Below are 72,089 nucleotides of genomic sequence, written 5' to 3'. Positions count from 1 at the left end.
CCGTCTCGATGCCTCTGGGTTGAGTAACACCCGTCCAAGAGTGCTATTGGTTAAGACAATAATCTCATGTGCCAAGAAATATGGGCGCAACCTCCGAGCAGTCAATATTAGAGCATAAGCTAATTTTTCTAGTGTAGTGTATCTACACTCAGCTCCTTTTAATAAATGACTAGAAAAATATACAGGCTGTTGCTCTCTTCCTTCTTGCCTGACTAATACAGAGCCCACGGCGTTTTCATTAGTCGACAAATATACTCACAGAGTCTCTCTTGCTATAGGTTTAGCCAATACAGGGAGGGTAGCCAAATAATCTTTCAATTCTTGGAAAGCCTTATCACACTCTTCATTCCACTGAAACTTATTAGTGGAATGAAACTACGATCGGCTGATCTAGAAATAAATCTAGACAAGGCTGTGATTCGGCCTGTCAATCTTTGAGCTTCCCTCATGTTGTTGGGCGGCTCCATGTTCTGTAGTGCCTTGACTTTTCTCGGGTTGGCTTCTATCCCCCGTTCGGGCACCATATACCCCAGAAATTTTCCTCCCTTCGCGCCGAACAAGCATTTGCTTGGATTTAACTTGAGCCCATATTGTCTTAATGTCTTGCAAGTTTCCTCCACATCCCTGCATAGATCAGTAGCTTGAAGAGACTTAATTAAGATGTCATCAACATATACTTCCATATTCCTACCAATCTGCTTCTGAAAGACCTTATTCATAAGTCTTTGATAGGTTGCTCCTGTATTTTTTAGTCCAAAGGGCATAACATTATAACAATAAGTTCCTTCAGACGTTATAAAACTAACCTTTTCTTGATCCTCTTTAGCCAAAGGGACTTGATGATAGCCTTGGTACGCATCCAACATAGAGATATATTCGCATCCGGCAGTAGAGTCAACCAGTTGATCAATTCAGGGTAATGGATAATAGTCCTTTGGGCAAGCTTTGTTGAGATCCCGAAAGTCAATGCACACTTGCTATTTATTCCCAGGTTTAGAGACTAATACTACATTGGCCAACCAGCTTGGGAATTGTACTTCCCTGATGTATCCGGCCTCCATAAGCTTGGTTATTTCTTCTTTGATAATCTGATTTTGCTCTGTGCTAAAACTCCTTTTTCTTTGCATGACCGGGCGGGCATCCGGGAAGACATGCAAGGAATGTTCCATGACAGCAGGAGAAATGCCCGAAACTTCTTTGGGAGTCCAGGCAAATACATCATTATTCTTCTTCAGACATTGCACCAATTCAGCTTTAAGATCAGGATCAAGATCGGCCGCAACATAGGCGGTAGCTTCTGGTCGTCCGGTTTGGATCTGAACTTCTTCCTTTTCTTCATAAACCAGGACGAGCTGCTTTTCCCGAATGGCATTAACTTCCATTCTTTGAATTTTCCGGGCGGTGTTAGCCTCAGTCCGAATGATTTCTACGTAACATTTCCGGGCTGTCTTCTGATCGCCCCGCACCTCTCCGACTTGGTCCTCCATAGGAAACTTAATCTTCTGACAAAAAGTAGAAACGACCACCCTAAACTCATTCAAGGCAGGCTGACCCAGTATTACATTATAAAAGGATGGAGTGTCCACCACCATGAAATAAGATCTCCTGGTTCTCATTAAGGGTTCCTCCCCTAGAGAAATGGCTAACTTCATTTGACCTAAAGGTTGTACCTCATTGCCTGTGAATCCATACAGAGGAGTAGCAATCGGTTGAAGCTCGCTTGGATCAATTTGCAGCTGATCAAAAGTCTTCTTGAATATAATGTTGACGGAGCTGCCTGTGTCTATGAAGGTACGAGCGATGGCGTAGTTGGCTATCACAGCTTTGATGATCAATGCGTCGTCATGAGGTATCTCTACCCCCTTAAGATCTTTGGGCCCGAAGCTTATTTCAGGACCGACCGCTCGTTCCATGCTGCACCCTACTGCATGAATCTCCAATCTTCGGGCGTGTGCTTTTCTGGCTCTGTTAGAATCCCCATCAGTGGGTCCACCTGTAATCATGTTAATATTGCCCCGAGCAGCATTGTTTCTATTCTCTTCCTGATGGGCCATTGCGGTTTCCGAAGGTGCTTTCTCTGATACTTGGCTGGTACCAGCCGGGACTGGTATTGCTTCTTGACGGTTTCCATCCGGGCGATACTCCGGTTTGGGCGGACTCTGCTGCCTGGGGTACTGCTGCCGGTAATAGTTCTGCCTCTGATATCGCTCTTTATTGACTCGTCTATTCCTCAAAACAAAACAGTCATCAGTATGATGACTGCTAGTTTTATGATAAGTGCACCATCTTCTCGGTGCCTCTGGCTACATCTCTACATGTTGTACAGCTTGTGGATGATAATCCGGTTGTCGATGAGGTGGATGAGTTATTCTAGGCCCTCTTGGTGGGGGCACGGGGGTCGGAGCCTTCTCCTTAGCATGAGTAGGGGAAGAGGGAACACCTTCTTTCCTACGAGCAGCTTGGGCTTCTTCTACGTTAATGAACTCAGTAGCTCGTTCAATCAAGGAATCAAAATTAACAGGAGGATTTCTTACCAAATCTTTAAAGAAATCATTATCATTTAAACCCTAAGAGAAAGCACTTACTAAGATTTCAGTAGTAGCATTAGGTACATCTATAGCTACCTGATTGAACCTTTTGATATATACTCGGATGGATTCTTTAGACGTTTGCTTAATTGAAAATAGACTACATGGGGTCTTATGATACCTTTTGTTGCTGGAGAAATGATGTAGAAAGACTTTCTTGAAATCCTTAAATTTTCGAATAGACTTCTCAGGTAACCTTTTGAACCAGCGTTGTGTTGCTCCCCCAAGAGTAGTGAGAAACATCCGACACTTTACTCCGTCAGAGAATTGTTGCAACAAGGCTACATTCTCAAATTTCAACAAGTGATCTTCTGGATCTGTCGTCCCGGTATATTCTCCAATTTGAAGATTTTGATATCGCTTAGGAAGCGGGTCATCTAATACACTTTGTGAGAATGGAGAGATGATCTTCCCTGGTGAGCTATCACTAGTCATCATTTTGATCTTACGCTTTTCTCTGTCTGGTGCTTCGCCAGAGGATTCTTGGAACACAGGCCTTTTACCCCCTAGATCCAGGGGAGTGCGAAGGAAGGCTCGGGGACGCCTAGTCGGAGAAACAGTAGCTGGAGGAAAATATACATGTTCTTCTTCTTCTAGCTCCTTTCCTTTCCGATGCTCGGTGGTCGATATCGCTGGATGATGAGCCGTCGGCAGAGTGGCCCAGTATGAGCTTGCAGTTGTTGTTGCTGTTGCTGTAGGGCTTTCTGAACATGAGAATTAATGAGGAGATCCAAATCCTCGCGACTGATAGTAAGTAGGTTCGACTTCCCATCCTCTTCCATCACGTAGTCTCAGATTCAGGTGGAGTTTCCCACAGACGGCGCCAAATTTGATCCTGTCTGAGAAGCTGACCGCAACGGAGATCCGGAAGAAAGAAACCCACCGTGCTGATGAAGAACAACGCTGATAGAACCTCGATCCAAGAAACCCAAAGCGGATCGGGAGAAAACCAGAATCAGCGAAGGAAATCTGATAAGTAGGAGGCAATCCTAGTCCGAAGGGGAGAAAGTGGGACTCCCAAGCTTCCAAGGCCCCCTGCACACAAGAGACCAGCCAACACTATCGTCAATGACCCAAGACCGGGGTGGGAATCCCTGGCTAGGCCCTCCGACGCTCAAGTTAGTGATCTCTCTTGATGTGAAAGAAGAAGAAAGAAGATGAACAGTAGCCAGGAAATTATGGTTGTGAAAGTACACGATGATGTGAACTTACCTAGCCAACGGAGAGGATTCCCCCTTTTATACCACTTCATATAACCTCCGTAATCATGAAGTGGACCCCAGTTTGTTAGAATTCGTTATGAGATGATGTCAGGTGCGTACTTGCGGAAGATGATTTTTAAGGAATCTTTTTTGTACTCCAGATGTACCTTCTTTGTCATTTAGCACCTGCAAGATAACCTGAAAGCATATTTCCCGCCGAAAAATATATAACACCTGTCATGAATTATTTTATTTGACACCTCCTTGTTATGTTACAAAATAACAATAAGCTGCCTTTATTCAACATGTATCTAAGGCATTGATTGAATGATCTTTGTTAGCTATCTACTTGAAAGAACATTCCCGACCGATGTTAATCTATCCTTATCCTAAGGGTATGTCACGACCGATGTTGACCTTCCTTTACCTTGAAGACATGTCCTGGCCGATATTATTCTACCTTCATCTGGAAGGTATGTCTCGACCGATATTGACCTACCTTTACCTTGATGGTATGTCCCGGCTGATATTGGCTTATTTTCATCCAGAAGGTATGTCCTGATTGATATTATCTTACCTTTATTTGGAAGGTATTCCCTGACCAATATTAGCCTATCTTTGTTCTGAAGATATGTACCGGCCGATATTGGTCTGTCCTCATTCGGCAAGGTATATCCCGACCGATATTAGCCTATCTTTTTTCTGAAGGTATGTCCCGACCGATATTGGCTTATTTTCATCCAGAAGGTATGTCCTGATCGATATTATCCTACCTTTATTCGGAAGGTATTCCCTGACCAGTATTAGCCTGTCTTCATTCTAAAGGTATATCCCGGTCGATATTGGCCTATCCTCCTTCGGCAAGGTATATCCTGACCAATATTAGTCTATCTTTGTTCTAAATGTATGTACCGGTCGATATTAGCCTGTCTCCTTTGATTCTATCTTCCTTTTCTTTCCTCATCGGGAGACCCATAAAACCTAACCCGTATCATACACTTAGCATATAGATATAGATATTTGACCAATGTGATTTTTTATTTCAAAATAAATATTTACAAAATGTAAGGCTTTTAATATACACTCTAACAAAAGGAGCAGACCAACTACGTGGCAAACGGCAAAGCAGAATTCCATCTGCTGAGCATCCTTCCGCCACAAGAAGTCAACTGGATCGACACTTACAACTCAGCAAAGGAGCTTTGGGAGAAGTTCCTTGAGCTACACGAAGGGACATCTGAAGCCAAGCTCATGAGATGGGACTTACTTCGCAACCAGCTCACCAACCTACGATTTGAAGAAGATGAAATGATTGCACACCTACACTTGAGGATTAAGGAGCTCATCATCGGACTTTCGAATCTCGAAGAAAAGGTAAGCAACCGAGATTCACTAAGGTATGCTCTTAATGCATTCCCTAGAAATACAAAATGAGCATCACTAGTAGATGTCTTCTATATCTCTAAGGACTTAGAATCTATTACCTTAAAAGAATTATTTTCAACTTTTGAAGTGCATGAATCGAGATGTGCAGGTACGAAGGAGCCGAAGCACAACATCACCTTAAAGGCAATAAGAGACGAACATGAGTCAGAATCCTCTCTTGACGATGAAGAAATGGTAATAATGGTAAGGCGTTTTAAAAAATTATTTAAATCAAGAAAAACTAACCATCCGCAAGGTAGAAAGAAAAGGACAATCAGATGCTACCACTGCAACAAAGAAGGGCACGTTAAGGACAACTACCCTAAGATAAGGAACAAGGATAAGGACAAAGGAAAGAAGCCTGTGTTAGAGTGTATACTAAAAGCCTAGCTTTTTGTAAATATTTATTTTGAAATAAAGAATCACATTGGTCAAATATCTACATTTATATGCTAAGTGTAGTTGTTCAATTAATTTATATTGTAGATAATATGGTGTGTGGTGTCACGCACAGAAGATCATATTATCAGTTCTTTATAAGTTATAAATAGTAGCTCACGACTAAGATGGATAGGAACAAACCATTGGAATAGTCGTAGTGTAATTTAGTATTAGTTTATCTTGACTATAAAATTACACTAGTACACTCTGAGTGTATTGAGCAGGACCATTTGAGGTAGTTTTCTTTTTATACTGACTGCATAAAAGAACAAGACCTCTGTTATTATAGAAGTGTGTGCTTTTAATCCCAATATAATAACAAACACATATATCTAGTATTTATTTCTTTAATTTATCAATGGGTGAGATTTAGTTCGATAAATCAATAGGCCCGATAAGTTGGAAAATATTATTTATAGTGTGTGTTGTTAATTATAGAAGGAAACTGTGTTCTAGTGATATAGGTTGATGATGTCCCCGAGAGGAGCTCATAAGGATTGTCATTTAAATCTTGCAGGTGGACTTAGTCCGACATGACAATAAGGTTGAGTGATACTACTCTTGGAGCTAGACGTTAATTATGTGTGTCAACAACTCATTTAATTAATGGTCATTCGATATCTAAACACAGGGAGACTAACACACTCATGATAAGAAGGAGCCCAAAATGTAATTTAGAATTGGTGCGACAGTTCAATAATAGCTCTTTAGTGGTATGAGTTATTATTGATGAACTTGAGTTGGGTGTTCGGGGCGAACACGAGAAGCTCAAGTTCATTGGGAGACCATAACCAATTCCTCCTCTCGGTCCCTATTGTAGCCTCTTATATAAAGCCTTATATCCACCCAAAGCTTAGCCTCTTAGCCCATGCTAGGGGTCGGCCCCTATCTTTGCTTGAAGCCCAAGCAAGGGGCTGGCCAAGCCAAGCTTGGAGCTAAGGCTAGGGTCGGCCAAGCCTTGCTTGGTGCCCAAGCAAGGGGCCGACCAAGTGTGAAAGGGAAGAGGGATTTTATTAAAAATAAAATTTTGATAAAATCTTTCCTTTTATGTTTTTATCCACATGGTTTTAAAAGAGAGTTTTTAATTTTAAGATCTTTCCTTTTATAGATTTTCTACAAAGGATTAAAAGAGATATTAGATATCTTTCCTTATTTGTAGATACCTATAATGTTAAGAGAAATATTTTAATTTTTAAGAAAACTTTTATTTTTTGTAACCATGATATAAAAGGAATTTTATTTTTAAATATTATCTTTTATAGATATCCATAAAAGGATTTAAAAGAGAGATATTTTAATTTATAAAACATTTCTTTTATAGCTAACCACAAAGGGATTTTTAAAAGAGAGATTTTAATTTTTGTTTAAAATCTTTCCTTGTTTGTTTAAACATGGTGTGGCCGGCCATAGAGAGGAATAAAAGAAAGTTTTATTTTTTGCTATAAAACTTTCCTTTTTTGGATTCACCAAGGATTATAAAAGAGAGGGAGGGGTGCCTTTATGAGACACACGACCTATTCTATTGTTCCTCTCTTCCATCCTTGGTGGTTGACCCTTCCTCTTCTCTTTCTCTTCTTCTTTGTGGCCGGCGACATCATCTCTTGTGGAGCTCTTGGTGACCAGTTGCTTGGAGGTGAAGAAGTAGAGAAAGGAGACATTGTTTTCTAGCATCCCTTGGAGCATTGTGGTGGTGGCCGAAAATTGGAAGCAAGGAAGGCTTTGGTGAATTTCTTCTTGGTAGATCATAACCCACATGACGTCTAAGAGAAGGAGAGGAATACAATAGAAGATCAAGAGGTTTTTGTTAACAAAGAAAGGTATAACTAGTTGTCTTGTTCCGCATCATACTAGTTTTCTTTGTACGGATTTTTGAATTACCAAACACAAGAGGCTAACGATTCTAGGCAATCGAATTTATGTTTCGATTTTGTGTTTCTTTTGTTTTTCAATCTTGTGATTCGATTGTTCTTAATGGTTAAACCTAGGGTTACTATAAGGAGATTAAATATTAAATTTCGTTGAAAGGCTTTGTCTAGGAAGTGGTGGATGATCTCATACCCAAGAAGGTCTAGTGTCTCACCATGTTTAACCTGGAAGCCGATATTTGAAATAAATATTTAATTAACTTTGTAACATGGGTGGATTTGAATCAATAATATTAAGCATCATTTGCGATCCAAGTCAAAACCTCTAACAACAGATAAGTTGAATTTGGAATCAATAATGTTAAGTTCGGTTTGCGATTCCAAATTTAATTTCTAAAGAACATAATAAGTTGTTAGGAAAGATTCGGGACTTGTACAAAATTTTTGTACAGGGGAATCAGTATGATATTCCGAGTAGCAACCAACAGCCTGTCCAAACGAACAAGTACAAGACTTTAAAAGCAACGTGGGACGAAACGTCGTCCGAATCGGAAGTTGAGGCTTTCTTTGGTCTTGCATTGATGGCAAGCCATCAAGACGAATATGAAGAAAGCTCTTTCAAGATGAGTATTGAGAGTATTGATGAAGGGGGAGCAACATCGGAAGAAAGCAGTAGTTCAAGGGGAGCCACGGACAATGAGATCACCAAGGTAAGTTAGGAACGATCTCTTCCTCCCGATAAAATGTTTAAATTCGTTAAATTATTATCTAAAGATTGTTGCAAATTAGAAAAAGAAATTAAAGAATTAAAAATAATTCTAGCAAAATCTTGTCCATTAGAAGATTTTGATAAATTAAAGATAGAAAATGATAATTTATAAAAAGAAATAAAAAAACTTAAAAAATCATGCATTCACATATAGTACAAGTTTTAGAAGATATAATTTGAACTGGTATTTTAAATATCACAAAGGACAAATTAGGAAAATTTTGAAGAAATATGTTCCTAAAAAATATTTAATTAATCCAATTGGCTAGAACCTATATTGGGTTCCAAAGTCTTGCTTAACTTGAACTTTAATTTGACTTAGCGCTTTCAGCGAAACAAATTAGACGTTTAATTTCCTTATGCGGCTTTGTCTAGAAAGTGATTGATAATCCAATAATCAAAAAGGCCTGTGCCTTGCTATAGCCTAGAAGCCAAATATTGAAATAAAATATTTAATTGACTAATTGATAGAGCATTAAAATTGAAATTGGATAATGCTTTAAATAGTTACTCAATTAAAAAAAAACCGCAAATTTGTTTAACTTAGAAAATTTTCTAAATTTTTTTTAACTTACAGTTTTAATTTATTTTACAAACTTTGTTTTGCACAAATTTAAAAAAAAAACTTAGAATATTTTTCTTCTGCTTGAAATTTTCTTACTTGGAGAATTTTTAAGACTTAAAGTTTCTTTTGTAAGTAGCAGATTTACTTTACCAAAATTTCTACAAAAATAGTTTTTGAAAATTTGTTTAACTGAGGAATTTATTGATTGTTTCTCAAAAAAAAAAATTTACTTAGAAATTTTTTTAAAAAAATTATTACATTTTTAGTGCTACCAAAATTATTATTTTTAAAAAATCTTGATAAAATTTTCAAAAATATTTGAAACTCAAAGTTTTATAAAAGTTACCCTTAGATTTTTTTTTGGTATCCCATTTTTCATGTGATCAAAGGGGGAGAAGGGAGAATTAAGTCTAGGGGGAGGTAACTTAAAATTTTTACTTTTTGTACTTTATTGCAAAACTTATAGTTTAAACTTTAGAGTTGTTTCCCCTAGCTTAACTTGGGGTTGCTCACATCAAAAAGAGGGAGATTGTTAGTACCTCAAGGTTATTGTGATGTGATCAAACAAGTAACTTAGGTCCTATTGTGTTTAACCATGTGTCTAAGTGTGCAGGAGCTTAGGAGCACAAGAAGTTGAGCAAAAGACGCAGCTAGCAAGAAGGATGGTATGAAAGAGAGCCAACGGGCTCGGTGCGTCTGAGGGACGAGGTGTTGCGGAAGAGTACGCGGGCGGACGAGAAGGAGGCGTGCGACATTTCTGAGGGACGAGAAGTCAGATCGGAAGGTTGCTCGAGAAGGTCGGAAGTTGAGTTCGGGTGAGCCCTATTCCGAATGGCCGAAATCATCCAAGCGAGCAGAGCCGAAGCAGAAGACCCAGACATAGGCGAGCAGCACCGGAGCAGAGGGTCCGGATCGAAAAAGTCAACCCTATTGACTTTTTGGGTCCGGGTGCCCGAAACCCTTCCAGGCGCCCGGAACCTGATTTTTATCATGTTTGACGTGGGCGTTAACTAACGCGTCGGGGATAGAATTCTATCTCACTCCAGGTGCCCCGACCAAAGCTATAAATACAGTCTTGGTCCAGAAGCTAGAAAACAACAAGCATTCTTGCAAACAACACTTGTACACGCTTTAGTTTCCATTTAGCTTCTCATTTTCTGTGCTTTATTATTGTAACGAGGCTTCTCCACCTGAAGGAGATCTTTAGTGCGCGTTCACTTCTTTGGATTAATAACCTCCCCGATTGTAAACAAGTAAATCCTCCGAGCCTCAGTCTTTTAATTTATTTCTTATTTTATTTAATGCAAGTGTTCTTTTAAGTCCGAGAATGGTTTATTTTTGATTTTGTGCAGGACTATTCAACCCCCCTTCTAACCGGCCAACGAGTCCCAACAATTTAAACTACAAAGGAAAAGATGAGGGGGCGCCACCATGAAGTTGAGTGAGTTTCTAAATATGAGGAATCCACTGAAGTGAGAAAAGCATGGTTAGAATCCTCAAAGGATTCCTTTGAAGGCATGGGCATTTTAATACCCTTCTTAGAAGGTATTGCCTTTTGACTACTCCTGGGTATCACAACATCAGAAATTCTCATTTGATCTCTTAGATGATTTTGAGCCATCCAGACAAACTAATAAATAAGGGAAATGGGAATAAACACAAGCAATTAAAATGCTAATAAGTGAATGGGGGAGGAAGGCCCAGGATGCACCAATATAGAGGAAATATAGGAGTGTTGCTTATTCAAGATTACAAGTCATGTCAAGGAAAAAACGTATCACTTCCTTGGGAACATAAGAAAAATAGTAAAATTAAATAAGATTGGCGGATAGATAGATATGTGAATTTAAACATTGAAGGTCCGCATAACATGCTTCCATAAAGTCAAACATGATACAATATACCGAAATAAGGAAAAGTTGAAAAATAATAGACATTCTCATATGTATTTCAAAAGAAAGGAGGGAAATATAAAATCAACAATAAAGTCTAGATGCAGAAAGATATCTCCTATTCTTCACGAGTGTGATTAGAAGCATCTAATATATCAAGCTCTTGGAGTAATATTTTTTTTCGCTGAAGCACCTCCCCTAAAGCTACTGTTGCTTGAGAATATAATTTTTCCAAAGCCTCTACTCTGGCCGTCATTAATTTAAGTTGCCCCTCAAGGGAATGAATGTTGCTCGGACTAGGGCTTAAATTTGAAGGAATAATAGGACTTGTATTCGCCAACAAGGTCTCAGCAGATCCCTATAAACATTGAGAAATAATTGCTCAGAAAGATGAATATGGGATCATCGATAAATTTGTCATCTCATTAAAAAAAAATAAAGGAATTAGGAACAACCGTCAAAGGAGGAGGAATCGACGTTTCAAGAAATTCTCTAGGCTAATCGTCGAAAGAATCCTCAGATATCTAAATGGGGGGATGACGAAATTGGTAGGAAGATAGGGTTTGAACAAGACCTAATCCTCATTAATCTTCTCTCGAGCAACTTATGTTGGAGAGGAACCTTTTATTGAGTTTTAATTCCTTGCGATAAGTGGAGCCTCCGGTTGGGAAGACGAACAAGTTAACTATTGATAGAGAAAGAGGAAGGTGATTTTACTTGCTTCAACTTATGATAACACAAGAATGTGAGGGAAGCAAAAGGAAATAAAGAGGAGTGGAGCTTCTCACAAATGGAGCCAAACAAGAATAGGAAAAAGGTGTATGAAATATTTATAGACACAAGGTTTATAACATCAACGGGAATACCTAAGGATTCAAATTTTTTAATATTCAAAATTGAACTACTAGGAAAGCGAGAAAATGTCTATATTAAAAACCCATATTAACAGAGGGCATTAAAGACATACCTATGACTCTCGATACCTCGAGTATCATGAATATTGTCACAAATATACAATTAGACAGTATACAAAATTTTCAAGATTAAACGAGAAATGATAATAGAAGCAATAGTCCTTCAAAAAAAATAAATAATTCGGTACAGAAATAAATGGTCAATTCATTTGACTCTACAAGATAGAAAATAATAATATTGATCTTCCATGGGGCGAAGATACTTAAGAGGCTGCAGGTGGAGGGTTAAGCTCCTTCAGTTGTTCCTTAAACATTTTCACTTAGTCTTGGAGTCTACGCACTTTCAATATGGATGCACCCTCATTTAACCACAATTCCATCAAGTCATGTAAAGTCTGAGTGTACTTTTCAACTAGATGGGTGAAATACTCATTGTTCTTTAAATAAAGTTGTACCAAGCTACTGGTAATCGCTTCCATATTAGCACAGATTTGTCAGCAAGTAGCCATTGATGGATGGGATAAGGGTATTTTAGTCGCCTGAACACAAAGATACAGATCGGAAATAATATATACAGAATAACGTAAGACAATATTACCATGTCTGAAGGAAGAGGTGTAACACCACACCCTCCTCACTACTGGTCTGCGAGGGCGGAGGGCTACTGGACTACTAACTTTACTTAACTATCCTTGTTCACATGTTGATAGAAATTCCTAAAACTCTCGGAGAACTCAAAACATACAATTAACTAGCAGCGGAAGACTAAATGACTCATCTAATACATTCTACTCAACTCTTTGTTAATAAATTCTTATGCTAAATCCCAAGGCTTCTATAGTCCAAGCATCACACATCCATTCGCACCTCCTTGTCGCCTTCCTTTACTATAGTTTTTCCTTTCCTTTATCTGCAGTAAGAGGAAATGCATCTATAAGCAAAATTACTTAGTAAGCGCTATCTAACTCACAAAACTTGAGTATGCATGTAAGCTGAAAGAAATCTAGAAACTGAATGCTCATCTAATAGCAAACGAAACATAGCATACTGAAATACTAAACATGTAAGCAAATCTAAACAACATGTCAGTATATAAGAAAGCTAAACTTGCTGAATTTTAAACTTATGTGAAGCTTATTTCTTTTGTTTGAAAACTTATACTTTAATACTTCAAAATAATAATCAACTTTCTTCTTAGGCTCGACAACTATACTTGCTATGCGCGCATCCCTAACTAGACCCGAGATAGCTGGTCCCGAATCTAGTAGGGTTTACTAGGTTATCTAAACCTAGGGACGACTATGGGAGTCCAGCCCAATGACAACTGAGAGTCCTGTATACTAGGTTATCTAAACCTAAGGACGACTATGGGAGACCAACCCAAGGACAACTGAGAGTCCAGTACAGTGATACTGATAAAAGTAAAATACTTGTTATCTTTTAATACTTCTAATATATAATGCCTCGGCATTTTAACGAGCACCTTGTGTGTCAAAATCCCTAAAGTCTTGACTTTGGGATCTACTTAAGGCATTGGCCTTTTTCTTTCTTTTCTTTATCTTTCTTATACTTGTTAATACCTCTAATAAAAGAATGCTTCTTTAAAAACTGAAATGTTTAAACAAATTCTAACTTTGAAATGCATAAACAAAAATCTGCATATTATGCTAATCAAAATTCTGCATACTATTCTAATCAAGATTCTGCATTCTATGCTACACTATTTCTGCATACTATGCAAACATAAAATCTGCACTATAAGCTTAATTAAAATCTGCACTATATGCCTACATAAAAATCTGCACTATAAGCTTAATTAAAATCTGTACTATAGACTTAATTAAAAATCTGCACTATAAGCGCTTAATTAAAATCTGCGATATAAGTTCTACATAAAAATCTGCATTATAAGCTTAATTAAAATCTGCACTATAAGCGCTTAATTAAAATCTACAATATAAGCTCTACATAAAAATCTGCATTATAAGCTTAATTAAAATCTGCACTATAGGCTTAATTAAAAATCTGCACTATAAGTGCTTAATTAAAATCTGCAATATAAGCTCTACATAAAAATCTGCATTATAAGCTTAATTAAAATCTGCACTATAGGCTTAATTAAAAATCTGCACTATAAGCGCTTAATTAAAATCTGCAATATAAGCTCTACATAAAAATCTACATTATAAGCTTAATTAAAATCTGCACTATAGGCTTAATTAAAAATCTGCACTATAAACGCTTCTTATGCTTCAAATTCAAGAAGAACAAAGGTCCGAAACTACTCCTACTGCATGTGAGAAGCACTTACCTTGATTCTTGGACTCACAACCGAACAAAAAGGGCTTCTAGGACCTTGGCCGACCGCCGGAGATGATGCCCTAACTCCCTTTCATTTTCTGCCCGAGCTCCGCCATCGTATGCAGAAGAGGAGAGAATGGTTTAAGTCACGGGAAAACAGAGCATCAACTTATCCCTTTTTATAACTTAATATTTCTGTTAACTCCTTAAATAAATTCGCTACCTTTTCTAAACAGACAAATCCAACATCAACTTATCCCTTTTATAATCCAATATTCTGCTAACTATCTTAAATAAATTCGCTACCTTTTCTAAACAGACAAATCCAACATCAACTTATCCCTTTTATAATATTCTGTTAACTATCTTAAATAAATTTGCTACCTTTTCTAAAAAGACATATCCAAGATCAACTTATCCCTTTTATAATCCAATATTCTGTTAACTATCTTAAATAAATTCGCTACCTTTTCTAAATAGAAAAATCCGTTTGCCCACCTAGTCAGTCGGGTTTTGACCGAGCCAAAGGTCGTGGGTTCAATTCTCGGCTTGGACATTTTTTTGTCGAAACTTCCTTCGTTTAGTAAAAATACCAAACGACCTCCAAAAATTACATAAAAATACTCTAAAAATTTCTAAAAATCTCTAGAATATTTCTAAAATATTTTTAAATATTTTTAAGAACTTTTAGAACTCCTAATGAGGAAAATTGGATCGTTACAAGAGGAGCCTCTGAAGGGGAAGGAGAATGACGATCAGCCATGTATATTCTCAAGATATATAACTCAGATAGAAGAAGAGCACTAAGGAATAAGAAGAATGGAAGAAAATAAAAGGGCTTTATAGCCTATCGAGGCAGTGCAAACGGTATTAATTATAGAAACAAAGAGTCACATGAAACTAATAGTAGATAGGGCAAATTCAAAAGATACAATAATGGTTAAGGAGAAGGTCTCAGGGTAGGTTGGCACAGAGCTGACAGAATATTTGAACAGTGGTAATTGAAACATGAGTAAAGAATCGCTTTGACCAAGATAATGCCTCATTCAAAGCATACCTGCAAAATCAAATCATCTAAGTTACTTATTCTGTCATGCTTATTTTAACTTATATTTGTTTTCACTTATATTTACTTTTCACTTATATTGATCTTCAACTTATATTTGTTTGTCACTTATATTTGTTGTCCATAAATTAATATCATTCATTGCTTCCACACGGCATTATAATGGCCTAAGTGCCAAGTAACTAGTGCTTCCAAGCTGCTAATAATAACCAATGTGCCAAATATATTTTTACTATCTCTAGGCATCAATCTTACTACTTTTGAGCAGCATTAGAGCAACTTAAGTGTCAGGTAACTAGTACTTTTGAATCACTAATAAAGGTTGATGCGCTAAATATATTTTCACTATCTTTAAGCATCAATCTCACCACTTCCAAGCAACATTATAATGACTTAAATGTCAAGTAACTAGTGCTTCTGAACCGCTAACAGCAGCCAATGTGCTAAATATACTATATTTAGATCCCAAAAGTTGTATCTTGGTTCTATTTTCATCACATGGGTTTTTCTTGGTTTTGCATCTTTACATTCTTCAATATTTGGGTGATATTTATTCCATATTCTGTGAAGCATATCGGCCTATTAATATTCATTTTTTATTTATAAAGAACATAACCTCGTTGGTTTGGTTTGGTTTGGTTTAGTTAGGCAACATAGGAATCTCTTAGATTATGGAATGACTCAAATTACTTATACTACGAGCAGAAACATCTTCCATGAAATAATTAATCAAACTTCATTCGACTTTGCTCTTTAGTGTGACTTTAAGGAGAGATATCTGATGGTAACCGAGTTTTTCTTTTCTCATATACTTAATTAGACTTTATTTGATTTTGTTCTTCAGTCTGACTTAAAGGAGAGACATCTAATTGTAACCATATTTATCTTGAAAATATAGCAGATTTTTCCAAGCGATATAGTTAAAATTCCCTCCTTTAGAAGTGGGATCAATATGGTCGGGCAATATCCTCAAAGCTGGTCGGACAATATTACTTAGTATTCTGCAAAGTAATTTTAGAGCTTGCTGGGCAATATCCTCAAAGTTTGGCCCAGCAATATTACTTAGCATTCCATAAAGTAGCCTCAGAGCTTGCAGGGCAATATCCTCAAAGCTTGCCAAGCAATATTACTTAGCATTTCATAATCTCAGAGTCTGCTGGGCAATATCCTCAAAGCTTGTAGAGCAATCTTACAAAGGATGGCCTAGCAATAACTCTGCATTTCGTAGAGTAATCTTAGAGGATGCACCGAAAAATAACTCTGCATTCCATAGAACAATCTTAGAGGATGCGATGAGTAATAACTCTGCATTCCGCAAAGTAATCTTAGAGGATGCACTAAGCAATAACTCTACATTCTATAGAGTAATCTTAAAGGATACGTCGAGCAATAACTCTGCATTCCGCAAAACAATCTTAGAGGATGCGCTGAGCAATAACTCTATGTTCCACAGAACAATCTTAGAGGATGCACTAATCAATAACTCTGCATTCTATAGGGTAATCTTAGAGGATGTGTCGGGCAATAATTCTGCATTCAGCAGAGCAATCTTAGATGACGCACCAAGCAATAACATTGCGTTCCGCGAAACAATCTTATGTGATTGGTTGAGTAATGATACTAAGAGTGCACAAGGATCCGCAGAGCAACATTATTAAGTAAGTACTTCATCATCAAGCTTTTGATCTTTAATACATGGTGATAATTGAATTAAGAGATATCAAAGGTGGTCCCCTTGATTCCTTCTTCATAATACATGGCAAGTAATGAATGGTGGATAAATAGTGGTTGTCAGAGATAGTCTCTTTGGAACCCCTTTCACCTTACGTGGCGGTCAAGGATTGGGTGCATGGTAATGAACCATCAAAAGTTGAGTTCTCGCTGACCTAGACGGGAAGAAGTGGAAAGGTGCAAAGATGGATGACATGGAGATTCCTTTCTAACAGCTATATAAACATCTCGGACGGTAACTCCTAGGTATGATGGTCTTTTTCTTCTAACTAGTGGAGGAAACTTTTTCTTTTTTGAGTTCTTCTTCTTCTTCTTTCCTTCACTTTCCTTCTTTCTCGGTGAATTACTAACTTGAGCATTGAAAGGGTTGTGCCAGAGGAGTCGGCCCGACTCCAATCTATGTTATCATCTTAGATCCACAATGCAATGCGAGGAGGGAGGACTTACTGAGGAGAAGCTCGAGTGAGTGAAAAAAGGAGACATCAATACACATAATAGTATTTTGTGTTATCATCTATAAAAGTGATGAAGTGCTCATTTCCACCACGTATCAGTGTATCTTTTAGGTTGCACATATCGGTTTGAATTAAGCTGAGTGGTTCGCAGCTTCTTTCAACATGTTAAAAGGATGTCCTTATCATTTTCACTTCAACACAAATTTCACACTTGTGTTTCAGGTCAAAGTGGAATGTTGGAATGCTTTTCATATTAATTAATCTACGCAACACATCATAATTAATATGTCATAATCTTCCATACCATAAACATGAATACTCGAGCATATAACAAAAGAGTTTGCAATTTTATTAACCTTGGGCGTAATAGTCATTACACTGAGCTTGAATATCCCTTCGGTTACATAACCCTTTCCTAAAAATATTACATTTTTGGACCAAACAACTCTATTTAATTCAAAAATAATACGGAAGTCATGCTTGCTCAGAAGTGATTCAGACACTAAATTTGTTTCAAATCTCCGAAACATACAACACATTATTGAGAGTCAACTCCTTGCTCGAGGTCAGCTTCAGTACCACTTTTCCTTAGGCCATGATGTTTGAGGTTTTTGAGTTTTTCATGAACAATTTTTCTCTATCTTTAATTTCTTCAAAGTTGTGGAGTAGCTCCTTGTTGCAGCAGATATGTCTGGTGGCACCGATATCGATCCACCATTACCGCGAGTTTGAACCCCACCAGGTTCAGTTTAGATATCATGGCACAAAGATCATTCATTTATGGTCCCTCGTTCAAGTTGGCCTCTTGCTTCTTCTTCGTCTTTCTACAATTTGAAGATTTATGACCGACTCGGTCACATTTGAAGTACTTCCCAGAGAATTTTTCCTTGCTTATGCCTCCTCTGGGTCTCATCTTGGAAGACTTGGGTTTCTTCCGTTTTGAGTTTTGACCGTGCTCAATCATGTTGGCTTTTACAGTAGCCTAAGAGAACAACTCTCTCGAACTCTTGTTGTCTGCTTCAGCTTATAGTTCAGGTATTCTTGAAGTCCTTCTAGCCGGAAGGCAGCTTCTCAATGATAGCATCCACCTGAAAGATTTCACTCAGAACCATACCTTCCAAGTGGATCTCATGCAAGATCACCTGAAGCTCCTAGACTTGGATGATCGCCGTCTTAGAATCAACCATCTTGTAGTCCAGGAATTGGCCCACAATGAATTTCTTGGCCCCCACATCCTTCGTCTTGTACTTCTTGTCTAGGGACTCCCACGGCTATCTGTTCGTTCTCTTTATATTATACACAACATACAGCAAGTCGACAAGGCAGTTGAGGATATAATTTCGGTAAAGGAACTCGGAATGAGTCTATGCCTCCACTGTACTGATGGTCTGAATATCAACTTTCTCAGCATGTTTAGGAGGGTCCTTAGTCAAGTATCGAGATAGAGTGAACATAGTCAAATAGAAAAGCATCTTCTACTTCCACTTCTTGAAGTTCAACCTAGTAAACATTTTTGGCCTTTTCTATGGTTGATTGGAATATTTCCAATCGAAGTAGAGGAGGTCTTCATGTAATGAGTATGTTGCACCTCAACACTTTTTGTGATCATCTCAACATAAACGAATCTGTTTTAAGATTGTTGGACAATCTTATCGGAGAGAGAGGGGAAACCATCTAAATTGAAATTACAAATCAAATCAGACTTATCTATTAAGTTGACTTTAGCTGATAATCTCAGGCTGCCCAGTAGGGAAGGAAGAGCTACTTGGGATGACTGAGTTGGTCGAAAAACTGGGTTACCTTGTATGTCAGAGTGCAGACTCCTGAATACAGAGTCTGAATGCAGACTCCCAACTCTGGAGTGTAAACTCCCGACTGCAGAGTCGGAGTTGCAAACTCCTGACTCCTGAGTGTAGATTCCCGACTCTCAAGTGCAGACTCTAGACTCTTGAGTCTAAGTGTAGACTCGTGACTCCTGACTCCCGAGTGTAGACTCTCGACTCTAAGTGCAGACTCCTGATTGTAGAGTCCAAGTTGCAGAAAAAGAAGATGTTGAGACTTGCTTTCAAACAGATTCGTCCTCCTCTAGCGGCGCTTTAAGATTATGATGGGTGTATGTTTCCCATGATACAACAATAGAACCACGTACATAACTAAACACTGGATGTTCATGGTGAACTGAGAAAGCATCCAATTGCTATCACGAGCAGACCACCGAAGGAAAATGCATGATGGCGAGAAGATTTGGGGGAACGAAGTTGGAGGAAAATCTTTACTATTAGCTCTCTTTTGCTCTTGGTCACAACCTCCTTATATAGGATCTTAAACCCTTGTAGTATTCAATGGCTGAATTAAAGTCATTTATTGCTCATTAATTCGCCCGACTCAAATGTCTGGAGGTTACAGATTCTTCATTAATCATTGATTAATGCATCTATTATATTTGAGTAATAAGCAAAAATATTCAAGTGACAAAACGTTTGTTCATTCGCTTGGGTAAATTTTTTGTCAACCAATCAGTCATTCGACATGCGCAAGTCGTGCTTACGTACAAGTCAACTTGGTTTAGTGCAATCCGGGTCTTGGATTTGCCCCCCCCCCCCCCCCCCCCTCCTTTCCCCTTGCAGTCATACGTGAGAGAGAGTCTCTCTTTATGCATTTGTTTACCACTACAATACTTGTAAAATAATATAAACCAACTAATATACCTTAAACTCCTAGTGTGAGACTAAAGTCTTGTTCATATATATATATATATATATATATATATATATATATATAAAGGGACTTGGTGTGTGTGGGGAGGGGGGTGGGAATAATGGAAATGAAGTCACCAAACAGAGAGAGGGAATTGGGAGAAGAGGTTGACACAAACTCAAGGCCAAGACTAGGTAACAACGAAAGTAATGAGAGGGCACTAGCAAACAAGGGGTCTAATTGTGTATGACACAACAACAAGTAAAGAATACTTGAAAATTAGATGAGAGCGAAGATTATCAAACATAGAGAAAAGATGCAAGAGAGACAAGGTAAATCACAAAAGTTTAGGATGTAGAGGTGTATTTATTGGGATTAACTTTCTAATTACAATCTCACATGTTATATAATTAGTAGTTATTATTTTCAAATGATTTTATATTATAGCAGAAGTAGAAGTAGAAGTACAAAAGAAAGTAAATCTAGCATATTGTAGGAATTTGATGTTTAATTTAAAAATTATAAGTATTATAATTACTGTAAAAAAAGATATATTTAGATACTTTATTTAAAATTTAATTATATATGTGGAATTAGACAAAAACAAATATAATAAAAGAATAAGAAAGCTCACATTGATTCATGATAATTTGTTTTTTCTTAGTAAACATCACAAGGTAACGTTTTCCACTATTTAATTAACAAAAATCATTGAGTGACTTTTAGCATAATAACCTACCTATCCGGACGCAATTAATCTTAGATTATCATATAAGACAGTGTCAATAATATCCAAATCCGAACAGGTGATTGAGGCAAGGATGAGTGCACATTGACGCAACAATAATGGCTCGAGAAATTATCATTCTGTTCAAGTTGCAACACGTAGTAGTTGTTGCTTCGAAGAAAGCGGTTGGTTTCCTACATTCCTTAGCACGGAGAAGTACTGTGGATGTTTACTAATAACAATATAAAAAATACCATTCTTTTTTTCCAAAATAATTAATGTTTATTGCGCATGCCAAAATACCCGGAATACAGGACAAGATAAGGATCCAATATCCCACGTTCTTTGGTGAAGAATACTTTATGTACGAGGAATTAGGGTAGAAGAATAAGAACGAAAATAAATAGATAAAAAGTGTGTTTATTGTCCAGCATTTAATGCGCGCATGAAAGCTGCATCCAAGCAATGAACCGAAGTATATATTTGCAGAAAGAGAGGTTTAAAGAAGTAATTCAAGTGAATGACTGATTAATGGAAACTTAAGCACCTTTGGAGCCTGTTTACTTGGGAAAATTAAAAAAAGGATAAGTATAGACCAAATTGAGAAATAGGTGGATGATATAATGAATTTAGTTGTTTTATCTGTTTATCTATATTAACGGATAAATGAAAAGTCTTTTTTTTTTTTCCTTCTTACGTTACCCTGATTAGTGGAAGGATCTATTGGCCATCTTTCGAGATTTAGTTTTCTATTTGTAGTTAGATCGTAGAAATAACTATTTTACTGTTATGAATGTATAAATAAATATTTATATATCTAGTTGAAAGATATTCTTAGAATATTAATTTCGAATTGTAATTTTTAATTTATAAAGAATAATTATTCTTATTCTACTTTAGAAATAACTATTATATATTGCATTTTTAAATAATATAGTACTACTTTATTTAACTATATATATATATATATATATATATATTATATGTAGTTGTTAGGGGTATATAACGATTCACTTCAATCGTATTCGTCGTTCCCTCTTTTAAAGTTTTTAAATTGGAATTAATTTTTATCTATCAGTCAATTGATTCATCTTATATATCCATCAGTGATTAATATAGTTTTCGACATTATTTATGACATTGAACAAACCTTTTATATATATATATATATATATATATATATATATATATATATATATATATATATATATATATATATATATATATATATTTGATTTTATGGATAATTCGAACATCAGTTGACTGATTCATCCGAGCAATCGATCAACTGATAACAATCAGTCAAATTTCGTAGTTGAATTAACATGCTTATGTTCAACTCCTAATCGATATTAATTGATTGATATCAATTATTAGGCAATTGAAATCATTAGTCGAGTTGAACGGTCAAATCAACTTGCTTCTAGTTGATTTCTAAAGTCATCAGTCGAGTGATATTTATCATCAGTCAATTGATGTCATTAATCAAGTCAAACAATGGAATTCTAAAATTTCTGATCGATTTCTAAAGCTGTCTATCAGTTGATTGATTTTACCCATGAGTGATTAATATGGTCTTCGATATTGTTCTTGACGTTGAACAACCTCTAAACTTTCTATAAAATATGTTTGATTTTCTCGATAATTCAAACATCAGTCAACTGATTCATCCGAACAATCGATCAACTGATAACAATAAGTCAAATCTTGTAGTTGAATTAGCATGCTTATGTTCAACTCTTAACGGACATCAATCAATTGATATCAACATCAAGTGATTAAAATGATCGGTCGAGTCAAATGGTCAAATAAATTTGTTTCTGGTTGATTTATAAAATCATCAGTTGACTGACATCTATGCTCAGTCGATTGATGTCATCAATCAAATCAAATAGTCGAATTCTAAACCTTCTGATAGATTTATGAAGCTATTAGTTTATTGATCGAATACATCAGTCGATATATTATTACTGTAGCAATGCTATAGTAACAATGTAGCAATTTACTATAGCAAAACAATGCTTATGGTAACTGCAATAGTACTATAGCAACACTGTAACAATCATATTTTTTGAGATTTTGGGGGTTTTGTGTTTATTAGTCGATCGATATACCCTACCAGGGGCGTATTTTAAGTAGGGGATTGGCTGGGCTCAAGCCCAGCCAAGACCCATAGGTTGCTTTATATTATTATATATAATATAGGTATATATTAGTATTATTCCCTTCTCTGAAAATAAATCAGCACTACTAAAACCCTATTGTCATTCTTTTCTCCCAAAGCAAATCAAGAGAACGAAAAAAGAAAGGACGACAAAAAGCGAGAAGCCGAGAAGAGCAGAAAGAGCCAAAGAGATAAAAAAAAATTCAATCGTTCACTAATTTTCTTCTTATTTTCCTCCTCCCTCCCTCCCTCCCTCCTCCTCCTCCTCCTCCTCCTCCTCCTCCTCCTTCATCATCGAGCTTTGCCTCTGCAACAGCGCTTGCTCCTGCCGAACAGCAAGAGGATCTGCAAAGCAGCAAAGGCGATACGCCGACACACCTCCTCTTTTGAAACTCCACCGTGCGGCTGTTGCGCTGTTATTTGTTGGTGCTCTCTGCCTTGACCGTGAGTTGATTCATCTTATCGTCTCACTCATCTTTGCAGCCTACAACCCTACACTAATTTATTGGAGTCATTCGATGAGTTAATTCTTTGAATGCACTCATTTACTGATTTTTATTATTAACTATGGTATTTGATAATTAATATTCCATATTTTGGTTGTGAATTTGTTATTAAAATTTATATTGCTTTTTTACAATTTGTGTTTGTAAGATTTGAAACTTTAATTTGTTCTAGTAGTATTTTATTGAAGCTACATCTCTTTTGGCAAAAATTGTACTTTTTTGTTTATGCTTTTTATATTATTATTGACGCTTGAACTTTTGGCAAACATTTATCTAGATTTGATAATTTTATGGAGAAATGCGTGTTTTGCACTTAAATTTTTATATTATGTTGAAAATGATATAGTGACTTCTAGTTTAAGATTTAATTTTCCAGCCCCCCCCCCCTATTTCAAAATCCTAGCTACGCCTCTGTACCCTACCAATCGTCTAATACTCTAGTTTCAACCTTATCAAAATCAAATTTTCATCTTGTCTGGTACCCTATTGACCTCAACTTACCAGGACTTCCTTTGTCTGACATTCGATCAACTTAACCTGTCGAGACTTCCTATTGCCTAGCAGCTAGTTAATCTCGACCTACCGGAACTTCCTCGTTGCCTAGTATCCAATCAACCTTGACCTTTCGGGACTTCATCATTACTTAACATCTGAACAATCTTGACCTGCCGAGACTTCATGTCTCATGTCAACTCCATATTGGACTTCTAATTACCAAATGTCTAGTCAATCATAATCCATTTGGAGTTTTCTCTTACCAATTACTTGTTGGACTTCTGATCACCAAATGTCCGGTCAATCGTGATCCATTTGGACTTCCCGTCTCGTATTAACTTCATATTGGACTTCCAACCGCAAAGTGTTCGATTGATCGTGACCCACTTAAACTTTTAATATTTTGTCAAATATTCGGTCAACCTTTGACATAGTTGACTTTTTGCTCAATCAACTTAACATATTAATCAGCTGTCAAATATCTAATCAACCTTGATCTACTTGACATCTCACCCAACCAACTAACATATTGATCAAAATATCAAAATTACAATTCGAGTCTACTCAAACTTGATCAACTTTATCAACCTTAACCAGGGGTCGATTCCACCAACAGAAACCTCTTACAATATTTGTTTGTACAAACAAATAAGTAAAATACAAAGATAGAGAGAAAAATAAAATACAATGTAAATAATAATTTACACAAGTGACTTTTGCTTTGCTTGTTGTTTGGTTACTTTGGATTACTTTACGAAGGTTTGGAATGTAACAATACTTTCCCCTTCAAAGTCTCTAAGAACTGATACTCAAAATCCTCCACAAAATCCTCTTTAATAGAGTTATTAGTGTGACTCTTTTATTCCCAACAGTCAATTGCTCTTTCAGAATTCGAACGTTGTCAAGTTTTGATCACTCAATTGCTCCTTATAACTCAATATCTCAGTCAATAGTCGACTGCTATATACCTAACAATCGATTATTACAGCAGTAATCAAGTGTCACAATTGACTTTTTGTTCTCTAACAATGTCATCGGTTGAATTCCTCACTCAACTGATGTATAAGTCAACTAATTATATCTAATAGTCGATTGATTACATTGTAAATCCCTCAAACCTAGAACTCAATGTTTCAGACTCATCAGTCGATTGCTATTTCCATATCAGTCTATTGACACCTCTATTTTAGGCCTGGTTTAATATCCAATTGATACCTCATAATCAATCTATTGATACCTCACCTTGGCTAATATCTGATTGGCCTCAATCTATCAAGTCTTCATTTGTCTAGTATTCGATTAACCTTAATCTGCTCGGACTTCACTTGTCTAGTATCTAATAAACCTTGACCTATCATAATTTCATCATTGCAATACATCTTGTCCTTCTTGACTTGTTTGGACTTTTTATCTCATGTCTAACATCTAGTCATCCACGACTTGTTAGGACTTCAACTGCGTGTCGTACATCTAATCTTTTCATGATCTGTCATGACTTTCCTTCTCATGCCCAACATTCAAACTCCCTTGATGAACTTCTAATTGTCAAATGTTCAGTCAATTATGTTAGTGCAATCTAACCCTGGTCAAAGTTGACTAGGTTGACTAAGCTCGAATTCACTCGAATTGGGATTTCAATGTTTGACGAATATGTTAGTTGGTCAAGTGAGATGTCGAGTAGGTCAAGCTTGACCAGATACTTGACAGTGGATCAATATGTTAGTTGGTCAAGTGAGATGTCGAGTAGGTCAAGGTTGACCAGATACTTGACAGTGGAACAATATGTTAAGTTGGTTGAGCGAAAAGTCAAGTAGGTCAAAATTGACCAAATACTTAACAAGATATGAAAAGTCTGAATGGATCACAGTCGATTAGACACTTGACGGTCCAAAGTCCAACATGGAGTTGGCATGAGACTGAAAGTTCAAGTGGATCACGGTTAACTGAACACTTGGTGATCAAAAGTTTAACAGGTAGTTGTCCAGAGGAAAGTTCAAGTGGGTTACGGTTGATCAGGCACTTGACAATAGAAAATTTAACAGAGAGTTGGCATAAGGTGTGAAGTCCTAGTAGGTTAAAGTTGACTAGATGTCAAACAACAATGAAGTCCTAATAGATCTAGGTTGATCGGATGCTAGGCAATGTGGAAGTCCTGGCAAGTCAAGGTGACCAGATGCTAGGCAACAAGAAGTCTCAGCAAGTCAAGATTAATCAAATATAGGTAAGAAAGTCTTGGTAGATTGAGATCAACTGGATATTAGACAAGACGAGAATTCAATTTTGATAAAGTTGAAATAGAAGTATTAACTGATTGATCGAGTCAATTGATCGACTAATGGACGAATAAACCTCAAAACATATGGTTGCTACAATACTATTATAATATTATTGTGGTGCTACTATAGTAATCGCAAACAATATTCTACTGCCATGTTGCTATGTGATAGTCGCCTGATGGGCACTATAACAATGCACAAAAGTTGAAAAACTCAAATGATGGTAATAGACGACTAATGGAGGGTATCAGTTACTAATGTCATTGTTCGAGTGAACAGAATGTTCAGAACTCAGCTACAGGGTTTGACTAATGATAATGATCAATCGACTGATGTTTAGATAGATGCAGTCATTGAGCTGATAGGTCAGAGTAGCATTCAAATCAACAGTGTATCAATCAATTGATGGGTAAGATCAGTCGACTAATAGGTGAAAATTAGCCCCGGCCTAAGGGCTATAAAAGAAGGGTTTGAAGGAGATTTTCAGTGTCAATTCTTGAGACATTGGAGACAAAGTGCTACTACATTTCCTACAATCAAGAGGCAATCCAAAAGAATAAAAAAGCAAGCAAAATCAAAGTGTTCATTGTAAAGTTGTTTTACTCTTCATTTATATTTGTATCTTTATATTGCTTATATTGTTTGGAAGAAAAGGTTGTAAAATGCTTCTCCGCATCTGGAAGGTGTTATAGAAGGAGAAGGATAGTGGTGGTAGTTGTTAGGACCAGGTCTTGGACGTTGTCCTCTTGGGAGGTGGTGAACCAAGTAAAACCAAATGTGTTAGCGTGTGTTCTTATTTTGTTGGTGTTGAATTTAATTCAAGTTTCTGTTGTGCATTCAATTGACGTGATCAGAACTATTCACTCCCCCTCTAGCTAGCATCAGTTCTAATATACCGTGATTCACTTGGACTTCTCAATTATTAAGTATTTAATCAACCTTGACCTATTTAGTTTTTTCATCAAACCATCAAACATTGAGACCCAAAACAATCTTGATCAACTTTGATCAGAGGTCGACTGCACCAACATTTATGTGTGTTATATAAGTGTATATTAAAATAAGAGTAATTGGATGTACCGATGGAGCTTAATCTTGGTGCAATATCCCCTGGGTCAGGTTGACCAGGTTGACTAAGCTTGAGTTGGTTTAAGCTTGAGTCTTGATATTTAGGTTTCGATGTTTGACAATACATAGAGATTGCAGGTGCAATTATCCGATTGAGAAGATTATTGGAGCAATTCCCCTCTGGTGAAGGGATGATCAGTTTGATGTGAAGAAGAGACAAGTAGGTCACAGGGTTGACCGGATACTTGATTGGGAAAGTCCTAACTAGAAGTTAAGCAAAGGCAAATCCTGATGAGTGAAGCCAGATGAAAGACCTAGTGAGTGAAGTTAGACAGTTGGAAAATCCTGGTGAGTGAAGCCAGATTAAAGACCTGGTGAGTGAAGCTAGGCAGATGGAAAGTCCCGGTGAGTGAAGCCGGGCAGTGGAAAAATCCTGGTGAGTGGAGCCAGGTGAAAGACCTAGTGAGTGAAGCTAGGCAAATGGAAAGTCTCAGTGAGTGAAGTCGGACAGTGGGAAAATCCTGGTGAGTAAAGCTAGGTGAAAACCCTAGTGAGTGAAGCTAGGTGAAAGTCCTGGTGAGTGAAGGCAGGTAGATGGAAAGCCCTAGTGAGTGAAGCTAGGCAGAAGGAAAGACTTGGTGAGTGAAGCCAAGCACGTGGAGATCTAGGTGGGTCAAGATTGACCGGTCACCTAGTGTTGGGAAACCCAAGTAGGTCAAAGGATTGACCAGATACTTGGCACAAGAAAATCCAGAAGGGTCAAGGTTTACCGGACATCTGGTGGAAGTCCAAGTGGATCATGGAGGACCAAACACTTGGCATAAGACAATAAGTCTAAGTAGGTCAAGGTTGACCGGACACTTGGCACGAGGAGAAAAGTCCAAGTGGGTCAAAGGATAGACCGGACACTTGACGAAGAAGTCCCAGCAGATCAAAGTTGACCGGATGCTACGCATGAGGAGTCCCAACAGGTCACAAGTGACTGGATGTTGGGTTAGGGCACCCTAGACTTGACTTGGGCGAGCTAGGGTTGATCAATTTGATCAAGTGATCAAATTGGACCAAATCCAATAGATCAGCTGATCGATTGAGCACAGTGCTGCGATAAACAGCAGCCCAATCGATCAGCCGATTGATTGGGCACTTGTATTGTGCAAATAGAATAGTCCCCAATCGATCAGCTGATCAATTGGGCACCGCCAATCGATCGGCCGATCGATTGGGGCGCTGGAAATCGCGCACGTCACGATAAACACTGAATCGATTGGTCGATCGATTCAGGCGTTTCCAGCGAGAGCACAGATGCACTCTGAATCGATCAGCCGATTGATTCAAGCCTCCCCAATCGATTGGGATTGACCGTTGCGCAGGATGCAGGTTTTGGGCGGTCGAGATTGCTAGAATCTGACGTGGCAATCGATTGGAAAGAGCTCCAATCAATTGAAAGCCCTAGAAGTGCAGATATAAAGACGGTGAAGCGTTCAAACACTGCAATCCTTCTCCCCGATCTTCACGCGTTCTTCCACGACACTCACCGTCAGTTCTTGAAAGCTCTTGGAGGTACACTTCCAAGGTTCAAGAGGCATTAACAAGTAACAAGTGAGCAAGAAGAGAGTTTGTATTTGAATTCTTATATTTTTCTTCTTGCGTGTGTTGTATTTGTTGTGTGAGTGTTGTACGAGGTTTCTCCACCTCCGGTAATTATCGAGAAGGAGTGTTTTTGATAGTGAAGAGCATGTCGTGTGTAGATCCTTAGATTAGTCACCTCTTCTTGAGGTGGATACCAAGTAAATCCTTTGTATTAGCATTACAGAGTGCTTTTAGTTTTATTCCGCTATAAATCATCACAAAGCAAGCCAACGATGAACGCACGATGAGCTATTCATCCCCCCTTCTCTAGCACAAACCGACCCTAACACTTAAAAGGATAAGCCAGTCAAGTCCCATGGATATAGCTAATTGGTTAGGTATTTGAGGCTGATAGACATGCTGATTGGGTGATGCAAAGTCTCATTTCGATGATCATTAGTGTTCGATGGGTTAGCTAAATTGGGTGATCCAATTTGGAATGAATGGATAATTAAGTCAGATCAAACAAACCAAATTGACCAAAAAAATCAAGCTGCTAGTCAAACAAGCTAAGCTAATATGTTTGATTGAGTCAAATGAGGGATGATTAAGCTAGTTGGTAAAAATGAGTAACAAGAAGGCGGCCTAGGGAGGGCAACCAATTATTTACCTTTTAGTTATGTTATATGTTCACAATCTACAAATCAGCGATAAATGATATTCTTTAAGATATTTATCAAGAGTTCTTGTTTGGATTAGTAGTTAATATATATATGACGTGTTCTCATAATTATTGATTAATGATATATTTTTCTTGATTTTTCGAGTGTTCTGAGTTTGTATGTGATTATTTTTCATCTTCAATAAATAGTTCTTCTCAACTTTTCAATGTCAGAACTAATTCACAAATGTCATTAAAACATATAATTCACAATATTTATGGAAGATAAATAAGAGTGTCATAGATTTAAGCATAACATTAATATAAAACTATTCAATTATGAAATTTAATTGCTTTGATGGGATAGGACTAGTGGTAATTGATAATAGTAAAGTGACTAAGTGAGCATGAAGTAGAGATGGGCAATGAGTTTCAAGAATTAAAAGGAGGACAAAGAGTTGAAAAGGAGGATTGGCTATTTGTGGGAAAGGAAGAGCAAGTGGTAGAGGAGGAGAAGAACATAAAGCATAGTGAAGACAAAGATTGTTGTGGTTGAAAAAGTCTAGGAGCAAAGGGAGGAGGGCATCAACAACAATTGAGGCAGAGGAAACCAAGGGCAAGAGGAGGAGAAGCATGGTGGAAGAAGGGAGAAAGTTATCCTAGCTAGTGCTATTTAGAGTTGTTTACTTAATTACTAAATGATCATTTTTTTTAACTAGTTTTAATTGATTATAGAGAATGCGGAGCAAGTATATGCAACTATACTCTATTTATGTCAAGTTTTTATGCACTTCAATTTGAGTACTTCAAATCAATCTTGTGATCACAAGTTATATCCAAGTGACTTCAATCTTTTCAATTTGAAAAGCTAAATGACTCATTAAATTCAAATGTCTTTGGTCATGTGTGAACAACTTGTTCATGTTTATCATGAAGGCTTCACCTAAATACCACATAAACTTTTACAATCGAGTCGAACATTTCTAAGACATTCAAAAAAACAAACACGCGGACGACAAAATCAATTTGGAAATTGAGCTAATATTGCAATAGAAGTGTGAGTATACATGTGAGCACTTACGACAACAATGGCAACGTAGAATTCTCGTGTAGATAAAGCATTTAAGTTAAAGCAAACCAAATACGACATGCCGGATCACAAGGATCATGTGGCTTTGCCACGCCAATGCAAACATAATAAATTTTGGATGAAAGTATATATTAAAGCACTTATCAAAAGCTAGTCATGTTTGCGATAACATGTGTTAAAACTTAATTAAATTAGGGTAGGAATAAAGTGCTAGAATTCATAAATGTAAGCAAAGGCAATAAAATTAGGGTGTTAAAACATTTTAACTAAAGAGAATGTGGTAAGACATATGCGATAACATATATCATGTGGTTTTGCCACATCCATAAAAACTTAATGAAATAAAGATTAAAATAAACCAACTATTGGAATCCAAAAAGTGTAACATAAAGTATGAGTTAATGCATTTGAACTAACATGTATCATGTAATTTTTCCACATTAATTAATAATTAATGAAATAAAGATCATAGGGATTCATAAAATATAAAGACATGAAATGATTTAAGTTAAGAGAATGAGTTAATTTATATCTTCGATAACATGTATTATATGGAATTTATAAAAATGTTAATAAATTAGAATTGATAAAATGAAAGAAAACAAATTAGATTTTGTATGAAATTTCCATCTTTCTTTCTTTCAGCTTTGGCAAATTAGGTTGCAACTTAAAATCAAAAAAGAAATGCAATTAAATGAATTGGAGAGTGCAAAATTGTTTGTTATGCAATGGAACCATCCACTCAGAACAATTGGTACATTATAAATATTAATCCATGATTGCTCACGTCTCCTTAATTAATTATATTAAATTCCTTTTTATAAATAGATATATTATTAGTACACAAAATAAACTTTTAATTTATATACAGCGAGAGTATACATGTATACGAACTCCAAGACCCAAAGGCCTCGAAGCCAATTCTATACTAATCATGCGCTTATGATCGATCGATTGACAAACTCTCAATATTCATCAGTACTTCCATATGTTATCCCAATCCATGGCTGCCCCAGAGGAAGAAGGATCGACGACGAAGTCAGTGTAATTCCTCGAGGCCGAGGATATCTCGGCGGCGTTTTGGTCGGTGCTCAGGCCGGTGTCCTGCGAGGGGCAGCAGCCCATGGACACGGAGCTCTGCTCCATCTTGCAACGCCCCCTGATGACCAAAGAGTTGGATGCATCAAGGCTGTTGTGCGAGGCTATCGTGGTCAGCAGAGAGGAATCATGGTGGTGCGAGTAGCCGAGCAGGTTGTAGGCAGAGTTCGGATTCTGTACTGCAGGGTGGAACACGGCGTTGAGTTGAGTTGAATTTGAGCTCAGAAATGGCTGCTCCTCCATGGGCATGATCGGGTAGCTGGAAGGCATATCCATGAGAGGAGGCAAGGTGGAGGAGTCGAAGAAGAAATCGTCTGAAGCCTGCAGCTCCGGCCCAAGAGTACTTGGCGGCGGGCTTCTCTTTGCTCCTGTGTTCTTGTGGAAGACCCTAGACACGACCCACTCGTCCTGGGATGGATCGATCGACAAAAGTTGGGATTTTGACAAGAAAAATGATTGGCTAGCTGCAGGGAAAAAAGGAATAGTACCTTGGGTGCAGATCTCGAGGAATTGTTAGGGAATGGAGATTTGCCTTCGAGTCTGAATTCATGCATGACCCAGTTAGTCTTCTGGCCTCTGGGCGCCCTTCCTTTGTAGAACACGAGCGTCTTCTTCATGCCCACAAGGACACCTCTGCCCCTGTAGATCTCCTTGTCCTTGCCCGTGGCCTTCCAGTAGCCAGCCTCTGTGGCCCTGTTGGTCCTCATCCCAGTAGGGTACTTCCTATCCCTCTGGCAGAAGAAGAACCATTCCTTTTCCCCCATCCTCGCCTTGCCTGCAAATTACTATCAAATCTCACACCAAATAATTCATACATAAAGAAAAATCAAACGAGACGAGATATAAGCTGGAAAATTGAATAATTACTTGGGAGATCCCATGGCTCACACTTGTTGAGGTCCACCTCACCCATGGCCCTCGCAGAGAAGGTATGGTCGACGACCTTGGGCGTGAGGTAGTAGCTGATGATCTCCTCGTCCGTGGGGTGAAACCTGAAGCCCGGAGGCAACTCCATGCAGTCTTCCTCCTCCATGCCAATTGCACCTTCAAAATATTGCAAGAGCTAGAAGAAGAAGAAACAGATTCAAAGAATAGAGAGAGAGAGAGAGAGAGAGAGATGCAATTGGAGGAAATAAAAAACAAACAAATTGGTGCTGTGAGATCGAGGTGGAGTTAAGAAAAAAAGAACATAGGGAAGAGGTGGAATAGGTCTTATATAGAAGGATAAGAAGGGAGTTCCTCCAAGGCAAAGGTCCGTGTCATTGAAGTCACTTCAGCGAGAAGCCTCGCCATTGTTGTAATATTGCCAGAATTCTTGGTTAATGCTATGATTCTTATCAGGAATAGAATATACTATTTGTTCGAAGCCGCAAGAAATATGTTAAGCTGCAGGTCGTGGCGTTGATATTTTGATCCAGTGAAGGCACAAACTGTTGGATGTATATTGTGATCGATGAAAGTGGTGTTCATGAAGGGGAATTGATATTTGGATTGTTCAATCACATTTGTAGCTGAACTAATTATGACAACTTTGAATCCATATTATCAATTCCTTGTTCAGCGATCCACACGTGGCAAAAAGTACATCCCTAAAGCCTTGGTCAGCATTCTTCGTCTTAAAAACCAGACGGCCAAGTGAATCAGTGGATCGATCCGCTTGTCGCGAACGCGGAATTCTCTAACGTATTTTTAAGCCCGAACCTAAATTACGTAAATTTCGAGGGGCAAATTGCGAAAAGGGATTGGTTATTGACATGTGTCGAATTAATATTAAAGGATAATGATTGGGGAGCTGAGCCGGATATCGGCTCGGCTAAAGTTCGAGCCGATGGCGTTCGTTCACGCTTTCCTCGCAGGCAATTACCAGAAGAGGAAAACGGCCACGGCATCTCCAGAAAAGCCACGCTTTCCGGCGGGGACCACCGTCGTCGTCGGCTCGCCGGGAAAACCGGCAGCGGTGGACGCGGCTGGCTTCCGCCGGAAGCTACCGCTCCCCCCTCCTTCTCCTCCTCCTCTACGCGTCTGACGTACGTACGTGTCAATTAATTACATTAATTAATCTCCCTGCTCAATTCTAATTAAATTCTATGTGATCCCAACTGGGATGGTAATTTTCTAATCATCTAGAATAATCACGAAGCGCGTCATTAATTATCCAGTTTGATTCTGTTTTTTGTTTTCCGAGTAAGATCAAAACATAAGGTCGATTTTTCCATAAGGAAGAAATTAAGAAGATTAGCAATTAATTAGATAATATTAAGCGTTATGCACGCATGCGTTTTTGTCTAGAAATGGATTAATTGTTGTGATCCAAGTAATTAACTAAGAAATTAAAAAAAAAACTGGCCGTTGAGGCCTACGTGTCAGAAGATTCTTGCTTAATTAACTCCTCTGTGCACGGATTAAAAGGACAAGATCGAGTTTAGGAGACATGGAGTCCTAGTGGTACTGTTAATCAGTTGAGAATAATGATTCTGAGTTTGGAGGAGTAGATATATAAGAATATATCTAACTTTAATTGAAATGATGGCGATGATAAATGAATAGATAGGTATTCATATCAATTGTCCGCATGGAACAACTTTGGTATTAATTATATTTGATTGGTTCATAATTTTATGGATATTAAGTACACACGGGCATGTTTTCCTGAGAGCTGAGCAACTGCCAGGTACACGGAGAAATGCGACGTCAACCTACCACAGATCCAAATTACATCAAAATGTCAGAGAAAAGTTGGTTTTAGTTTGACAAAAAAGAGAGAGACAAGCACAGACGTGCGTAATTGACAACTCCATGCAAATGAAAAGCATAACAATGCCAGCTGATGACGTTGATGGCTGCTGTACGATACAGATGGGTGCGAAGCATTAATGGTAATAATAGATGATTGTATTAATTTTTTTTTAGATTATATGAAAAAAGATTATATAAAATCAAATCAATTTATAACTGATACTAAAGATTAAACTGATTTTTTTTCTGAATTTATGACCATTAATGGTGTTTGAATTGCTTCATGGACATTCAATTTGAACTCTGAAATCAGATCAGATTGGATTCATTGGAACTTCCAGATGAAAATTGAGTCAGTCAAAAATGAAAAGATCCGTTTGGGTGCGATTTTATTTGAATTATTTAAATCATAAATAAAATTACTATATATTTTTAGCATATGTAAACATATTTAGTTTGAAATCAGATCAAGTGCTCTATCATTGTTACAAAGCCAAAAAAAAAAAAAACAGATTGAAACTGAAATGTTTTCCTTTCTTTCAAACTTAATTGAACTGAACAAAAAATCTATAAATCATTTTTTTTATGTTGAGGTGCTGAAGGAGACAAGAATCCTGGATTTACATCAAATTTCAGAGTATTAAAACTGGCCGAACCAGAGAGATAGGTAAAAAATCAATTCTCCTTGGCCTTTACTGTGACTTTGAGCATTTTTTTATTTTATTTTTAAATTTTATCAAGTATCCCCTTTATACTGATTAATCGTGAGATGGATGATTCGACCCTATATTTTGATCACCAAGTAAATCCAAAAAGTACCGTAACTCCTAACATAACACCCTAGTATCATTAATTATTCAAACACCGCATGCACAAGCTACATGAGTTTTAAATCTTGATTGCTTAAGAAAAATATCCTGTCATTTACCACCACATAGCGACCTTGCAGTTAGAAGTGAGAGAAAATGAGAAGTACAATAATTTTGACAAAAGGAAATGGTACATCAGCATCTATAATCTATTTAGACTAAAGATGCGTTCCTCAAAGGAGGGAACTCAATGAACCTCTCTAAAGTAAATTATCCGTACAAACAATGGTGGTGATGATTTGGACAATGCCAGAAAAGTCATCATGAGCCACGCTAAGAGTGAGAGAACAATAACAAGAAGACTGGCCAACAGACGTGCAATAACAAAATTGCTAGAGATAGATGCGTTCTTCTTTTGATAAATGAAGTGCATCTTCAGAAGGAATTTGCCAAAAGTCAATTCTAGGGGCTGAAATATTGCATCAATAATGGGAATTAATAGAAAAGTTGGAACACGTAGAAACGATAGCTTGTGATCATCAGTGCCGCCGCCACAACTGGGGGGACACTCAAAATGAATCTCGACATGCTTCTTTTTGTTCCTTCGTTTAGAGACGGTCCTTTTTCTGATAAATTTGCCTTCCATCGGGGAAAAGTCATGTTTATACGAATGTTCCAAGTAGTAAATTGAACAAAACATCTGTCCGAATGAACCTGCAAAACTAAACGACAGCAATATGGTTATTCCCGATACACATGGGTACAGAGGCCATGTTTATACGAAGCTTCTGCTACAATAAAAAAGCAAGAAAGCACTTCCAAATTGCCGATTAGTCAGTGGACCATGACATCCAAGCAACTGCACAGCCAAACCCAGATGAGATATCGACTCATTTGTTGTTTGCCAGCATATCACTTGTTAAAAAAATTTTACTCACTATTCTAGAAAATGACAATTTTGGCATTCATGATGCACCATTCATTCTACTCCCCTTTATTTTATTTTTTTTTTGCCTTGGGCAAATCAATAGTTGAACAACACAAGTGCACAGAATGCATGGAATAAAATGAGAGTGATCTAATAGCTGTTTAGATACCAACCATACCAGTTGAGAAATATTGAGGTAAGAACAGAAATTAACAATGTAAGATGCAAAAGAAAAAGGAACTAAAAAAAAATCTAGCATAGAAAACTAGTGAATTCATTACATCAAATGAATAACATATTTATGAAATAGAAGATACCTTGGAGTCAACACCATCTGGCACAATCCTGTTTTCGTCGCTCTTCCATTTCACAAAGTAAAGCACCAGCGAATCAGTTAACAATGTTAATACATAATATAACAAACATGGCAACTGCAGTGATAATTCAAACCCTGAAAATGCGGTCTATTGCACAGATTAGAGCTAAAAGTAGCATTTAGACTATTGTACCACATAGATTGATAGAAGAGCAAAAGTCAAAACGATGCCCCTTTTTTCTTAATCATTAAGCTGATGCTCCGTTTTGATTTTTTATCAAAAGGACGTCCTATGATGGATTAATTAAACCAAAGTTAACTTCCCAAGAAAAACCTCTTCATCTTCATCTTCCTTGCACGTTGAAGATTAAGTGACAATAAAACTTCCCAACAAAACTCTTCATTTCCTACAATAATTTTGGTTTTCAAAGAGTCACAAATTAATGTTGTCTTTGATGTCTTCTTTAATGATGATGTGTGTTACGAGCAACTCAAAAGTGTATAAAAGGGGAAGAACATGTATTGTTTTACATATGCTAGTAAAACCAAAAAGGCTTGGCTTCCTCTTAATCTTCTTCCTCCTCTAAATATACTCTGTTCCTTGGTTAATCTTCCTTCATCCCACCCCATGAACAATTATCCAACTACTCTTCACTAAGAGTAGCAGCTTATTCACATTATTATCTCTCCCCTATTTTTCTGCCTAATCGGCATATTATAGGAGATACGAACCAATAGCTGTTACACAGTTGTAGCAGTTACGGTTTTGTAACTGCTACAACATGAAAAAAAAATTAACTAATTTATTCAGAGTCTCCCACAAGGATTTAAACAATATTTTTTGAGTTTGAAACTTAGTCATAATAGGTTCAACCCATAAATAGTTGTAGATATTTGTACGAGTTTCGATTTAATATATTATACGTTGCATGATTCAACCCGAGTTAAATATTATGGGCTCGCAAAGCTTAGGATTTAATATTCACATTGTAATAGCTACGAAACTGTAGTTGTTACAACTACGTAGCAGCTTAGTTGTAGCAGCTACGAAACCGTAACTACTACAACAAGAATGTTAAACCTTAAACTTTGAGAGGTCGTAACTTTTGACTCAGGTTGAACCAGGGACGCATAAAATATCAAATTGAAGCTCATTCAGAGATCTACAATTGGTTAAGGGGTGAAACTTGTAAGGCCCAATTTCATGCTAAAAAAAATTGTTTAAATCCTTTTTGAAGGCTCCAAACAATGTCTTTAAATTTTTTTCTATATTGTAGCAGCTATAGAATCATAGCTGCTACAACTATGTGGCAGCTTAATAACCATCATTTGGTCATGATATTTTGATTCATATAAACATATCATTTGATCTTCTCATGTGTTAATTCTATGTTTATATCATATTTTATGAGTTGTATTTATTTATGGATTTAATTACAAATTATCTTATACTTGTGGTATGATGCTGATATTTGGATATATTCTTTGTAGGCATCAAAGGGATCAGACCAAATTTGGACTCAAATATAGGGCTAATTGAAGAGATCAAGCTCTGAAGCAATATGGACCGTCCATTCAAGAGTAAGAGAGATCTGAGTCATCCGTCACTCGGGAAGGTGAACCCCTCCATTCGGTCGATGTGTGCCACCAGGGAGACCTGCTCGATTGGCTGCTGGACGACGACCGACGATATGGAGTTGGCCAGCTTTGCCAGCTCATCCACCGCTTGGTTTTCCACCCGGGGTATCTTCTGTATAACCACCTCCGGAAGTCAGCCTTCAGTTTCTCAAAGGCCTCGGCGTAAAGTCTGAGCCTCAAGTTGTTGATCTCGAATGTCCCAATAAGTTGTTGTGTAATCAGCTGGGAATCTGAGTGGATCAAAACCTTGATAGCTCCGACGTGCTGGGCGGCCTGCAGGCTGGCTATGAGCGTCTCGTACTCAGCTTCGTTGTTGGTTGCCCGGTACTCCAGCCAAACGGACAAATGCATTTGTTCTTCTTGGGGGGAGATTAGCAGCACCCCAACTCCACTTCCTTGCCGAGTGGATGATCTGTCCACGTATATCTTCCAAGCGGCCTCTGGTTCGGGAGTCTGCACCTCAGTGACGAAGTCTACCAAGGATTGCGCCTTAATGGTCATTCGGGGTTGATACTGGATGTTGAATTCTCTGAGTTCCGTCGTCCACTTGATCAGCCGCCCTGACACTTCTGGATTGAGGACTCTCCCCAGGGGGTTGTTGGTCATTACCATGATCGTGTGCGCGAGGAAATACAGGCGAAGCCTCCTAGCGGCGAGTACCAGTGCAAAAGCATTCGGCATCTTTTAAAATATGGCTCAAGAAATACACTGGCTACTCCTCGTCGTTCGGCCTTAAAAGGGTCGAGCCAACCGCGTGCTCGGTCGAAGACAGATAGATCCTAAGGGGCTCTCCGACGACTGGCTTGGCTAATACTGATAGTGAATTGAGATAGGCTTTGAGCTCTTCAAACGTTCGATCGCACTCCTCGTCCCACTAGAACTTGGTGGCTCGGCGCAAGATCTTGAAAAAAGGTAGACTCCGATCGACCGTCTTGGAGATGAATCGGGATAAGGTCGTTATCCGACCGGTGAGGCGCTGAACTTCCTTCAAATTTCTTGGAGGTGGCATATCTTGTAGTGCTTTTACTTTGCTAGGGTTCGCCTCGATACCCCGCTTGGTAACTATATAGCCCAAAAACTTCCCGCTCTTCGCGCCGAACATACACTTGCCCGGGTTCAGCTTGATCCCGTACGCTCGGAGTGTTCGACCGGTTTCTTTGATATCTGCGTAGAGGTCAGTAGCTCGGAGGGATTTAATAAGTATGTCATCGCTGTATAACTCCATATTCCGTCCAATCTGCTGCCGGAACACTTTGTTTATGAGTCGTTGGTACGTGACCCCGACATTCTTTAAGTCAAACGACATTACATTATAACAATAGGTGTCGTCCGCCGTGATGAAGCTCACCTTCTCCTGATCTTCCCGGGCGAGCGGCACCTGATGGTATCCCTGGTATGCATCCAACATGCATATCAGCTCGCACCCGGTGGTCGAGTCTGTTGGATCGTGAAGAGTCGATAGAGAGGGGGTGAATATCGAAAAAAAAATTCAAGTATGAGTACACAGCGAAAAACAAAAAGAGAGAGCACGACTAACAAAGTTGATTTACTTGGTTCGGAGCCTTTATCGACTCCTACTCCAAGGCCCCCACACAAGGGTGCTTTCGTTGGACAATCACTAATTAATTCGAAAGATTATTACAAGACTAAGTACAGAATTAATTAGAAAAGAAAGAACCGACAATAGAATAAAAATTAAAAACAAACTGGCACTTGTCAGAGAACTTTTCGCAGCGTCGCAAGAGCACAATAGAGTAGATTCTAAGTTGTTGTTGGAGCTTCAGCCTTGACCCTCCTTATATAGGAGGTTCGGGGCGCCTGGAACCTTTAGGGCGCCTCGACCATGACGTAGCCGAGCTAACCTATGAACTCCACGTGGCACAGCAACGTTGGGGATAAAATTTCGCCTCAGGGCGCCCGGGTACCTCTCGGGCGCCCGGATCCTGTTTTCCAACAGATTCCTTCCTGCAAGAAAAACGTTAGTCCGAGGCACTCATATCTCCTGCAAAATAGATTATTAGCACAGTTCATAATTCAAAATAGAAAGAGTATGACTTAGATTCCATCTTTCCGAGACCGAAATCTAGTCACGATCTCGACTTAGAGTTCTGAAATGGTTCTAAGTCGGATCAGCGCCTAAGTTCCCTTCCCGGGAACGCGTCCTCACAGTCACTCCCCTCCAATGACTTACATTCACTTACCTGCCAGACGTCCGGTCAGCCCTTCGACCCGTCTGGACTTCGCGCCAGCTATCCAGTCAGCCGTCGACATAGCTGAACTTCGTGCCAAACGTCTGGTCAGCCCGTCGACCCGTTTAGATTTCGTGCCAGCTATCTTGTCGACCCGTTGACCTAGCTGGGCTTCGTGCCAGACAACCGGTCAACCCATCGACCTGTCTAGGCTTCTCCTGCACACTCGGTCAGAGTGTTAGATCAACACTAAAACTAATTTAACATATTTTATCATTCATCAAAACCTGGGTTAGACCGTTAGTTCTAACCGCACCAACAATCTCCCCCTTTTTGATGGAATGACAACTTGATTAAGATAGTGTAAAATGCAAGTAAAGCAGGCATTAACAGGTTTTTAAGTTAGTTTTTATTTTCAATTTGTTTTAACTAACTTAACCACCTTACCCTCCCCCTTTGGCATTCATCAAATGTAAATATAGATCAAATAAACATAAATATAAAAACATTGCAAAAAGAATGCAAACACAGATCAGATATCTCTTATCTTTTTCAAAATAGCTAAGAAAGATAACTTAGAAATAGTAATTTTTAATTTTTCCAAAATAGCTAAGTTTTTGAAAAATGACTAAGTTAGAGAGAACTAATTTAGCAATATATTTTAGGAGTAAGTTTACCGATTAATTTTCAAAAGATAATTATTGCAATCATAAATTTATAAAAGCTAATTTTTCAAGTATAAGTTAAAAAAATCCAAAGTTCTAAACATAAGTTTATATGTTCCAAAATTTTTCAAAATACACTTGAACTTGAAACATTTTTCGAACATAAATTCTATAAAGAAAATTTTACAAACGTAAAATTTTCAAAAACCAGGTAAAATTCAATGTTCAAAATCTAATTTTTCAAAGTTAAGTTTATGGAATCTAATTTACAAAATCTAATTTTCTAATTTTTTTTAAAAGTGTGAAAATAATTATTGCTTCCCCTGAACCTGACATTATTAAATCTGTTTAACCGGTTAGTTACTTACTGACTATTCAAACGATAGCAGCTTTCACTTGATTAGTCAAGTTAAGTCTAAGCATCAATTAGTGTTTGACTATACTGATTGACTTAGTTTGATTAATATCTGTTTGGTATTTAACGCTCAGACTTATATCGATGTACTGACATAAGCATCTTAAGTCCAGGCAATCTGCCTATGCATCTCACCCCTTTCTATTTTTGACAATCACAAACAAGGGAATCATAGGGTGTTGGTGAGATACTCAAGTACTAGCCCTAGGGGAACACAATTTCTAAGGAATTGTTCTAGTTTAAGGCTAAAACCTTTTTGAAATTCTAAAAATAGAAGGTTTTGAAATCATAAAAGCATTTTACCTTAGGATTTGAAAATGTTTATTTTTGAAAATAATTTTAAAATTCCTAATCTATTAGGCACAACAGACTAAATCATTTTTAAAGTTAATATACACCTAAGTAAATGTAGTCCAGAATATCATAACTCAATGTCAAAGTCAAGGTACAATGATCATGATGAAATATACATAGTGGTCGGGATGTCTATCAAGATGAGGAGGAGGGGTGTGATCCGAGTGGTCCGGCTCCGAAAGAACGGAACATCTCGATCAGCTCAGCGTGACGAGCCCGGGCATCCTCGCAGGAACTGGATAGATCGTGTCGAAGATCTGAAATATCCTGTCTCACGTCTTGTCACAGGTCAGAGATCTCCTGCCGAAGACTCGTCAAGGATAACTCGAGTCCAGCAACTCGATCGCCTAGAGTGCGATGTGCAGCACGAGGTGCTCGGCCTGGAGGTGGAGGTGGTACCAGAGTCGGAGCATCCTCGCCGAATAACGCAACCATAAACTCATCATGCTCTGCCGCCTCCTGGGCATCTGGGTCTGGCTAGTGCTGTGGCCCCCTCCACCAAGACATGACACCATCATCATCATCTATGTGGACACCCGCTAACAAGAAGCTCCTAGGTCCTATGACATCGAACTCAATCATAGCCCAAACATTACCTCGGGTGACGTCAATATGTAGGTGGGCGAAATATGCCGTCAAAATATGACAATACGGCATATGAACTCGAGCGCTAGTGACATGTCCAGCTGCATAGAAAATGGTCTGAAATATATGTAGACTAATATCTATATCTATTCTATGGGAAAGTGCGTACAAAAGAAAGTAATGGAATGGACGTATCATCGCTATGTCGCGAGTGGATAGTGGTAATATACAGTAAACTAAGAACCTATAGAGTGCATAATTATGAAATCGAAGGCCAACTGACCTAAACATAGTGACGGTGGGTACATGCTCCCCTCCGAAAAAATACGAATAAATCGTATCCAGGGTGATGTGTGAGTAGGGATCACCAAATGATAGATCCCTAGGGGGGTAACACTGAAAACGACACGTAGATGGTCGTAACCCTAAGTAGTCCTGAATAATGGTAGGAGATAGTGTAATATCCGTACCAGCTACCCTAGTAACGTAAGTGAGATCATCTACCCTAACTAAGTTATTATAGAATTCAACACATAAATCTATGTTTACTGAATTGGTACAGTAAACAAGGTTCCGTAAGTTATAGTAGCTAATAACCTCTATAACTGGAACACAAGAACGTAAAAAGAACTCTCTATCTAGACACTGAGTCCTAATAGCTACGTAAATGGTCGACTCAAACTTAATCCTAAGTTCATCAGTGGGGAACCTAGGGTCTATACTAGCAGTCGAGGGCCAAGCACCAAATCTAGAACGTTTTCTACAATAATAATTAAGAAGAAACTATAATAGGCATGAATCAATGAAATATTTAAGAGCTTAGGAGGAAAGGTTTTACCGAGCCATCGTGACAAGAATTTTTAGAGATGATGACCACGGTTGATTCGCAGCACCAGAATAAACGAAGAGTAAAATTGTAAATTTAATCACTCTCGCGGTAAAGCGCGGAAAGAACCTTAACCAGAGTGAAGGGGAGGTGGTGCAAGGGGTGAGGGCGCCCCTGCCCCTTTATTTATAGGGGGCTCCGGGTGCCCGTACCGTTCTCGTGCGCCCAAGGTTGACTAGGGCGGGGTGCCCCCAAAGGGAATACCAGGGGCGCCCGCCCCTGGTTTTTGACTTGGTTTATGTTTTTGTTTTTGTGTTTTTTTAAACATTAAGTTTTAGATTTAAATTAAATTTTAAGTTTTAAAAAAAAAATTAAGTTTAAAATAAGTTTTTAAGGTTAAAAACAATAAGTTTAATTTTAAAATAAGTTTTTAAATTTAAAAAAAAATTAATTTAATTTTAAAATAAAATTCTAAGTTAAAATAAATTAAGTTTAATTTTAAAATTAATTTTTAAGTTTTAAAAAAATAAGTTTAATTAAAATAAAATTTTAAGTTAAAAAAAAATTAAGTTTAATTTTAAAATTAAATTGTAAGTTTAAAAATAGTAAGTTTAATTTTAAAATAAAATTTTAAGTTAAAGAAAATTAAATTTAATTTTAAAATAAGTAATTTTAATTTTAAAATAAGTTTTTAAGTTTAAAAAAACTTAAGTTTAATTTTAAAATAAAGTTTTAAGTTAAAGAAAATTAAGTTTAATTTTAAAATAAGATTTTAAGTTTTTTAAAAAAAATAATTTTAATATTACAATAAGTTTTTTAAGTTTAAAAAAATAAATTTAATTTTAAAATAAAATTTTAAGTTTTAAAAAAAGTTAAGCTTAATTTTAAAATAAAATTTTAAGTTTTAAAAAAAGTTAAGCATAATTTTAAAATAAGTTTTTAAGTTTACATTAAGTTTAATTTTAAAATAAGTTTTAAAGTTTAAAATAAAATTAAGTTTAATTTTAAAATAAAGTTTTAAATTAAAGAACATTAAATTTAATTTTAAAATAAGTTTTTAAGTTTAAAAAAAAATAATTTTAATTTTAAAATAAAATTTTAAGTTAAAGAAAAATAAAATTTTAAGTTTAAAAAAATTAAGTTTAATTTTAAAATAAAATTTTAGGTTTTAAAAAAAAATTAAGTTTAATTTTAAAATAAGTTTTTAAGTTTAAAAAAATTAAGTTTAATTTTTAAAAAAAATAAATTTGATTTTAAAATAAAATTTTAAATTAAAAAAATTAAGTTTAATTTTAAAATAAAATTTTAAGTTTTTTAAAAAATTTAATTTTATTTTAATTTAATATTTTAATTTTAATTTAATTGAGTCCTTAGTCATCTCACCCGATCTACGTTCTCAATCAGGGAATCCTATAATTTTGTAAGATGAATTAGATTCAATTTCAGGGTTTGATTTAACTTTGGGTTAGATTCAGGTTTAACTTTGGGTTTAACAAATATGCATTCTCTGGATAAACTTCTGGACTATGGTGAATCACTTAGACATCATTAGAGTAACCATGCCTTCGAAGTTTTCTAAATAGTCATATCCACTAGACTTAGTACAAAACATTGGTCTAACTGGTTAGGATCCATATAGGGTACCATCGGTCTATTCCACTTAGCCAAATGCACCAGGTCGAAGTCATATCTTCCTAGACATGCATAGACTAAGCTTCCTTAACGTACTATCATCATCCAAAACTTCACCAGTACCATTTTCCAAATTAAACTCGAACCCCTTTCTAATTAGTCTTAAGTACCCTGCCGGATAGATTAGTTTGGGTTACCCTTCCGGGTATGTTAGTTTTGGAGGTGTCAGCTATTCTGGAGCCTCCCCTGAATTATTAGTCTTTAATTTTTCGTTCTAGGTTTATGTCTATTTCTTTTATAGTTATATTTAACTTCATGATATTCTAAATTTTGGTGGGTTTTAAAATGTTTAGTTTTTAAATTTGTTGATTTAGATTTGTATTTAGGTTTTTGATTTGAATTATCTGATTTTATATAGTATATTTTTTTCTTTAGGTATGTAGTATTGGTTAAATCCTACTTGCGTGGTTAAGCACGCTTTCAGAACCCAAGCTTTTCTTGTTGGTTTGTGTTGGGTTATTAATGAATTAAATGTTTTATTTGAACTTGACTTATAGTCAAGTCCGATTTTGTTGTAATTTGCTGTTTGATTATTTAAGATTAGATCTAATTGTGGCAAAGGCAAATACGCTCGCCCCCAGCGCCTCCGCCAACCCGTCCCAAGGCCAACACGGAAGAGGTAAATCACGGGTGGCTACTAGCCTTTGGAATAGTGAATAACACATAAGGGAGGTATTTACCTCGGCTTTGTCGAGATTCGAACCCCAGACCTCATTGTGGCAACACCTCATGCGCTAGCCACTAGACCCATCCGAGGGAGCATTTAAGATTATATCTAAGTTCTTAGATCTTGTTGTAAATTTTTCTAATATATCTTTTAATTTGTTAATTTCTAATTTTAGTGTCAAATTTTCCTCCTCAAGTGTTAGATCTTGAGTTGGATTTGTAATTTGTTCCTTGAGGTTTTGATTCTCCTCAAGGAGCAATTTGTTTTCATTTTCTAATTTAACTAATTTATTATTTAAGCAAGAAATAATTTTAAAGAACTTTTTATTCAAATTTAGGTATACCACTTCGGGACCTTCGGAAACGAGTGCAGACTCGTGGCTTGATTCGGGTTCGGACTCGTCTTCCGATTCGTCCTCCGACTCTGCTTCGTGGGCCATCAACGCGAGGTAACTCTGGTTCTTTTGATCTTCATCCTTCGATTCTTCCGAAGACGAGTCGCCCCACGTTGTTTTGAGGGCCTTCTTTTTAGTCGGTTTCGTTTTGTCGTTCTTTAATCTCGGACACTCGTTCTTGTAGTGCACTTTCTTGTTGTATCCGAAACACGTCACGTTCCTCGGTTCGGTTGAAGAACTGATCTTTTGTAGATCCTTCTTGCTGAAGCTTTTCTTCCGCCTGATGAACATTTTCCTTACCAGGTTCACCAGGTACTCTTCGTCTTCATAATATTCTTCAGGTTCAGGCTTGTTCTTCTTTTCTTTGGAGGAACCTGCAAACAAAGCAATACCTTTCTCGGCCCTGGCGTTAGTTTGCTCGTGTAATTCTAATTCGCAAAACAGTTCATCTAATTTTAATTTCGATAAATTTTTAGAAATTTTGTAGGCATCCACGATAGATGCCCACAAAGAGTTACACGAAAAAGCGTTTAACGCGTACCTTATTAGATCCCTGTTTTCCATCTGGTGGCCTATCGCATGGAACCCGTTGAGGATGTCTTTGATCCTCGCATGAAGCTGACTTGCCCTAAGTCCCTATCTTTTTACACTAATTATGGACGAACTCACTGCGCACATTCAAGACACAGTACCGTGGTGCATGTTGTTTGCAGATGATATTATTTTGGTAGATGAGACACGTGAAGGAGTAAATGCTAAGCTAGAAACTTGGAGGGAAACACTAGAAGAGAAAAGTTTTAAGCTTAGTAGATTAAAGACAGAATATATGGAATTTAAATTTAGCAATATTAGAAGTAATGAAACAATTGTTAAGATAGGAGAGGACGAGTTGCCTGGAACCGAGAGATTTAAATATTTAGGATCATTTTTACAAAATGATGGAGGGATTGAGAGAGACGTCTTACATAGAATACAAGCAGGATGGGTGAAATGGAGGGGAGCGTCGGGTGTTTTATGTGACCGTAAAGTACCTCTTAAACTTAAAGGTAAGTTCTATAAAACCGCAATTAGACCTGCTATGTTATATGGAGCTAAATGTTGGGCTATGACTCGAGCACATGAGCATAAGATGAGAGTTGCAGAGATGAGGATGTTAAGGTGGATGTGTGGACATACGAAGATGGACAAAATAAGGAATGAGAGCATTAGAGAGAAGGTCGGAGTTGCATCTATTGAGGACAAACTCCGAGAGACATGTTTAAGATGGTACGGACATGTACTTAGACAACCAATAAATGCTCTAGTTAGGCGATGTGAAACTATGATAAACATGCATATCAAACGAGGAAGAGGAAGACCAAAAAAGACTTGGTTAGCAACAATAAAACAAAATAAAATTTATTTAAATATAGATGATGATATAATAGGAGATAGAGTTCAATGGCGTAAAAGGATTCATACAGCCGACCCCACCTAGTGGGAAAAGGCTTGGTTGTTGTTGTTGTTGTATTTAATAGCAAATCTCGTTTCGTTACCTTAGCGTCGCTGGTTCCTTCATGCAGCTCGATCAACTTGTCCCACAGTTCTTTTGCGTTCTGGTGCGGTCCTACCTGGTTCAGCTCTTCCCTTGTTAGTCCGCATTGTAGCGTGTTGATTACCTTGTTCTCCGTCGATGCTTTCTTCTTTATGTCCGAAGTCCACTGTTCTGGATCTAGTAGATTTCCGGAGTTGTCGATTGGTGTTTTGTAGACTTTTGTGATGCTGAGCCATTGGTCGAAGTTCGTCTTCAGGTAGACTTCCATTCTTTTCTTCTAGTACGAAAAATCGTCCTCGTTGAATAGGGGAGGACGTACCGTACTGAAACCTTCGATCTGAGACATGATGACCCTGCACACAATAAAGCAACGACAAACAAAATCCCAAGACTTGGTTTTGGATTAGTAGTGCGGGAAGAATTAAGAAAAAAAGAACTAAATTGGTGTTGCACCAATTTAGATTTAATTGCAACGAAAAAACTTTCCAAAAAAATAATAATAATAGTTTGGAATTATGCGAAAAAAATTGAAAGTCGAAAAACGAGTAAAAGGAAAGTTTCACCCCCTGTATGATTGGTGGTTACACCAAATCAGAGCGGTACCTGCTCTGATACCACTTGTTGGATCGTGAAGAGTCGATAGAGGGGGGTGAATATCCAAAAAAAAATTTCAAGTACGAGTACGTAGCGGAAAACAAAAAGAGAGAACACGGCTAACAAAGTCGATTTACTTGGTTCGGAGCCTTTATCGACTTCTACTCCAAGGCCCGCACACAAGGATACTTTCGTTGGGCAATCACTAATTAATTCGAAAGATTATTACAAGACTAAGTACAGAATTAATTATGAAAGAAAGATCGGAGTAGATTCTGAGTCGCAAGAGCACAATAGAGTAGATTCTGAGTTGTTGTTGAAGCTTCAGCCTTGACCCTCCTTATATAGGAGGTTCGGAGTGCCTGGAACCTTCAAAGCGCCTCGACCATGACGTAGCCGAGCCAACCAGTGAACTCCACATGGTACAGCGACGTTGGGGATAAAATTTCGCCTCAGGGCGCCCGGGTACCTCCCGGGCGCCCGGACCCTGTTTTCCAGCAGATTTCTTCCTGCAAGAAAAACGTTAGTCCAAGGTACTCATATCTCCTGAAAACATATTATTAGCACAGTTCATAATTCAAAATAGAAAGAGTATGACTTAGATTCCGTCTTTCCGAGACCAGAGTCTAGTCACGATCTCGACTTAGAGTTCCGAAATTGTTCTAAGTCGGATCGACGCCTAAGTTCCCTTACCGGGAACACGTCCTCACAGTCACTCCCTTCCAGTGACTTACTTTCACTTATCTGTCAGACGTCCAGTCAGCCCTTCGACCCGTCTAGACTTCGCGTCAGCTATCCGGTCAGCCCGTCAACCTAGCTGGACTTCGTGTTAAACGTCCGATCAGCCCGTTGACCCGTTTGGACTTCGTGTCAGCTATCCGGTCGACCCGTTGACCTAGCTGGGCTTCGTGTCAGACATCCGATCAGCCCGTCGACCTGTCTGGGCTTCTCCTGCACACTCGATCAGAGTGTTAGATCAACAACAAAACTAACTTAACCTATTTTGTCATTCATCAAAAATTGGGTTAGACCGTTAATGCTAACCACACCAACAGAGTCCACCATCTGATCGATTCTGGGTAGGGGATAAAAGTTCTTCGGGCACGCTTTGTTCAGGTCCCGAAAGTCGATGCAGACCCTCCACTTGTTGTTTGACTTGGAGACGAGTATTACGTTCGCTAGCCAGCTCGGAAACTGGACCTCCCCATATGTGGTCGGTTTCCAACAGCTTCTCGATCTCCACTCGGATAATCTGATTCTGCTCGGCGTTGAAATCTCTCTTTCTTTGCTTTACTAGTCGGGCATCTAATCGGACATGAAGCTCATGTTGCGTGACGTTAGGGGAGATGTCGGGCAGCTCATGTATTGACCACGCGAAGACATCATGGTTCTGCTGGAGGCAGCTGATCAGCTCGGCTTTCTGATCGGCTCCCAGATCAGATGCTATGAAAGTCGTCGCCTCTGGTCGGCAAGGATGTATCTGCACTTCCTTCTTTTCTTCATAAACTAAGGTAGGAGGTTTCTCGGTTATGATGTTTACCTCGATTTGAGGGGCCTTTCGGGCGGACTTAGCCTCCGCCTTTACCATCTCGACGTAGCAGCGCCGAGCAACCAGTTGATCCCCTTTGACTTCTCCGACCCGATCTTCAACAGGGAATTTAATTTTCTGACAAAATGTTGACACGACTGCTCGAAACTCATTAAGGGTTGGTCGGCCCAATATGATGTTGTAAACGGACGGGGCGTCTACAACGATGAAGGTAGTCGTCCTTGTTCTCCGGAGCGACTCTTCTTCGAGGGATATGGCCAGCTTTATCTGGTCGATCGGCTGGACCTCATTACCGGTAAACCCATACAGCGGAGTCATCATCGGCAGTAGCTCGGCCCGGTCTATCTGGAGTTAGTCGAACGCCTTCTTGAAGATGATGTTGACCGAACTTCCTGTATCAATAAATATGCGGTGGATTGTGTAGTTAGCAATTACCGCTCGGATAAAGAAGGCGTCGTCATGCGGTACTTCGATTCCCTCTAAATCTCTAGGACCAAAGCTAATCTCTGGTCCGCTCACTCTTTCTTAGTTGTAGCCTACTCGTGGATTTCCAGACGCCGCGAGTACGTCTTGCGAGCTCGGTTGGAGTCACCACTGGTCGGCCTACCAGCGATGATGTTGATCTCTCCCCGAGCGACATTGTTTCTGTACTCCTCCCGAGCGGAGTGCCTGACTTGTCAGCGCGAAGCTGGGGCGCGGTCGTCTTGATGCTAATGTCGCCGCTCGGGTGACCGCCTGATCTCCCCTCGTCATTCGGTGCTCGGCCGCCTATATCGCAATTCGGGGGAAGGCGATCGGCGGCGATAACTCCTGGGAGTCGGCTGAGCGACTGCGGGGACTCCGTGGCAGTCTCATGTGTTGTGGGTGGCGAATTGATGGAAGGTACAGAACATAGGAGTCCATACCTTTCCCTTGGGCCTTGGCCATTCGACCGCCACGTGCTGGACGGCGTGTGGCCTTGCTTCCTGCTGTGGGCGTGCCATATCGGCTCGGGGTCCTCTTAAAGGCTGATGGTTGATTGGTGGCCTCCGTTCGGCGTGCACAAGCGGTTCTGATGGCGCTTCTTTCCTTCGGGTCGCCTGAGCTTCCTCCACGTTGATATACTCGCTGGCCTTCTTTAGCATATGGTCGTAATCGCGAGGCGGCTTCCTGATGAACGAGCGGAAGAAATCCCCGTCGATGAGCCCTTGGGTGAAGGCATGCATCATTGTTTCGGACGAGATCGTGGGGATGTCCATGGCTGCCTGGTTAAAGCGTTGAATGTATGTCCGAAGAGTCTCTCTCGGCCCTTACTTCAAAGAGAACAAACTGACGTTGGTCTTCTGATAGCGCTTGCTGCTCACGAAGTGGTGGAGGAAGATCGTCCTGAAGTCCTTGAAGCTTTGAATCGACCCATCTGGCAACCTTCGAAACCAACGTTATGATGAGTCGGACAAAGTAGTGAGGAAGACTCGGCACTTAACTCCATCCGTGTACTGATGAAGGGTTGCCGCGTTGTTGAACTTGCCGAGGTGGTCGTCTGGGTCTGTCGATCCGTTGTACTCGCCGATCGCTAAGGGTGCGTAGTGTCTTGGCAGAGGGTCCTGCAGAATTGCTTCGGAGAATTGACGGTTGATCCGCTCGGGTGATGAGTCATCTCGGGGCGCTTTGCCCTTTCTTGCATCTCGAGCGAGAGCTTCGTCTGAGGAAGACCGGTCTCGATTCGCTTGCGTGATCTCAGAGGGCGTCTGGAACAAGGCCCGGTGGAATGGGATCGGCGCGAGTGGCGCCTCTACTTGCGTACCGGTCGGACCTTTGTTTTGACCCCATATGGAGAGATGTTCCGGACAATCCTCGTGCACCGCTAGGCCTCCAGATGCTGAAGTTGCTTGTTGCGTCAGCCGCTCGGCTAGCGCCCTTTGTTGCTGCTCTATCATCTTGGTTGCTCGTGCCTACACAAGCGCGTCAAGTTCCTCTTGAGAGAGCGTCACAGTGTGTTGGCGTCCAGCTTCTTCCATCTCCTTGACTCGGATTCAGGTGCGTTCCCACAAACGGCGCCAATTTGATCCTGTCCGAGTGCTGAGTCGATGGAGGCTGGGACGTGGCGCTCCTGTTAACTGGTCGAAGATTCCAAAGATGTAGATCCCTTACCGTCGTGGACCTGCAAACATAGTGTCGAGCCAGGGAGGGGTTCCCCGGCGATGGCCCTCCAACGCTCAAGTCAAGTCTCCGGCAAAAAGAAACAAAGAAGTAGAGCAGAAGCGAGAACTGTAGCTATAGTAGAGATGTAAGCATACCTCCATTGAAGTCTGGGGGTCCTTACATAGGGCTCCCCAGAGGCGCGTGCATGCTCCCCGAGGCGTGCACACTCCTCCAAACATACCTGGAATGGATGTATCAGGAAAGCACGCCTGACACCCTACCTTAATAGCACGAGCATATCTCTGACGTGGGAAGTTTCCACCATACGATTCTTTGTCCGACCAGGCCGCTGGCCATGCCTCTTGTCGGCGACATTGGTTCCTAGGAAGATCTCGCCACCTGCTCCCTCTGTCTCTTACCAGGCCGAGCGGAGGAACCGCTCGGCTAGCGCCTTTCTTGGGACGAGTGGAGGAACCACTCGGCTAGTACCTTTCCCGGGCCGAGTGGAGGTCCGTCGGCTGACAGCCTTCAGGCGGATGCCCGTTCGGCCGAATGTCGCGGCTATTGTTGGCCGAGCGAGATCCCGCTCAGCTTCCGTTTCTTCCCGCTTTGCTTGATGAGCGGCGGAAACTCGACGTCAGTCCGGGCTGTCGAAATGTCGGATCGACCATTCCTCCTGCTGATCAGGAAGATAATCCGCCCAGTTGAACGACTGTCGGGTGTTGACCACTTTGACCTCATGCCGGGCGGGTCCCCCCTTACCATCGGATCAAGTATCAAATAGAAAGGATAGTGTGTCAAGATTCTATGGTAATGATCAAATTGGAAAAGAGTTTGGCTAGATCTTTTGTTTTGGCATTGACAAATGGTGTTCTTTATTCCCATGATAAATTCTTTGATACATCTTAAATTGGTCAACTCATCAAGTTTATTCTTCCAATACTCTCATTTTCTTATTTCCATCATTGATTTCTTTTATCTTATCCATGTTGTTTGCTTCGCTTGATATCTTTTTGACTCCATTTCAATTCTTAATAAATCCTTTGGATTCAAGTATGCTATGTTTTATAGTGGTGGAGAATTAGAAAACAAGCAAATCCATAGCAGTGAAATGTTGTGAGTTGCATTGAGTTAAGCACCACTTCAATCTATGTTTGAGTGCGAGGGTTAGAATAGGTGAATACGTTATGAGATTGAATCTTGCTTAATTTTTCAAATGGATTGAATTCACCATGCTTATTGATTATTGTAGGAATTGAATTCATGATTGTTTGTGATCTTTAGATGGTTTTAGTTAAATTTCTTTTATAATCTTCTAGGTATTGCTAGGGAATTATTATGGGGATAAATTTTAGTTGTTTCTTCTAGTTTGTTTGACGTGCAAAAATAAGTGTGGGGAGAATTTGATAACCATCATTTAGTCATGATATTTTGATTCATATAAGCATACTATTTGATCTTCTCATGTATTAATTTCATGTTTATATCACATTTCATGAGTTGTATTCATTTGTGGACTTAATTATAAATTATCTTATATTTGCGATATTTGATGCTAATATTTGAATATATTCTTTGTAGGCATCAAAGGACCATGGACTTAATCAGATCAGACCAAATTTGGCTTAAATCTAGGGTTAATTGAAAAGAACAAGCTCTGAAGCAATATGGACCGTTCATTCAAGAGTAAGAGAGATCTGAGTCATCCGTCAAGGATCTGGCCCATCCAACCAAATGAAGGGTAGATCAGGACCTTTGATAAAGATCAGCATCTTCAGATCAGATTTAAAGCGACTTTCCACCGTTGATCAAGACTCGAAGCATTCTAGGTCATCCGTCTAGATCTCAGATCTGGTTTAAATGAGAAGCTACAGTGCTCTTCTTCGTTCATCTATCTCTCACGTCAAAACATAGGAAGTTGCTCCGACAATCCCGATCCCCTTCATTCCGATCCACCGCCGACAGTCAAGAGAGGTCAAGGGTGTCCCTTCCTCCGATCATCATCCACTTGTCACAGCCGGCGACACCACCTCAACCATCTAAACGCCAATTCTAATGTGACTTTGTACGAAAAAGCAAAGAAGAGGAGAAGCTAGTGGATTTGATCTAGTTTTTTCGTCTTCAAGCCGACGATCTTCTTCCTTGAAGCTCTGCACCCATCTGAATGATTAGAAGTGTTTGCTGCTAATCCCCTCTGATTTCTATTCCATCGACGCCAGCCGCATCCACCAGATCCAGAGATTTTCTGATTGGATCGGTTCTTCATCATCTGCAAGGTTCGAACATCTTCGTCCACTTCACTGAGTGCTTGGGGATTCCCTAGCTCACCTTGGTTTATCATTTTTCTCCTCTTTGATTTCTGGAATCTTGTTTTCTTTTAATTTCCAGCTGAGTTTCTATTTTCTTTACTGTTCAATTTCATAGGGTTGAATTGTTCAGGTTTAGATGAAGTTTAGATTTGTTTTCCTTGTCTTTAATTCATCTGAATGTTTACTAACTCCTTGAGTGAAGATATGATCTGTTCTTGAGTTCATGTTTAGTTCACAAGTGCTTGAATATGAATTTGTTTCTGTTTTAGGACAATTCGATTGCAAAGATCTAAATTGCTAGGGTAGATGGAGTTGTAGATCTGTTTCTTATCTGCTTATTTGCACGGATTTGAGTAGATCTTCTACCATCTGACTAATGACCAGTTTGATCCATTGAGTATCCAATCCTTTGAGTTTGGTTTGTTCTTGTTTCACTCTTGTTCAGTTTCCAATATCTGAGTTGATCGGTTAATGGTGTAATCCATAGCATATGGTGACAGTATATTGTGGGTTCATAATTAATTGATAGATAGAATTTCTTTTATAGCATCATATTTAGTTTCACACTTGTCTTGCTATTTCATTTCCTAGTTTAAGAACTCAGCAAAACCCCAATCTCTTATCAAACAAATCTAAAGAGAAATAACAAGTCAATCCTAAGATACCATCATTGCTACATTCGTTGGAAGACAACCCAAGTCATCTCTATGTACATTAGTGTAGAATGAATTTGGTCACTTAATTCTTTTGATACCCATTTTGTGAAAAAATTAGGGTTTATCAAAATCCTAAACTTTGAGAGGTCGTAACTCTTGATTCAGGTTGAATCAGGGACGCATAAAATATCAAATCAAAGCTTATTCAGAGATCTACAATTGCTTAAGGGGTGAAACTTGTAAGGCTTGATTTCATGCTTAAAAAAAATCGTTTAAATCCTTTTTGAAGGCTCCAAACAATTTGTCTTTAATATTTCTCTATATTGTAGCAACTACAAATCATCGCTGCTATAACTGTGTGGTAACACAGTTGTAACGGCTACAAAACTATAGCTATTACAAGTTCATAACTGCTACAACACACCAATTTAGGCAGAAAAAATAGAAGAGAGATAATAATGTGAATAAGTTGCTATTGTGTAGTGGAGGGTAATTGAATAATTATACATAGGGGTGGGACGCCCTTTTGATAAAAAAAAATTAACATAGGACGCTCTTTTGAAGATTTGGTAAAAAAGGATGTCCTTTTGACTTTTGCCCACTGAATAATAATAATAACATTGAGTAAGTTATTAAAGAAATCAAATGAATATTCTTTGAACTTCAGGTTTTGCTTTAGATACTTTCCACTTTCCATTGACAGCTATCTTGATGGCCAGGGAATTTGAACTTCGCATGATTCAAAGCTTTTTGGGTACTATGGTTACTGGTATCCTAGCACACAAGGACTTGACCATACCAGTCTGGAGCCTATCAACTCCAGCACAAGAACACATTTTGTCGATATGGAGAACATGGAATGGATGGACTCTCGTAGGTGGAAAGAGTCCTTCCGAGCAAATTTTGTCATATAGTTGCACCTTGAATTATGTGCAGACTCAAGTGCTTTACAGGAAACATTTTCCTTCTCCCAACTCACCAGGTGAATGCTGAATGAAACTCATCAACCCCCACAGCAGTATCATGATTTAGGATACGGTTTGTACTTAATATGATGGTAACAACGTGCAGATTATGTATGAGGAACAACCATCACACTTGTCATGCAAATTCTACCTATGTAAGTTATAAATAGCAGTGGATTAATTTAACTAGGAGAGAATCAAAGACACCTAACTATTAGGATTTCATGATAAAAAAAATGCAAATCTACAAGGTATTTAATATTTCCTGAAAAAATGCTGTCATTTGACCAATCTAAAACATGTTTCCATTTTCATCTTAAAATTATTATACTGATTTAAACAGACTTGAATTAACAATGACTCAGCAATTACACAATTACAAAATTGATATAAAACACTGAAAAGGATGAAACTAAATCAACTTGATCTAGGGCCAAAACAAGTTTCTCTCAAATAATTCGATCATCATTGTCAAGTCGTGTTAGTGCTAGTCCCAGGTACCAACTATTCCAGCTACATGAATCTTATCTCTACAGAAAAGGCCACAAAGCTTACATCACTAGTAATATTTAAATTTCTTAGGTCAATTTTAATTATGTAGAGTTTTCTTTAGACTCCTACCTTTCACACTTTCAGCTTTGATTCAGCTTATCTAATTGTAATCTAATGATCATCTCTGAAAAGTATTTATAACATCTCAATTCTCAACCTATCCTCTTATTCCATTACCTTCTAGAGCTACAACTATTGCTCTTGGGCAGTAGTTTTTTTTATAAAAAAAATACCCTTTCAAATAATCCCTCCCTCACATCCATATTAACATTTTCATCTTTTTTTTTCATTAACTTTGCATCTGTTATTCCTAAGTATTCAACACATCATCACATGCTGAATTAGTCCCAATTAGGGTGCCAGCTACATAGACCTGATCCCTTCATTTCCTCTGCAAAGCTATATCACAGATAATAATATAATATTTATTGAAGTCAAAGCAAAACAATACACTAGTAATATAATATAGGACTCTTATACAAACCCATCTACATCCTAGTAATATTCAGATCTCTCGAACATTTCAAATTTTATAATCAATGTCTACCGTTTAACCTTCAAATATGATCTATTCAACTTGACTAAATACAAAATTTATTGGTCTTTTTTGAATATGTGCATACCATCTTATACTCTCTAATTTCATCACCTCTCAGAACTAAACTTAATTGGCTTTGTGTATTAAAAATTTTATTTAACATTTTTGATGATCTCAGGCATACATTTCTAATTCTCATTTCTATTTTTTTTGTTGTTTCCTATCATCCAACACTCTAATTCATAAAGTAAGATAGACTGTTCTTTGAGACTAACAGGAAAACGGCAATTATGATACAGATGCCAACCAGCAGACAGTAGTAAACATTGCATATACGAGAGATTTTACATGGATAGGACACTAATCAAATTCAGATTACGATGTAGATTGTGACAAAAACAAAACGGTTTAGAATAATAATGGAAAAAATACAATCTACTTAAACTACATTAATTTGCATACTGTGAACAAAATTTTTCTAATAAAACAGCTAAATAAAGACTAGTACTCAAGAAGAACGAAGCAAACAATACGACCAACTATGAAGAAAGGAAGTTTAAATTAGATCCACCCGACTCCATGCCAGGAAAGACGATCTAAACTCTATTCAACATGCAGAAATGCTTCGTGTGATCCAAAACTCGTGAAAACCAACAAGACTCCGGAGGAGATGATCAAAAAAGACAGAAATTCTTCTGATCAAAAGCGTAATAAGAAGGTCGACATGTCGAAGCTACATTCAATTCCAAAGCTGAACCCCCGACTGAAACAGGAAACTTACGCCTGCCCATTGCTGCGACGAAGAAAAAAACCAAGATCGAAACCGAAAACATTCTTCGACTCGGCTCCCCCTCATTTCGCGGAAGGAAAGAAACCCTTGGCAAATGAAACCATCGGATCAGTTCCAGTAGAGGTGTAAGTTCGGGTCGGATTGCAACAAAATATTATAAAAAAATTTTAATCCAAATGAGAACTAATCTAAAAATTATAAATCCAAATCAGAATCCGGACCAATTCGAATATTATTCTTTTATTTTTAATAAAAATAATTAAATTAAAATTTAAACATATAATAATAATATTTTAATTTAAATCCATAATAACAAACCTAGTCTCATCTATAATAATTATGTTTTTTAAATTTAAAAATTTAATTATCGAAACTATTAATTATTCTAAAAAATAATTATTTACAAAATTTAATTTTTCACAAAATAAATATTACATAATAAAAAATTATGATCTGGATATGAAATTAAAAAGTAAAATAACTTTCAAATTTCAAGTTCGACTCATCTTAAATCTAAGTTAACCAAGTCAATTTGAATCTAACTTTAAAAAGTAATTAGATTCCGATTCCAATCCGATCTACTATTTTTCGCATCGATTAGGATCGGATTGACAAATCTGATTCATTTCTGACACAGATATTCAAGTGGGCTTCATGCAACTAATGGCCCATAACATTAAATGGACTGCAGTGAAATTAATGTGCCCATAAATATATTTATATCCTTGACATTTAATATATTACATAACAATTTCATATAAACTTGTAAACGATAATAATTTCAACCTACTCTTATGTAAAAATAAGTCATATAGTAAATTTTTAAAAAGTTATATGATGTGTGAAATTGATAATACGTTACATTTGTTATAAAACTATAAGTATTTAAATAATAGATTTATCAAAACTAAAAGTTTATGATTTAACAAATAACTAAAAAAACAATTACATCCTTAATTTTTTTCAAAAAAACATATCATCTAAATGAAGTAGGGATCCTCTAATCTGTATTTAACGGATCAAATTTTGATCTACTGTAGTAATTGGAAGGATTTAATGGACTCCACTTACTAAATAGATAGGGATTATTAAATCTTTCCAATCACTATCCCTGATCCAAAAGTAGACCAGGGTAGATGGACTAGAGGATCCAGTCTAATCTAAATGTGCATGCACCTCTTGTTCACCAAGCGTGATGATGAACAAACTAAAGTGAATTTTCTCAAATTTTACTTAAGTAACTTTGTCTAGATTAAGCAGGAGGGATGGGTTCAGCTCGTCTAAATTATCCTAGCTAGGTTTAGTTAAGTTGGATCGTTATAGTCTTTTCTTAGGATGGACGATTCTAATGAAAGTGATATGGGTAGATCTGAAAGAAGATTTAGCTATTCACCAACCTAACTGTAAGCCTTCGAAGAAGTATTTTTTTTTTCTTTAATTATCAAATTTTATATCTTGAAGGGAGCTTGGACACAACTTACACTACAAGAAAAATAAGGATTAACAATCAAAATTATCAATCGCAAAATTTTTTATCGCAAATGCATTTAGCGACGAAAATTTAGAAATAAAAATCTCGTTAATTTAGCGAATTTAATTTACATTGCTTAATACTGTTAAAATTGTAATATTCTTGTAATCTTTTGCGCGATATAGTTATTGTCCAAAATAAATATTCAACGAGGCCTTGGAGTAGGAGTCGTCCTAGACTCCGAACCAAGTAAATTCTTGGTGTCTTTGTGTTTGTTTTTCTTATTCCGCTGTGCATTTACTCGTACGTTTTTCGAATATGAAAAGTGAAAGCCACGAGCGCTATTCACCCCCCTCTAGCGCTTCTCGATCCAACAGATATTATTTGATTGGTGTTGAATGTTGATTGTATTGATATTGTAATTATATATATATATATATATCTATATATCTATATACATATATATATATATATATATATATATATATATATATATATATATATATATATATATATCAGAATTGTTAGCCTACGGATCTATTGCTACGGAATGCTACGGACTGCTCATGTGGCATATCCCCGTCAAATTTTTCTCATCCGCGTCATTCTATTTTTTTCCCCTTTTATTTTCCTCTCCACGCCTCGCGATTCTCCGTAGTCGCTGCCCCACCGTGCGATTCTCCAAGCTCCGCGCCCTTGCCGTGCTCACAGCCGCGCCTTCTCCGTGCCCGCAGTCGCGCCCTCGCCGTGCGATTCTCCAAGCTCGCCGTGCGATTCTTCCCAGCCGCGCCCTCGTCGTGCCCTCCCTAGGGCCACAACAATCTCTCTCCGCACCCTCCCTCGCCGCGACAACAAGCTACCTCATGACGTCGACTGCCGCGACATCGAACTTCATCATGTTGTCGACCACCGCCGCACCGAGACCTCAACCATCCCTCGTCGTTCCCTCCCTAGGGCCTCCCTCACTCGCTGCGACGAAACTAGGGTTTCCAAGTTGAAGTGGTCACTCGTCGGATCGTCGGACTGCTGAAGTGAAAACCTAAGAATCACCTATAGGCTACTCCCTGACCTCTCTCGTTGCGACACTTTCCCCCTTCAGCGATGCCCTATTTCTGGATTACCTTTTGGTGTGTTGATTGTTTGTTAATGGTTGTGTGCTACACTTGTATGGTTTGTTGAAGATGTTTGCAGTGTTGTGCCAAGGATGCCTTTCTTGCAGTTTTGTTTTTATCTTTGATTGGAGTTGGAAGCTTTTAAAATTTATGTGGGTACATGATGATGTTATGGTGGAGCTTTCATTCCAGTCTCATCCAGACAGAGAAAAGAGCATACCACCTATTTGACATTCTATCAAACTTTATGTATGAAGATCATTGCTAATAAGAACAACAAATTGTTATGACCATTAAAAATTTTGAATCATTACAATCTGGAGTATAGAAATTGAGAAGTTTCTTTGATTAACTGTCTTTTGAGTAGACTGTTTCACAAACATACATGTGCCTGATGTGGATGAAGCATCATCATCATGATAAACAAATTATGTTTCATCCCAATTAGAATTCTATAACAAACTCAAAATTCCTCTTTAACATGCACCTCTTAGGAGTTGTTTGTTTTCCTTGACTAGGCTCTTCATTTTATTGCTCTTTCCTGTGAAGTAACTTCAACTTGGCAAAGTAGCATTGTGAGGCAAAATAGTATTGTGAAGAAAAAAAATGTTAAATTGGGAAAAGATAATGATCTTACTGATGTATAAGTAAACTTGCAGAAAGTTAGAAGCACTGATATATATAATACTTATCAAATCCAAATTCCACTGATGGAATTATAATCCTTAGCAAAAAGAAAACATGAAAAATATTATGTGAAAGGTGAAAATATCCTTGACCAAGAGAATAAAAAGAAAAGAAAGGCATGCTTGTAGCATAGTCGAGAAGTTAATTCAACATATTCAGATGAAAAACAAAATATTTGCGGAATTATTTGACAATGTTATCCATCAATAATCAAAGACCTTGAACTTGTAGTTAATCAATCAATGAAAGAAGATCATTTGTTTCATATAATATAATGGTCTAATGCTTTTATCTTTCTATTCTCCTAGTTGTTCATAGATCTCAATCAAAAGAAGATCCGAACAAAACACATATTATGCAGAATTCATACTAAACTTCACCACAAATTAGGTTCATCAAGTAGACTCTTATTAAAACATATACCACATATATTAAGCAAAATACATACACTGGAAATATGACTTCACAATTTAGCACAACTATTAAAAAACTCATTCATATAAACAGTGCTTATAAAATCAAAAGTCGCCTTGTAACTTCCATTTTGTGAATATAGCATAGCATTCATCCATGCATCGAGAGTGTTGTCATGATGGAACTAGGAGCTAGAGCAACATTGAAATAAAGCAACACGTGCTAAATTTGCAGGAAGGACAGACTGATGCTTGTATTATTTCCAACCTTGTCTGAAAGCATCCAACTTTGTTCCAACTGCATAGTACTTGAATGTTAGATATTCATATGTTTTAATACATCAGAATAAAACAAAGTTGATAAAGTGTCATACCACATGCAAGTTTTAAGCAAGTCATTAAATTGTATTTTGACAACAAAATATCAAAAAGTGAAGCACCAGCTATCTACAAAATTTAAAAGAGCAAGTTAAAAATTATATTTGCATTACTGAACTAGCTCAATAAAGGCAAGATGAAATGTACTTTGTAATTGTGCAAACAAAGGAAATAGATGATTACCAGCCATAGATAATTATAAATATCCTACCGCATGTTATTAGAACCTGCAGACATAAAGATAATTAATAACTCTATTTTCTCAATCAACCACTATAATTTAATAAAATAAAACTTTGATAGTACCAGCTAAAGATGTCAAATCTGCTTTATATGTGTCGTCAATGCTATTATGATAATTACCTTCAGTTGATCTGACAATCGACATATCATCATATTTACATAATGTAATTAAAAAAAGAATTTGAGTGTGTAAGTAAAATTATAATAGAAATGCAGAAGTAATTGACACATAATTTTGTTGCAAAATTGGACAGTTGCGTTTGTCATGTGACACACCTCGATGTCTGCATCCACGACATATCCTGGGCCTTGAGATTGACTTTTCTTTTGATGATTTCAATCTCTTCCCACATCCCTTTGTTCTTACTGAAGAAGGATCAATAATACCAAGTCCATCATCCATGGATTTCTTCCTTTGACTTCCATCAACGCATGTTTTACTATTGTTCATCTCTTGAATTTTGTTGTAGATATAATCGAATTGTTCATTCAAGAAGGTTATCCCCTCATCAGTTAAAGATGCATTATCAATTAATATTGAAGCTTTAAAGGATAACCTCGAGTGTCTCGACATCAAAAATCTTTCTGGATCTGAATCATCAATGAAATTTGGCTCTCCCAAAACATATATTCCTCCAACCTTTGCATCTTGTGTCCATCGTTTGAGTATATACATATCAGGAAAATGAAACACTTGGTTGATACGAAAAAATGCTAATATATGCCTACATGGAATGCCCTCAAACTCAAATTTCGGATAGCTATACGATATGTAGTCCCTCTGTTTATCATGTGTGAGCAACCTTGGTTTGGAGGAAGAACAACTTTGAAATTGCATCACATGGTAAACCACCGAGTCAACTCCTGTAAATGCCTGTTGTACATAATAACCATGACTCTCAATCATTTCACTTTGAAACTCCGACCATTTTTTTGTGCAAATTTTAACCATTTGAGTTTCCATTGGCCAATTTGTCTTAATCTTGGGTTGCTCATTCATATCAATATGGTCTGCAACTAACTCATTATGTCTTTGGTGTCTCAGTGCCCTAGTGAAACGTGTGATAAAATCCATCAATGAGTGCTTATTTGAGATATACCTCTTAAAAAATGAATGTGAGCTTTCATATCTCTGACTACTTGACATTCCAACACAAAATATATGTCTAAAATAAATTGGCACCCACTTTTGTCGTAATTCATAAATCGACGACAACCAATCGTTCTTCTCCAAGTTAGCACACACTTGATAACCTCTTCCTATGACTTTTCAAATTCATCAGGTGTCCTAGAATTTGCAATGCCATTCTTTATGCTTTGATAGTGGTTTTGAAAAGTTAAAGAGTGTAATTTATCTGGGAATTTGTTCAATATGTGCCACAAACAATATCGATGCACTGTATGAGGGAAAACTTGTGCAATGACTTTCGTCATAGCAGGATCCTAATCAGTGATGATAACATTTGGTGGACTTTTAGGCATGACTTCTATAAACTTCTTAAACAACCAAATAAAAGACTCAGTTTTCTCATCACTTAAAAACCCACAACCAAAAATAATAGTTTGATGATGATGATTAACTCCTACAAATGGTGTCAAGATCAAGTCATATTTGTTGGTCTTATATGTCGTATCAAATACAACTACATCACCAAATACACTATATGCCCTCCTTGATACATGATCAACCCAAAAATAGTTAATAAATTTGTTATCTGAATCAGTCTTGTAATCAAAGAAAAAAGATGAATTCTTTTCTTGCTCAGATATAAATAACTCAATCAGTGTTTCGACATCGATACCCTTTTGTTCATCTCTTAGGTTTTTCTCAAAATTTCTAATATCTCATTTTGTGCAACCTACCCTCTCAGGTCCTCTATACTCGATCTCCAATAATCGCATTTGTTGACAAGTTGGTATATTAACCTCTGAAAATTGTTTGGTCAATGTTCTCTTTGTTGCTGAAACATTACGATGTGAACGTAGTAAATGCACCTTTGATGGAGTCGAGAGTGGATGATTATGGGTTTCTACGAAGTTACTGACAACCCAATTATATCCAGTCTGTTTCTTGACAAGTGCAATATTTGACTTACAACCCGTTCTAACTGTTCCACGTGCTCTTTCCCTTTTAAGTTGATCAACTTTTGCATGTTTAGCATTCCGCATTAGATCTGTATGCCCTTCTTTAAAGCATACAATTTGTTTCCACATTACTTCATTTGTCATCTTATTTTTCTTGCTTGTGTTTATCCTTGAACTAAATCCAACTTCTCGTGCATATTGATTATAAAATGAATATGCCTCCTCTAGTGATGAGAATTACATCCCAATTTTTGGCTTTCAATCATCTGCAACTTGGGGAATGTATTCCTGATCATCAACTCTATTTTCTTTCATTTCTGGGGAATGTCATATTATATTTGAGAAAAGATAAGTAGATAAATAAATAAAAACTACAACTTATTTCAATTTAAACTTAAAATTGCAAGTATTAGACCATTAGACCATTTGATAAAACTACAACTTATTTCAATTTGAATTTCTATCATTTGATAATTTGTCAGATTTTTAGCTACTTCGATAAAAAAAAACTAATTAATACCACTATAGGCTTTCAAAAAAAAATGATGACCAAGCTATGTGAAGATCCTGCTCTATAAATTGTCAAATTGAATTCACATGTCAATCCAATTGTTAGATGAATCACACTCTTTTTAGATGTTTGAGAGAATTATGCAGTTTAGAAGAGTGGCGTTATAAATCAATCCTGCTACTCCATATTACAGATGGAATTTTGTGAGATTATTAGAAAAGAAAAGTTCAAGAAATACTACAATCTTGAAGTAGTTTAATTAGCGTTTATATAAGGAGATAAGATAGATTTAGTTTGTATGCATATATTCAAAGATGAGCAATAAACTCTGCATAGGTGATTTGAACTAATAAATTAAAGTTAACATGATTTAAACCAATAAGAAGTTGGATTTTCCTAGTGACATAATATTGTGCAGAGTTTAATGGTGGAATAAAATCCATATAAGCAACCAAAAACTCACTATGACATAGCTTATAAATTGGAAACTCCTATTGCAATTTCAAAAGATCAACTTCATTCCACTGTCATGGAATTTAGTATTTTATCAAGACACCACATTGTAAAAGATGATTTTAACACTAGATTACCTTCATATCTCAACTCCTAGGGTTATATCTATTTTAACACTCGAACCATGAAACTCTTGGCGACAAAACTATTCCAGCTATCAATACTATTTGCCTATTTATTTAATCTTTTAAACTTCTACCAAATCCCACAACAAAAGCTACACCACCAGGTTCCCCATTGAAATCATTAGTGTGCCATTTTGTAAATATGGTTGATGCAAAACATTTTAATCAAAACCACTTTATTATCCCAAAAGAAATATGATCTGGTTATTTTAGAAGAAAGAATACCACTCTGGTTTTATATCATCAACCAATACAATTATCTGATTGCACAAAGAATGATTGAATTATCATACCTGTCTAGTACCAGTGATGAGAAGAAGAATGAGACCAGAAAATATGAATAGCCAATTGTAACTAAAGTCTTTGCTCTTTTTGGATGCCTAGAAAGTATATCCAGTCAATGATGAAACAACAGCGACAAGGGAGCTTCGTCGCGGCGAGGTATGTGTGGGGAAACCCTAGTTTCGTGAGGGATGGTTGAGGTCTCGGTCCGACGGCGGTCGACCGCACGATGAAGCACGATGTCGTGGCGAGGGAGGGTGCGGCGAGATTGTTGTGGCTATGGAGGTTAGAGAATCGCACGGCGAGGCAACGGTTGCGGAGAATCGCGAGGCGTGGAGAGGAAAATAAAAGGGGGGAAAAATAGAATGACACGGATGAGAAAAAATTGATGGGGATATGCCACATGAGCAGTCCGTAGCATTCCGTAGCAATAGGTCTGTAGGCTAACAATTCTGATATATATATATATAACATTCAATACCAATCAAATAATATTTGTTGGATCGAGAAGCGCTAGAGGGGGAGGGGGTGAATAACGCTCGTGGCTTTCGCTTTTCATATTCGAAAAACGTACGAGTAAATGCATAGCGGAATAAGAAAAACAAACACAAAGACACCAAGAATTTACTTGGGTTGGAGCCTAGGGCGACTCCTACTTCAAGGCCCACGCTCGTTGAGCGTTTACTTTGGGCAACAACTATATCGCGCAAAAGATTACAAGAATATTACAATTTTAACAGTATTAAACAAGCTATACCGACAACAAGAATTGAAGATTCGCAACTCCGGATCATCGGGGACTTGTTGTAGCTCAGCCGAATCGTCTCGTTTGCAGTGCACAGCTGAATGATGGCTCGGGAATTGTTTGAGTAGAGTTGCTGGTCGAGATCTGCATATAAGGGATGTTGAAGGAGCCTTAAAGCCCCTTGAGGGCACCTCCATCGCAGCGGAGTCAGCCGCACGGATAAGCGCAGAAGAAGTCTTCGATGATCCTCTTGAAGGGGCCTCCATACCCCTTGAAGGCGCCTCCAAGCATGTCCGAGGCGCCTCAAGCTTCCATAAGGGCACCTCCAGCCTTGCCGTGCGCACATTTTCTCCTTTGCACCCGAGGCACCTCCAAGCCCCATGAGGGTGCCTCGGGTATTGTTCATCCGAGACATACTTTATTTTTTCGTCCCTACAAAACATATTAGTTTTCAAAATACCAACATATCCTGCAAAACAAAGTTAACACATAATAAACACAATAACATAAATATTTTGACAGTATCCGGACTGTCCGGTTCTGACTTCGGATTTTCGACCGGAAATCCTAGGTCGAACCGACGCCTACTGCTCCCTCTTTCAGGGAACGCGTCCTCACCTACTCCACTCTAGAGAGCATACTTGATGCCAGCCCGGTCTTCCAAACCGACTGGACTTTTCGCCTAGGATTACCACCCCCTAGGACCTAGGATTACTACCCCCTAGGATTTTTCGCCACCTAGGGTTACCTCCCCCTAGGACCTAAGGTTACCCCCCTCCCCCCTTAGGATTTTCCTCCACCTAGGGTTACCACCCCCTAGAACCTAAGGTTGCCACCCCTTAGGGTTTTTCTCCACCTAGGGTTATCACCCCCTAAGACCTAAGGTTACCGCCCCTTAGGATTACCACCCCTAGGATTTTTCACCTACCTAACCGTAGTTAGGACTTTTGTCTAAGAACAGTTAGGACTTTCCTGCAAAGCTCATTCAAGCACATTAAATAATAAAACAACTTAACTTGAACCCTTTGACATAATCAAAACATAGTAGGTTCAATCGTCGGATGCTTCCTACATCAACAATATCAACAGCAAGACTACACGCGCGCCTAGCCAAGGCTGCACTCATGCTCGCACGAGGTTGCACCTGGCCTCGTGACCTCACTACGAGGCCGCAGTTGAGGTCGAGTTGACGACCTCACTATGAGGTAATGACCAGGGTACGTCCTGATCCCGAGCATGATGAGGTCGCACCTCGGCTGCATGCCCTACAAAGAGATTAGGGGGAAGCGACGAGGGGAGATCAGAAGCTTAACTGAGAGATCATGTGAGGAGCTAGAGGAGATCAGAGATCATGGGAGAGGAGATCATGTGAGGAAAGAATTGAGAAAGTTAAATTAGATCAGTTGCGGAAAATGAAAAAACAAGCTAAATTAGTAAATGAATTAATTTTCATCACTAAATTAGCGATAGAACATTATTTATATTGCTAAATTAGCGACATCCGTCGCTAAATTAGCGACAAATGTTTTAGCAATGGAATATTAATTGTAATTTAGCAATGAAAATTAAATTCTGTTGCTAATTCAATTATTAATAATTAGTTTTCTTGTAGTAAATGATCAAGTGGTTGTTTGTGTGATTTTGTAATCATGGATTTGAATCGCTTAAATAATCTCTTACAATGTAAAATAAGACTACATACAAAGATTCAATAGGATCTTCCTGCCCCTGTATCTGTGAAGCTTCAACGGTGATGTGGATATGGCTTAGGGTAGAAGAGGAATTAGGGAAAAGAGGAGGGGTATTATGGTCATTTTATTGTAACAGCCCTTTTAAGGCATTGTTGACAGAGAATGGAGGGGGCTTCATTCGGGCTGGGGCTGGGTGCTTTCTCCCCGCCGCCAAGGAGAGGGAGCTCTCCTTCATCCCTCCCGCTCATCTCCTTTCCCTCTCCTGAATGCCACCTCCTCCTCTCCTCTTTCTGGATTTTTCCATCGCCTCACACAAGGGGGTGCTTTGTGGAGGAGGCCGCCGCCACCGCCAACAGGAAGAGGACCTTCCTTGTCCTCTGCTCCTCGCCGGCGCCGCCGCCGGTTGCCACCTTCACTCTTCTTTTTCCTCCTCACGACGCGGCCGCCCACGACTCCCCTTCTATTCCCTGCCACGCCACCACTGACTCGCCGCCTCTCCATTTCCTTTCACCCTCTCGCGCGAGGCGAGCCACCCCTCTTCTCGCTCTCGTGCATACCGCCGTTGAGGCCTATCGTCATCGGAACAAAACCCTCCACTCTTTCCCGGTCCTTACGCAGCAGCCCCGCTAGCCGGCAGTCATCGAGCACCGCGGCCTTGCTTGTCGGCGCCTCCTTCGACTCGTCACGTCTCCACGCACTGTAGCCTCTCTGACCAGCAACCCCCGCGCGCCAACAGTCCACGTGTCGGCCGTCTTTACGTCAATTTCGTCCCTGCTCCGATTCCGTCTCGTTGTGTGTAGGCCTTCGTGCCGTTATCTCGTTCCAACTTCGTGTGTTGTGGTGTTTCAGCCTTTGTGCCTTGATTATTGTTGGGCGCCACTAATTTGACCGTATTCCGCTCCTGTTGTTATCCCGGTCTGTGTGCCGATGTCTTATCCCGGCCTGCGCACCGATGTCCTATCCTGATCTATGTGTCAATAGTGTAGCCCGGCCTGCGTGCCGATCTCGTGTCCTGGCCTGCGTGCCTACATAGTGTCCCGGTCTATGTGTTGATCTCGTGTCCCGACCTGTGTGTCGCTAGTACTTCTCAGCCTGTGTGCCAAAGTCTTATCCCGACCTGCGTGCCAGTATCTTATCCCAGTCTGCATGTCGTCTTCCAGTGTCGTGCTGCGTTCCGCTTCTCACCGTCAGATCCAACTCTCCATCTCCATCGGGCATCGCCTATTCTTCCAGGTCGCGACAACTCGAGCAGCGTCCCATCCGAGGGCACCCTCTGGGTCAGGGTACGTTCCTCGTTCATATTTCATATGCATTTTCATTATTTTATGGCTTAATCTGTTATTTATATATTCGTTGGATCTACCTCGAGCCTCGGGATACCATGGACCGGGGGGACCCGGTCGCTGACTGCAGGTAGCGTTGACCAGAGGACTTCTGAAGACTTAGTCAACACGGAAGCCATCTCAGCACACCCTCCTCCGGGACATCGCGATTCGGTCAATATTCCATCCATCTCGTCCGGCGGTCTGTCTGACTCAGATTCCGGACAGGATCAAATGGTTTAAATTATAACAAAAGATGATTACGAGACGTCCCTCATAACTCGAAAATAGATCACATGTCAGTTTCAACGGTTCAAATGAATCATATATATGTGAGTGTTCTGAAAGTTTCCTTCCAGGGGCTGCCTTTTCAAGAAATGAATGCACCCAAAATTTGCAGGGGTTAACCACTAGACCCTGGAAAGAGTTTAAGTTTCACTCTTATGATTCCTTAATCCTTCAGTTCTAAAGGCATAAATACAGAGAGGTTCAGATATAATCAATCATGTTTCAGGGAAAGTGGAAGCGATACAGAAACCCATATACAAACTACACCAATTACCAATCTTCAGTGTCTTGGTAAGACCAATGATACAACGGAGCTTGGACTTCTTCCGCCTCAAACCTGCAATAGATAAGAATAAAAGCTTACATAGCAAACTAATCTAGCCATGCACATACAGCTTTAATAAGCTCCCTGTCGATAGTAAAACATTTTCTCTGCTGGAGCCATCATGGGTTGGTTTATATATCTGAAGTTCCACGAACTGATCATAAGGCTATTCATCAGCTGTGTCCCGTCCCACAAGACCATATTGTTGCTTCCTCTTATGCTCTGCGTTATCTCATCAAGTGACTCGAGTGCATAGCTGAGCTCCATCACCTGAGCTCTAAGAATAGAGTTCTCGGCTTCCACGGTCGCGCAGCGCCGTGTGATGATGTTCAAGAGCATTGTGGCCTGGCTGTTCTCCTTCTGCAGCTGACTCGACTCGGTTATCAAATCCGACAGCTGCTTCTGCTTGCGCATCCTGGATCGCCTTGCGGATTCGCGATTGGATATCATTCGCTTCCGCTTCTTCTGGTCCGTGACAGTCTGCAGACCTTCGGCGCCGGAGTTATGGAGCAGAGAGGAACCGGAAGAAGCGCCACCAGGAGAAGCCATTAGACGTTGGAGTTTTAGAAGGAATATATTTTTCTCGGAGCTAAATTAAATTCCAGGAAAGCGTGTACATATTTCAACGGAATTATGACAAAGGAAAGCTAAGAGTCGCATGCAAAGAAGCAGAGGCTCCGGTGGCTCTTTAGCTCAGAGATCATGGAAAACGTAGAACCAGTAAAGGAAGACAACGGAGAATGATTGAGCAAGATTTGTCATGCGATTAAGAATAGTGGTTATCATAAACAAGATAGGGCAATTTTACTTAGAGAAACATCAAGAGATGAAGATGATACAGAATAGGATGAATTAAGCTCCCTTGTTTGAAGTGCAGATTCTTGACGACTACTTAAACAGCAGGTAGAACTTTGTGTTTTGCATAAGGAAGAGGAATAATGGAGAAGAATGCTTCTTCTCAAACTAAGCAAGGCAGGAGAAGAGGGGGGAAAGGGAATTGTAACTTTGAGAGTGGTGGTATTTATAGACCAAAATTGCTTGATCAAGATTGAACAATAGACCTTTACGGATCAAGCTGCCATTTTGGGAAGTAAACACAAACAAGAAATCCAGCTCATACTAGTGTGGACTGCCTTCTGAAAATGTGAAAGTAACCGACAGCGCATAAGAGCACTCCCACGGCATTTCCTTCTTTAATTCTCAAAAAGATTGATAAGGGACAATACTCCTACTCCAGCCATTTGAAGGATGGCTTAGGTCCTCCTCCCACTTTTAACCACTAAATAGAATATTCTCTAATGCTATCGACATTATTAATTAGGTTGTGGAGTAATTAATTCAAGTGCCCATCAGAGACTTGATGGTGAATTCACTTTATATTGAGGTCATTTAAGCAAGTCTAAATAAGCCTTGATGGCCAAATACTCAGTTTAATACATGATATGTAGATTAGAGATGGACCAAGAAAAGAATATCTTCTGAACAAACAACTACATGATGACCTAAAAGTAAGGAGTGATTGAGACCACAATATATATATATATATATAAAGATGAACGTACCGGTTATTAGGAGTGATCAGCACTAATTTGGTACTTAGATACAATTGTGTAAAATTCTTCGCGACTTAATTTTCTGGAGAAGACAAAAGGTTGGGACATTTAGTTGAAGACAGACTGGCACAACAAAAAAAATTAAGAAATGGAAATAGGAGAACTAGTTGCTTCCTGTGTTTATGTTCCATTTTCATACAGATTTTGGTTATGGATGTTTTCTTACATGTGAAGAACTCTCTCGCTGAACTTTAAATGTGCTTTATGCCAACTTTCTGACGAACCCGAAGTTGTGGGGATGGCTGCTTATTGCTTTGGTATCTTTAACTTTCTGCTTGAAGCTGATGATCAATAGCAAAAGTGTTAAGTGGGATACTTCAAGAAAAGAAGGGATTTGATCAGATTCGTGGGGTTGTGAAAGATTCTAAGGTGATAACTAGTCTCTCTTGGAACATACATACAAACGCAGATTATACATACGAAACATGCATGGTTAAGTTAATAAACAGAATGGTTGTTTTCGACTAGGCTAGTTGGCTTAATCTGCTGCAACTTTGTAAAGTGTTTTTGACTTAAGCTAGTTAGCACCTCAGGATCTGCTGCAGCAATGAGGAAAGCTAGCTCTCTGTGTATCTTCTGTATCAACGAAGTACTCTTCCTCCTCTTCTTCATTTTTTTTTTTTCAAAAAACTTGATATCAAAATAAAGCTTCTCATTCCACTCTTCTTAATCTGATAAGGAGATGCATGAAACCACTTCCAACATGGAGCAGAAGAAATGTAACATCAACTCAAACTTTGCCTTCTCGTGCACATGAGCACTTTCTTTGGCCGTCACATGACAATATATGAGTCTATTTTATCCAAAATTTGACAAACAGTACGACATTCTTTATAATCAGTAATTATCTTTAGCAACCATCATCTCAACCGCATATTATTTGATTTTTTTTTTATAA

General features: G+C 38.4%; 3 protein-coding genes across 6 annotated transcripts; all 3 read right to left on the bottom strand.

The window, feature by feature from the left end:
• Window positions 1–31,264: 31,264 nt before the first annotated feature.
• LOC122028800 (NAC domain-containing protein 92-like) lies at window positions 31,265–32,750 on the bottom strand. Its single transcript, XM_042587707.1, has 3 exons — window positions 32,433–32,750; window positions 32,054–32,340; window positions 31,265–31,973 (listed from the first exon to the last, which is right to left on the bottom strand). Exons 1-3 carry the CDS (start codon window positions 32,596–32,598, stop codon window positions 31,443–31,445), a joined length of 984 nt encoding a protein of 327 aa, XP_042443641.1. The 5' UTR covers window positions 32,599–32,750; the 3' UTR covers window positions 31,265–31,442.
• Window positions 32,751–35,335: 2,585 nt separating this feature from the next.
• On the bottom strand, window positions 35,336–57,506 carry LOC122028801. 4 transcript variants are annotated; one of them, XR_006124961.1, is made up of 3 exons: window positions 57,379–57,499; window positions 36,356–36,397; window positions 35,336–35,832 (listed from the first exon to the last, which is right to left on the bottom strand). XR_006124961.1 is itself a non-coding variant. In XM_042587711.1 (3 exons), the coding sequence occupies exons 1-3, from the start codon at window positions 57,451–57,453 to the stop codon at window positions 35,606–35,608; spliced, it is 336 nt and encodes a 111-aa protein (XP_042443645.1). In that variant the 5' UTR covers window positions 57,454–57,506; the 3' UTR covers window positions 35,336–35,605. The 4 variants fall into 4 exon arrangements, 3 of the variants coding, with proteins under 3 accessions (XP_042443645.1, XP_042443643.1, XP_042443644.1); XM_042587711.1 differs by having other exon boundaries at window positions 35,336–35,824; window positions 57,379–57,506; XM_042587709.1 differs by lacking the exon at window positions 57,379–57,499 and having other exon boundaries at window positions 36,356–39,989.
• An 11,955-nt stretch (window positions 57,507–69,461) lies between these two features.
• On the bottom strand, window positions 69,462–70,683 carry LOC122030103 (bZIP transcription factor 11-like). Its single transcript, XM_042589259.1, has one exon. The coding sequence runs from the start codon at window positions 70,125–70,127 to the stop codon at window positions 69,651–69,653; it is 477 nt and encodes a 158-aa protein (XP_042445193.1). The 5' UTR covers window positions 70,128–70,683; the 3' UTR covers window positions 69,462–69,650.
• Window positions 70,684–72,089: the final 1,406 nt, after the last annotated feature.

Source organism: Zingiber officinale, chromosome 10B (assembly GCF_018446385.1).
Source record: "Zingiber officinale cultivar Zhangliang chromosome 10B, Zo_v1.1, whole genome shotgun sequence".
Taxonomy (NCBI): Eukaryota; Viridiplantae; Streptophyta; class Magnoliopsida; order Zingiberales; family Zingiberaceae; genus Zingiber; species Zingiber officinale.
Note: the sequence above shows the minus strand (reverse complement) of the source record. Positions and strands in the feature narration are given on the sequence as shown.

What these genes read in the sequence shown, in the direction of transcription:
- LOC122028800 (XM_042587707.1), bottom strand. Translation starts at nt 32,598, where the DNA reads ATGGAGGAGGAAGACTGCATGGAGTTGCCTCCGGGCTTCAGGTTTCAC. An exon ending in TGAGCCATGGGATCTCCCAA is followed by an intron (nt 32,341 to 32,432) that starts GTAATTATTCAA and finishes AGTAATTTGCAG; the next exon opens with GCAAGGCGAGGATGGGGGAA. An exon ending in CCTCGAGATCTGCACCCAAG is followed by an intron (nt 31,974 to 32,053) that starts GTACTATTCCTT and finishes GATCCATCCCAG; the next exon opens with GACGAGTGGGTCGTGTCTAG.
- LOC122028801 (XM_042587709.1), bottom strand. Translation starts at nt 38,673, where the DNA reads ATGCCGAATGCTTTTGCACTGGTACTCGCCGCTAGGAGGCTTCGCCTG.
- LOC122030103 (XM_042589259.1), bottom strand. Translation starts at nt 70,127, where the DNA reads ATGGCTTCTCCTGGTGGCGCTTCTTCCGGTTCCTCTCTGCTCCATAAC.